The sequence below is a fragment of the Apostichopus japonicus genome, chromosome 17 (genome assembly GCF_037975245.1).
Source record: "Apostichopus japonicus isolate 1M-3 chromosome 17, ASM3797524v1, whole genome shotgun sequence".
Classification (NCBI taxonomy): domain Eukaryota; kingdom Metazoa; phylum Echinodermata; class Holothuroidea; order Aspidochirotida; family Stichopodidae; genus Apostichopus; species Apostichopus japonicus.
Window position 1 is genome coordinate 12,863,999 of NC_092577.1, and position 58,913 is coordinate 12,922,911.

General features: G+C 37.4%; 2 protein-coding genes and 1 long non-coding RNA gene across 6 annotated transcripts; 2 read left to right on the plus strand and 1 right to left on the minus strand.

Moving 5' to 3' along the window:
- Positions 1 to 475: 475 nt before the first annotated feature.
- Positions 476 to 18,540, minus strand: LOC139984939 (NXPE family member 3-like). Its single transcript, XM_071999088.1, has 5 exons — positions 17,527 to 18,540; positions 9,480 to 9,567; positions 3,207 to 3,740; positions 2,582 to 2,754; positions 476 to 2,249 (listed from the first exon to the last, which is right to left on the minus strand). The coding sequence occupies exons 1-5, from the start codon at positions 17,559 to 17,561 to the stop codon at positions 1,409 to 1,411; spliced, it is 1,671 nt and encodes a 556-aa protein (XP_071855189.1). The 5' UTR covers positions 17,562 to 18,540; the 3' UTR covers positions 476 to 1,408.
- LOC139984940 (uncharacterized) lies at positions 9,482 to 17,601 on the plus strand. The gene is made up of 3 exons (XR_011799236.1): positions 9,482 to 11,002; positions 11,958 to 16,349; positions 16,759 to 17,601. It is a non-coding gene; the product is annotated as an uncharacterized lncRNA (long non-coding RNA).
- A 6,392-nt stretch (positions 18,541 to 24,932) lies between the features above and the next one.
- Positions 24,933 to 54,824, plus strand: LOC139984941 (uncharacterized). Of its 4 annotated transcripts, none has more exons than XM_071999091.1 (6): positions 24,933 to 26,027; positions 41,937 to 42,014; positions 42,987 to 43,159; positions 50,132 to 50,173; positions 50,800 to 50,830; positions 53,616 to 54,824. In XM_071999091.1, exons 4-6 carry the CDS (start codon positions 50,150 to 50,152, stop codon positions 54,686 to 54,688), a joined length of 1,128 nt encoding a protein of 375 aa, XP_071855192.1. In that variant the 5' UTR covers positions 24,933 to 26,027; positions 41,937 to 42,014; positions 42,987 to 43,159; positions 50,132 to 50,149; the 3' UTR covers positions 54,689 to 54,824. The 4 variants fall into 4 exon arrangements, with proteins under 4 accessions (XP_071855192.1, XP_071855190.1, XP_071855191.1 ...); XM_071999090.1 differs by lacking the exon at positions 24,933 to 26,027 and adding an exon at positions 39,084 to 39,212; XM_071999089.1 differs by lacking the exon at positions 41,937 to 42,014.
- Positions 54,825 to 58,913: the final 4,089 nt, after the last annotated feature.

Genomic DNA, 58,913 nt, shown 5'->3' on the forward strand with positions numbered 1-58,913 from the left:
GCATGGAGGGCGTATCACCCTCTCAGTGTAATACGTATATGAAATTATTTCAATACAAGTAACCGCATGAGAGTAATCCGTTTGGATTATAGTTTCTTTATAAGTATCATATTTTATTATCATCCAACCTATTTCAGAATATTAGCTTGCTAAATTTTGGGCCAATACAACAGATCTTTAATACCACACTAATATGCTTAAAGTTGATTTGTCAAATGTTTTAGAAGTTTATTCAGCAGTGATATATAGATATATGAGACAATACACAATAGGCTCATAGGCAGTGTGATTACAATTTCAGTAACTACTTATTGGTTTTATTGTTGTGATACCTGTAAAATTTAGCAAATCGTATTTGCTTCAAATGAGGTTAGGTTGCCACGCTAGGGCCACACCGCAATTGTCAAAAGGCCCTTAACTCAGAAACTACATACCACATCAGGGGGGAATCACCCGATCACACAACTCGCGAACCCGACCAATGGAGACCAACAATAGTTTATCCTACTGACAGACTGACCAGTCAATGCCGCATGACCACAAAACAAAACAATTGATAACGCATCGGGAAAAATCAAGCCGTAACGAAATTTGGATATCTCAAATATATTTTAATTACTGATATCTGGTAAGGAATTATAGATATCTGGAAATGAATTAGAAATATCTGAAACTGAGTTATAGATATCTGGAAATGAATTTGAGATATCCGAAATGAATTAGAGAAATGTGTAATAATAGAATACATTTTAAAATGACGTTCCACGCGCCCTGTTATTTTCTACGCTGTGATGAATAATTAGTCGTAATTTATAAACACAATCTTCAAAAGACACTTTAAACTGAAATGTCGTAAAAAGAAAAAGAAGAGGAAGAATAATAATAGTAATAAAACAAAAGAGGAAACTGTTAACAAATAAGTTGCAAGGTCCAGATTTTAAGACTGTAAACGAACAATTTTGTCGTCAATTTAGGGTATACATCTCTCTTCAGCGCACTGTGTTGCCTTTCTTAGCGGGCGTTCCTATTCAAATGAAAAAAAGAATCTGAAATTCCCCCCACCCCATCACTTGACTATGTGTACAGTTTGGACCATCGGCGACTAAAGAACTATAGTTCCTTTTCTTCCATTTTGTTTGTGTACTATTATGTTACATTAATTTGTGTAAGACTGCACTGAATTCGGCTCCAGTCTTGTCAAAGACTTGGTATCGAATTTAGAACAACTGAATTTCACTAGGGATGACGCCTCTACTACTCTACAACCGAATATACAACACTGCTCAGATATCGTTCTAGAAATGTTTGAAAATGGAACGTCAAATTGCAAGGAATTTCAGAAATTTTAAACATTCTAAAGGTACATGTCAGAAAGGATTCGGGAATATAATTTAAGTCAAATAATACTTTAGTCCAGACAAACATAAGTCAAAAGCAAATTGACTAAATTATCAATGATTGGAAACCGTGGATGCGTAAGTGCAGGAGAGGATTGGGCTCGAGTGATATCCCAGGCATTGACATAACCAAGTGTTGCATCATCTTTAAAAATTTCTCTTAATTTCATCTCTTGTCTTTGCGTGTGCCAATCACTAGATACTAACATAATTCCTGGGTTAACGTAGTCCCTAGCATTTGTGCCTTTGACAATAAGTTTTAATCCAGGTGATCGCTTTCTCAAACGATTAATTGCCTCTTGAACACCTCTAAGTCTTTTTTCGTAGTAACGTTCTCCGGATATAGCAAAATGTGTCCAATAAGATAATAACATGACTTGATTAGCTCCTCCGGTTATGTTGTCTATTTCGTTGGCAGCGTAGTGATTATGTATTCGCTTTGTTCCTCCGTTAGGAATTCCATGGAAGTGAAAATATAGAGTTAAATCTTCTCGTTCACAGAGTAATTCACGCTTGTTGTCATCTCTAGGTGGTTGTAGTTTCTGCTCATCACATAACAGTCTCGCCTTTAAATTTGAATATAACTGTCGAGCCGTAGAATCTCCGTAAATTCGGAGCATTTTACCATGGAGGCAATAACGTGTTTCATTGTGAGTAAACGTTGCTATTTTACAATTGAATGGATGCCAAGTTTCCTCGAAGAAAAATCCGTTTGGATAAGCAGGCGGTGGACCAGATGCTTTACAGTAAGGGAGACTTTCTATAGGAACATATCCAGGTGTTTGTCTTTGGCTGTCGATTTCATCGTTGACAAGTATTGGTCCAAGGCCATGTTGAATAACTTTGCGTGTTCTACAGAAAAAATAGAAGAACATTACAATATGAATATGAAACGCCGAAAATATTTAATTACACGAAGATATAAGAAGAAAATCCAATAATGATGATAATAGTGGTCATTCATCTATCCATCCATCCGCTCACTTCATGAAGAACAACATTATGTGAAGAAAGAATAACTTTCCTTAACAAATAAAAACACGCCATACCTATAATTCATCTCGTCGCCACTCCACTCTCTCCTCTCACGACTCTCTCTCCACCCATCCTCTTCACCCCACAAGAAGGAATCAGAATAAAACTCAGCATAGGCTTAAGAGGTGAGGTTTTCTATCCATACTTACACTTCAAGAATTTTCATTCCAGTCTCATCAATTTCAGACATAAGAGCAGATAATAACGCTTTTGTATCTTTGTGGAAGGCTACCCAGTGTCTGCACGTTATGTTTTTATCTTTCGGAACATTGCAGTAAAATGGTGAATATACGTCTGGATCACTGAAGTTACAGAAAGTTGACTGACGAAAAACAAATGTATAAGAAACAAACAAGAACATTAAAGTCATTTAGGGCGCAAAGTTTGGGGTTGATATGTTGTAGCCAAATTCAGAAACAAAGAAAAGATTAATTAATGGGTGTAGCTGGTTTGCTGCGACAGTTATTTATAACTCATCCTAACTTGTCGATGGTCTGTTGGTAACCGAAATAACCAGATTCGACTTTGCATAGGTAGCCACTTGTTTACATGCATGCATCAATACTTTTCTTTCGCAAAATGATTATATGGATAACTTTTAAGTCATGTCTAACAATTGTTGCAGGATTCTTGTATGCAAAGTAGGCTAGGCATACATGAATGCCTGCAATGAACGTAAACGTGTAGTTTATCTAAAGGGTTTACGTGTTCGTATTAGTACACAGGGTGAGAAGTTGTTTTGCTTAACTGTTAAAAGATTACATTTAAACAAACCTTTGGAGGTTTTTCAAAGCATGTGACATTTTCTGCCCGCTTCACCCCAGCATCATCTATCATCTCAAATTCTCCCACGTAATTATGGGCGTAAGATCGTTCACCGTGTATAGAAGGAATGAACATTGGGATCGCCTCCGCTGGGTGAACCAGTAATACCTCGATGTACATCAAACCTTCCCATAGCAAAGGGAATGACGCCAGATAAGTACCATTTCGGTAATCGACGAACATATCCGCGACAACTGCCGCATAAGGAACTCTCGAGAACAGCTTTATCCTAAAGAAGTCTTCACCGTATAGCTTTGGTCGGTTAAGAGTATCCATGGCTTCGATTCGGATGATAATTCTGTCACATAAACCATATCGCAGTTTGGGATTTATAAGAGTAACTTTGGTAAAGTTAGGGCTGGTAACATTGTCGAAGTGAAGCGTTTTCATCGGCACTCGGTTTGTAGATTTGATTGGCTCAAAGTTAACCCTGCCAGTGACGTCAGGTGAACATGCAACAGGATGATGGGCCTTGGGTTCAAACTTGTAGAGAGAAAGAGATATAATTGTAAATAAAGACAAAACAAAGATAAGAGATGGTAATAAGTAACTGAAATGTTAAAAGTGCAAAGAATTATGAAATATTGTAGAACAAACAATGTTGACTGATTTTAATAAATACAATGAAATGAAATAAAAGTCAGTCATCTGTGTCATGATTACGTCATTTTGAAAACTTGAGGCAAATTTCATATGATAATGGGTAATATCAAGCACGATCTATCACTTAGAATTTGTCCAAATTAGAAATCTGATTTCAACAAGTATAATGTCCTAGAGCCAAGCTGGTGATTTCTCTGACCTACTGGTGGAGAGCCAGGCTGCATGCACGTGCAATATGCACCCCACCACTGCTTAACAGGGGGAAAATATTTTTCTTGTTAAGAAAGTTAGTCAACTAAGATGTATAAGTAATAGCTCACTGGTCAGACTAGGTTAGAGTTACAGCTGATACCCATTTAATTTATCTCTACCTGTAGATGAAAACTTTGAGACGTTTTTCAATGTTTTATGGCAATTATGAAGTGAGTCACACCATCATGACAAAATGAAAATAAATGGTTGTGTTTCCTTTATTGTTTGATTTTCTTTACTATGTACGAATTATTTTTACTCAAAAGAAAGCCTAATAGAGTTGATTCTGTGTACATCGACAACATAAACAAACAAAGTCACTTTAAAATTAAATACATATATTCCTGATGAGTCCCAAAGGGTCAATACCGGTGTAGCAGTACAAACTGACGCATATATCCCATATTCAGTACATACTGTCCTAGGTCCCCCTATAAACAAATTATACTGGATTTACCAGTACATTTGGTCTACCGGAGACAAAGCCAGTCTTTCAGACTTGCTGAAAATAGAACTCTTGCTTACGAAATTGAACGAAAGTTTTGCTATCTATGGCTTCTCCACTCGCTCAAATCGAGGCAGCACATACTAGTGGCATCTGAGGTAATGTCTGTAACTTACAGTATAGGATACCCTATTCCCGTGGAAAGCCCAGGCCGTTTAGTAGGTAAGATGATTTTCATCTTACGCCTATGTTAGTTTACATGTGGGAAACGCTTATCCTCTATTTGCACAGTGATTATCGCACAGTGATAGGAATATGCCATTACAAACACTAATAAAGAGTTGTAATTCAATTTTAGTGGCACTTCAGCTAGACCTACCAATTCTGCAGCCCATATATTTGTGTGTGTTTTTACGGGGGGGGGGGGGGGCAAAACAAAAATCCTATTCTCCTTGATCATGATTTTCTTATCTCTTTGAAGGTGCTTATCTTAGCATAGATGAACCAGAGAAGAGATTATGTCTAGATTCTATGGAAAAACTATCAACGTTGATGTAATAAGGTATGTTCAACAGGATGTCAAAGCGTTGTTGTCTTGTAGACCTACGAACAGGTCTCCATAGCAACTGTAACTGGGTTATGTAAACAGGTAGATTCTCAAGCTGATCAAATTGTACAAGTTGTCCACATCATGCAGCGAAGGTTAAGTTTAGTTAAAGTCACTCTGTCTGGACAAATTAAACATTTACAATTTCAAAAGTAGTCTGTATAGGCCCTAAATTTTGGCCACTTTCATGGTCGCAAGTTTTCCAAAAGTTTCTAAATGATGACACGAGATGATTGAATGTCCCAGTGAGGTGAATTTCTTCCAGGGTAGTAACAAACATACTTTAAGAATTTGACCAAAGTGAAAATCTGGCATATTTAGGGCCAACGCAACATACCTTTAAGCCACACTTTGGCATAACTGCAGAGCAACCATCAATATAGACATATACAACCACTTTCTGGGTTAGTGGTTTAAGCGATTGTGAATATATGGTACACTATGGTTTAAGTAACGTTTTCATGTATGCAAGGTATAAGTAATTGGCCTAAATCCAACCTGTTTCGATCAGATATCCCACTATTTTTTATATAGATCTGAGTACAGACTGAAGCAATGGAATAGGACAACAGTAAAGGCAAAGCATGCAACTTGTAAATGTTTTTTTTTAAAAAATTATAACCTAAATGCTGTCTTCTGCCAGTGACAGCTGCAGGATGACTATACATACTAACAATGTGTGACTTCTATTCAATGTGGCCTAACGCTAAGGCAATGCCTGACATGACTAAAGCATCAACTTCTAATTTCATTAATGAGGTGATGAGGTAAACATATATAAAAACATTTAATAATTTTCTGTTGTTAGTGCCAATAATGAATGGCATCATATCTGTTATTTATACCATGCAAATAACTGATATTGCATGGCAGAATGGTCAACAGAGCTGTGTTTGAGTAAAACTCTTTCAACTTAGTGACATAGGTTTAAAGCATACAGAATGGCCAAGAAATGAAGGTATAGGTGAGCACGGAGAAGTGTACTGTAAATCTTTGCAGGTGTAGTCCCCATTAACAAGTTTATATGTAAGTAGTTTCCGTTCCTTTATATATTTTCAAAGGTTCCACATCTGGTTCTTCAGTGGCATATAGCCAAATCATTGGAACAGACACAGTTTATATTTTCAAATAAAAGATGAGTAAATAATTAAGACCACGTTCCACAGCTAGACATCACCTATTGTATGTTTTTTTTTTTCAAAAAAAGAGTTGGACAGTTTGATATTTTTACCACAATGATCTTTCCTGTTTAGAATGTGTGAACTTATTACTACTTGGCTGTTTTGACAGGAACTTCGACAAGATAAGAGTGATAATGTATCAACTGAGTTTTGGTACCATTTCTCTGCTAGGTCCCTTGAGGAAAATTGCTAAATGTGTTTGTATTGGTGAGGGGATATTTTCTGAAACCTAAGGGAGGGTCCCCTTTTCTTTGGCTAAATAAGGCAATTTTTAGGTCTCGTGATGCAAAAGTATGTATAATAGTACTTTCTTTGAACAAGCTTATCTCTACAAGAATGACACATTTAAAGTATTTCTGGAATAACATGTGACATCAACTCTCATCTTATTGATGTCTTCCTGTCACATTGACAGGTGTTTTTCACTGTTTCTTTCCAACAGGAACAAGGACGTAGGAACCGGGGGGCTGGGGGGGGGGGCGCCAGCCCCCCCCCCCAGTGAAAAATATGGTGGGGCGAAAGTATCATTCCGCCCCCCGCTCCGCAAGTCAGAAAACCCCTTTTTCATTTCCAAATGAGAAAAAAAATCTCATTTGGAGCACCAAATTGCATCTAAGGCCAGGTGAAAATGCAATTTTTTTTACAAAATGGAGTGGGTGTTGAAGTGTGCCATATTGCACCAAATTGCATATGAGGCCACCTGGAAATGCAAAATAAGTCCAAAGGGGAGGGGGACACCCCCTCCCCTTAGACCCCTCCCCAGGCCGGCCATCAGTCTTCAGCCCCCCACTCAAAAGTACCTTCCTACGCCAATGAACAGGAAGACTACTTAGAACAAAATCTATTTATTGACCTTCCTGCTCAAACGGTACAGTCCTTTATTATTTGTTATGCAAGAACTCTTTGTTTTACAGTTCCACTCAAAGCATTATAATATTACAATAAATTTGGTAGTTTATTTGAGCCGTATAGCACGTTACATGTAAGAATACAAAATTAAGAATAACTCAGTAAATTTTGATGTGTTATTTAGAAGGATTAACTATGCTTTTGTTAAGCTTTTAATCCCTTCAATTGATATTTAAATCTCATCAGTCCCTGTCAAGGATTAAATCCCTGATTGATAAATCTATTGTTCTTCTTTTCAATTTAACCCCTCTCCTTATCAATGTTTTCTTTCCACAACTTACATAGGTTTGAACAATAAACTGCAACTTAACAATTCTTGGATACCTACGGTAGGTTTGTACCGACAGGTGTTACTCCTGTCGTTGATCATTAAATGAAGAAGCTGGTGAACGTTCTTTAATTCGGTAATATCTCGTGCTAGGGTTACATTCCAAGTGAACGACGATATAGTAAGTCTATTCTGCGATATATCAATGCAGATAACATATATTTAAAACGGTTTCCTTGAATTTGTATAGCTATCATGATGAGCAGAATGAACTAAATCATCACCTAGCACTTTGTGTCCAAGATTTTAAGTTTAAATAAGCACACGACTGGCAACGTAAATGTTGTTGAACAATCTGGTCGTCGGACTGCGTCAAATTGCAGCAAATAATGGGAGGTATTATGTTTCATTTACATCCATGGAAATTGAAATAGGAACAATATTGACACATTGTATCGCCCTGTCTTTAAGCAGTGACGCCTTGAAAAAGATGAGGGCGCTTTATTTTGTACGGCAAAAAGCCAGATCATTATGTACGTCTGCATACATACACTGTGCATTCAACTTTTAAATTGAATTTGATTTTACTCGTATTATTTTACTCGTGTACTTTTCAAAACAGAGACATGTTATGGCAACCAGAGTAGTGTGTACTATACTCCTGAATTAAGAACCAACTTTGAAAATTTGTTGTCGCCTGTAATGACTTGAGCAAGTGGAGTGTTTTATGCAACTTTTAATATCTCAGAGGCATATAACAAACTTTTTTCTTGCTTGTATTATTTTAGTGCTCCAATCTGATAGTTTCATAGCTGTCCCTAAAAAAATGCCATGAAAAGCAACCCTGGCCCCCCTCCCTATCCCTCTCTCTCTTCGTAAACACACCTACGTGTGTGTAATACTTCCCTATAAGTCTGTGCATTCAGTTATCAGTTGAATGTTAATGTTGCACAGTGATTAGTAGTTTATGTAGGATAACAGATCTCACCTTATGATGTGAGATTCCGATATGTTTCATAACGTATACATTCCGTCACAGTCATCAAAGGATGAGATGTAAGCAAGAGTAGTAGGTTGATTGTGTCGTTTTCCCTACAAAGGTTTGTCCGAACTTGGTAAGTGAGTGTCATTAGGCCTTAAACTCATAGTTGAGTAAATTAAAGCAAACATATCATGTTACTGTCCAGAAGTTATATACCTGCATAGAATCATGTAAATACTAAAATGTCCTTGGTGCTTTCAGGTTGTGAGCAGAAGAGACTGTAGGGACTTTCATGTTGGCTTATAATATATAGTTGACCAGAGAAATTGCACGTATTGCTAAGTAATAATAATAATAATAATAATAATAATAATAATGATAATAATGATGATGATGATGATGATGATGATGATGATGATGATGATGATGATGATGATGATGATGATGATGATGATGATGATGATGATGATGATGATGATGATGATGATGATGATGATGATGATGATGATGATGATGATGATGATGATGATGATGATAATGATAATAATAATAATGATAATGATAATAATAATAATAATAATAATAATAATAATAATAATAATAATAATAATAATAATTAGCAATTATATTTACGACGCTTAAGCGACCACAAATGTGCGCGAAGTCCGCAAGAGCTTATGGATTACAAATTAAACGACGGGTGGCTTTCAATGCAGCATTTGATCTCAATTTTTTAATCTTGTCAAATTAGAAAGTCATTTCAAATGCGTTAACCGTATATTGCTCTTGGATATATATATATATATATATATATATATATGTATATATATATATATATATATGTTTATATATATATATAGATATATATATATATATATATATGTTATATAATATAATATAATATAATATGATATAATATAATATAATATAATATAATAAAATAATAATAATAACAATTTTGTGTAACAGATTTACCGTATTTGCAGCTGCCACTTTAGGAGGTTTGAACACGTCAGCTACTTTTCTGTCTATCAAAGCTCCTCCATTAGAAATTCCTGTGTCACTTTGAATAATCAAGACAAATCAGGCTGAAAGCAGCCTTAAAAATGTTAACAGCGGCTTACGAATGTACATATTGTTTGCAATGGTATACACACGACTGTAATGATACTGTTACGATATACCGTAAGGAGCACACCTTTATGCCATGTATTAGGCCATTGAATAACACGGTTTAACACCTATTTTGTAAGCAGATGGTAATTGCAGACACCCAGCCTGACACTGGCGTATACTAGCCTCAGTCCGTTTAGTTCTTTACGGGCTGGTACTTAGTTTGTTTGGGTATAGAACTAAGCGACTGTGTGGTGATTTTGGTTGATAGCTAGTCTCACAATACAACGCCCGGTCATGAATTGGTTGTCTTGTTTAAAAGCAAAAATCAAGCCGCGTGTAGCTTACTGAGCAGCGGGAGGAGGGGATGTGGAATTTGCAAATAAAGTATCATTTATGCTGAATGTTATGCTGTTAATATCCCATTCGAATTAATTTGGAACTGGCTTCTTACTTCTGGTACAGATAACCACATATTTGCTTTTCTTTACTTCTAGTACTCTTAGTCTTATTTAATGTGAAATAACAAATCTTTACCTTCTTTATCACACTTTTGGAGAATACAAATATGTGAACTGTAAACCAACAATAAATTGAAAGCAAAAACTGCAACAAACCGTTGTCAGTGTGTTAATGCAGGACTATAAAACAATATAAGTATTAACTCTAATGAACACATTATAACAATAGCATGCGGTACAAAATCACAAAATTATTACATATGATACCAAATATTGATGTATTTTTTCCGTTTAATAGGTGAATGAAACAATCACGTTTAACCAAGGAATCAGTTTGAGAAACGTTACATTCTTTGTGCTTTCAATACCCCTTGATCATTTTCGCTTGTTTTTCTGCAAATGCTTTTACTTTTGTCAAGATGATATTTCTACATTTCATTTCCGTTTTATTGAAAAATAATGCACAACTTGCAGAGTAATGGTAAATTATTGCATACTTTATTTAGAGGCCGATGGTTAACATAAAATGTTAGTTCAGGTTACGGGAGTGATTTTCACCATAATTATTATTAGTAGTATTATTTTGTTTGATCTGATCCTTGAAACAGTATTCATTACATTACAAGTGGATGAACAATTTTAATGTAGTTCATTCAGATGTCATCCAATAAATTAAGGTATATGTGCTTATGATGTTGTAATATGAAGTGATAACATGCACAGATGATAACGCACAAATTAATACTCAGCTTTATGTAGTGCATCGCACAGGGAGCCATGCGTTGGTTGTTCATTTGTCCTTTTCGGCGTTCGTTGCTGTACCCATTACACATTATCATTACAACGACCACCAACAAATTTAACGCTCTGTAGAAATGTAAAGTTTTATTGCCGAAGATGATGCTTTTTTAAGACTTAATTGAGGTAATTATTGTAAATTATATTTAACCTTTGGCTCATGTTAGGATAGAGAAATTTTAGTGAGTTTTCAACCCACAATTGATATTTTTGTTTGTACAACGTGGACCTATTCTCAGCGTGGGTTAGCCTATCGTGATATCGTGAGGAAAGCCTAGGTTTATTGTTCTCGAGAATGCATCACGATGGTATGCAAGTTCAGTTTGAGTATTTTCTAAAGCGTAGTTAAGTTTTGTACTCTTAAAATATATTATTATAAGATCACATGCCTTGTTATTGTTGTATTCGAGGGAATCGTGTTATTCGTGTGTTCATTGTCTAGGCTAAGCGTGCCTTACGGTGATTTGTTAAGTGTGTATAAAGTATTTTCGTATTATATTCCGATAGAGCGCCCTCTCATAACAAGCAAGATTGCTGCGCCCTTACTATCGTTGAATATATGTGTGTGTAATAGGCAAGCCACCCGAGTGAGCTTGAGTAACATTATCTAATTATTCATTAAGGTATCTTCTTTCTATATTCACCACTTTATGTGTTAACCAGCACTGATTAAGATTAAATTCACCTCTGTTGATATTGGTTTTGAACAGAACTCTTGCTGCTGTAGTTACCACAATTAGTTGTTCAACGATGTATTCTGTAATAAGTAACATGTTCTGTGTACGGGGAACTGGTTGAGATGTAATTGACTAGATTAGTTGTGTTATTGTTTATTAGTGTAATGCCCTGCCCAGAAATGGACGGAGAGATTGTAAGGCAGACGTGCCAAGATTTAAATGTCGCAATCTCCTTATTACTATTATGTGTTAAGTCTAGTGGTGCTCCCAGTTCTTCCCTTGTCATTGTAGTCATTCAGACAGCGTAGAAACCAGCCTAATTGGGTCACAGAAAGTAGGGTTAGTCTGGTTCACAATTTAAGTGACTTTATTTTTATGTTTTGTTCTTTTTTATTATCTTTCAGGAAAACCACCTGAAGGTGCTGCACCGTCCTTTTTTGTTTATGTAGTCATTTAAAATAATCTCGAACATGCTATGTGAGAGAAGAAGTAATTAACACCTGAGCCACCAGAACAAGCGTTGGTAGAAATAAGCACTCTCTCCTGCCTATTTATTACCTGCGTGTCCTCACATTTAGCAACGCTTTAAACTTAAAATCTTTTCGAATTATAAATTACTTAAGGCCATATATCCTGATGTAACAGAAGGTATTAAAATAGTCGATTGTTTTGGCTTTTAAAAGTCACAACCGTGTTAATTCCGCCAATTTTTTTTTTTCTTTACATTTACTGTTGAATTCTGGAAGTGGTAGTTACTTATGAAATATTGATATACACTGTATGTACTATCGCAAAGGGAAACAAAATCTATGCACAAATGTTCATATTTTTGTTAGCGTAGCTAGTAAAACGAAAACAATCCATATAACGTGATATTTTCGAAAACAAATTTATCAGCCGTAAAAATAGTTGAAAAGTCATTTCGCATTTCTGTCCCATTCTGATCTATCATGTTGTTTTCTTAGGTTTTGTTGTCTTAAAGTTTCCTTTCTTAGCATTTCATGACCCACATCTTTACTGTGTTTTTGTTATAAATATTAATGGCTAAATGATTTTATTTTTGTATACTTACTCATAGCTTTATTACAATAAAGCTACAGTTCATGAGGATAACAGTACCACTGGTTTAGATGGTATGAGCTTAATATACCAAATGTAAATTGTGTAAGAACCCTCTAAGACAAGGTTGTAAATTCCAAAACTGTAGGTAACATTTATAGCTAAAGTGCATTGTACGGTTGTCTGATGGTGGAAGCAGCATCTAAAATATGACCGCCCTCAAAAAAAGTATTTACATAAGACAACATTCATCACTTTCAGTCAAAGATTTGCAATGCTTTCAGAAACAGTTTTTTTTCGAACAATACAACATGCATGCAGGATTGATAAATTGCTACATCTGGTTAACGTCATACGTAGATAAAGATTGACAATTTCTGAAACGACCTTTGCAAAAACCGCAAAAGCTCAGCTGCCCACTATAATGGAAATGAGTTGCATATTTTTTTATAATATAAACCCGTAAGAGCTTATAGTACTTGTACAAATATGATTCTAATATTATCTTATGTAATGTGAGCAGTGCGTTTTGATTCCAGCATAGCCACATACATACCTGTAGTTTTAAGAAACTATGTGACAGATTTGGAATACATTTTTGGGGGCATAGCAATGACATTTTTATGAACAATTTAGTGATCGGTGAACTTGGTTATAAGGGGACATAAACTAAGCGCGGGTGGTTAAAATATAGTGCAAAAAGAATATCACTGCATAAGAGGATATTTATTACAGTGCAAAAGGGTTTTCACTGTAGCAAAGAATGTTTAGGAGTTAGGACAATAAGAATGAATTGTCACTACAGCACAGATGTTTATGGCAGTGCACACGGAATATCACTGCTGCACATGATGCTTAGAATAGTGCAAAGAAATGTTGAACGGGTTGTTTATAACAGTGGAAAGGAATGTCACTGCAGCACAGAGTGTTTAGAACAGTGCACAAGGGATGTCACTGCAGCGCATGATGTTTAGAACAATGGAAAGGTATGTCACTGCAGCACAGGATGTGAGAACAGTGAAAAGTAATATCACTGCTGCACAGGGTGCTTATAACAGTGCAAAAGGTGGGTCACTGCAGCATAGAATGTTTATAACAGTACACAAGGAATGTCACTCTTGCACGGGTTGTTTATAACAGTGGAAAGGAATGTCACTGCAGCACAGAGTGTTTATAACAGTGCACACGGAATGTCACTGCTGCTCAGGATGTTTATATCAGTGGAAAGGTATGTAACTGCAGCACAGGGTTTTAGAACAGTGGAAAGAAAAATTAGTCACTGCAGCACAGGATGTTAGAACAGTAGAATGGTATGTCACTGTAGCACAGAATGTTTATAACAGTACGCAATGAATTTCACTGCTGCATGGGATAATTATAACAGTGGAAAGGAATGCCACTGCAGCACAGGGTGTTTAGAGCAGTGCAAAATGTGGGTCATTCCAGCACATAATTTTTATAACAGTGCGCAAGGAATGTCACTGCAGCACATGATGCATAGAACAGTCGAAAGGAATGTCACTGCAGCACAGAATTTTTAGAACAGTTGAAATGGAAAGTCAATGCAGCACAGGGTGTTTATAACACTGGAAAGGAATGTCACTACATCACAGGATATTTAGAACAGTGGAAAGGAATGTCACTGCAGCACAGGGTGTCTAGAACAGTGCAAAAGGAATGTCACTGCAGCACAGGATATTTAGTAAAGTGGGAAGCACACGTTCAATACAATAGATTATTCGCTATACCAATCAACATGGTTTAAACATTCTACCAGCTCTTACAGCTCTCTATCTCAGGATTAGCATTTTCGTGCTTTAAATTCGATGCAAGAGAACAAAAAGTCTTTGAAACGCTACACCTTTCGGGGGCTTTGACTTCTGGACCAAGTAGGTTGTTAGTTTAAAGTAAGAGTACGTTGTCACTTTACTGGTTTATATTTTTAAAACGTTACAGAGGAAGCCCCAAAGTGCCCTATCCGTGTGTCTAGAGCTTCCGAATATAAAAACATGCTCACCTTAGCACAAACCATAATTGTGCATGAGAGAATATAGAAGCTCCTTCGGCCGCCGTTTGTATTGCTGCAAGGCTCATTAAACACCACTCCCTCAGACCCAGAAACCTAACGAAACTATCCCGATGCCCATTAAAATGTTAAATCAGAAGAAGTCCTGTCCAACGAAAAAGACCCCGTGGCCACATCCGTATATGTATTAGGGCCAATATATTAAATTGCTCACGGAAGCTGCCCAAACCATGGGTGTGGTTGGGTGAATACGTGCTCTACTATTAGAGCCATAATTAACTTGCTGCACTGCGGTTGCAAATAAGCAAAGAAATCTTTAAAATAAATATTTGACAAATAAATGTTACTGTATGTAGCAGAGAACTGGTTTTTATTAGTAGACGGCTTATTTTTTAAAGAAATATCCAATATTCGAATAACACTTAGCATAGCCAGTTTGCCTGAGAGTTACAAGCAAACATGAAATTCAGGTTTATTTTAAAGGTTTGCAATGTATAGGGCTGATCTCTTCATATCAGGATCTTTTCAATTTTAAAAACTTTGTGTGAAAATTATGAATGCTTGCACGTCCTCTAAACGTAAATTATATTGGAAGGACTTGACAAATGTGTTCCCTTGAATGTCGATAAAATTAAAAGGTAACACCAGTCATGTAACTAAAAAAAATAAGTGAAAATTGGAAGAAAAAAAACTAATGAATTGTCGTTTGGGATCAAAATGGACCGAACGTGTTTGGTTTCGAAATGTGTATTTGTATACAAAATGTATACTTCGAAATGAATTCTTTATTTTTCAAATTCTTCATTCGGGTTAAGTAAGGGTTCAAAATTAGGCGTGGGGAAGAGGATGGAACTATATGTAATGAATGCTTCTATACAACTATAAAATCTTACCATTGGCTTTCCTACTAGTAAAGCCCGGTTATATAATGCTCGTTCCTTGTTCTTGCACCATTGACTTGAATTATTTGTTATTTTCTCATGGAAGTGTAATTTACAAACACGTTTAGGCTGCGCCACCGTCTTTTTGAATTGCTCACTGGTTGTACTCAATTGTATATAGCGCCATTACATCAAACAGATGGTATAACGGTAAATCTCTCTCTATGACACTGTCAAATCCAACTTCATATAATAGTAGTCTAAACTTAAGCCAGACAAGTTTAGGTTACTTGAAAAAAAAGTTACATTCTTCTCGTATTCGATGAGTTATTGCGTAAATAATGGGAATGGCTGCGAGTAGTTTAAGCTGATTTGACACACGTTTACCAGTTTCCCGCCAATTATAGTACACCTTTTCAAGTTTCCACCGTATCAACATCATATTTGATGCAGGCTGCCTTGCCAAGATGTTGTTTAATTAACGTTATGGTGAAAAAGAAGCATAACATCCTTGATAAGAATGTAAATATCAAAACATATTGTTCCGGGCCTTTGTAGAACTAGAAAAATGAAACTAAAACTGATAGTACAAAATACAGATATATCGTTTTATATTAAACAACACAAATGAACAAAGATTACAAGGATTTGACCCTTTTTTTTACAGCTTTTGGAGAATTTGCAAGACTGAGTAGCTTAACTCTTGATGGGATTTTTTTTTTTTATAAAGCTTTGGATTAACATCTGGAAGCAATGGTGCTCTTACTTCGTAATCGCAAAGGGGTTCACAAAATTTTACATTCATAACGAGCTACTGTCGTTGGAAGTTTGTGAGTTTAATTTATCTTTGAAAGTTTTGCAGGCATATTATATTATATATTATATCTGGTAGAAGTTTCTGTAATTGGCTAATTCCTCACTCAATTCCTGCTATACGCTGTCAAGTGAACTGCTTCGATCTCAACCCCACCTCATCACTCTCTTTCCTTCCCCAATCACATAAATGACGAAAATTTAATACATTTACTCTTTAATTGCATAGTTGTTACTACGGTCATGGCATATGAGTCTTCTGAAAGAATTTTCAGAACAATAAAAAAAAACAGAAATTTAAATAAGGTAAACTTGTGTGTTCATTGTTTGTAATCCTAACACAGCTAGTACAGAAAATTTGAAGATCATATGTATATAGTTATATTATTACAATGAACTACAGTATGGTTTTGATTTTCAATGCAGGTCATTGTTGAACGCAGGAGAGCAGTATTGCAGTGTTTGCCATTGTACCTTAAAGAAACGTCTTTTTATAAGGACTTGTATGTATTTATTTTTCCAAATTTTGATTCCCTACCAGAGATTAAACCTATGCAATCATGCTGTGTCAGGCATGTGTGTTAGTGACGCTGCTTATAACCACCTTATCTAAACAGTACAAAATTGGATGAATTTCATACTCGTGAGTTACCTTAGTGAATAGATAAAGCCTATTGATTATTTTAAGTGGCCAAAGGAAGGGCATTTTAGGTCAAAAGGGTTAAACGAACCTTGCAACTATGCTAACTTAGCAGTTCCAACTTAGATAAATGCTATGGGGCAGTGAGTCAATAAATTGCACTGAGTTTGTTAGAAATTAAGGTCATTTAAGGGCAACATGGGCTTAAGTGAAAACAAGCAGTGGCTATTTGTCCTAACTTAAAATCTAAAAAACAATTATAAATGCAAGGAATAAAATATATATTGCTTCCTTGTTTAATAGAAGACTGGGCACCCAGAATATGTAGTCATGTGAAATGTGACAAGGATGGTCTTCTTCTGTTTTTATATTGCCGAGAATCGATATTCTGTGTTGCTACCGGAGATTATCCTTTTTCGAGTAAACTAGGGCCCCAAAAGAGAGAATCTGCTTTTACCAGCGAGAGCTATTACAGCACGGCCCCAAACATCAGCCCCAAAGGGCCCAGCCTACATAGTGTTAGTCACGTTACAAATTAGAATTATCAAACATACCAATGACAGCAACTCCATCCTGTAGGGCACTCCATCCCATATGATATGCAAATGAAGAGATACGAGAATGAAAATTAAACGTGACCAGTGGTAGTGGGAGTGAAGGAACGCAGAAAATAGTCATCATCGGCAGCATTTAAGAACCTGTTAATAATGAACCTGTTAATGCATGATAGTCATTGAAGAAAAAAATAAGAATATGCAAGGGGGCAACAACGGACAATGGAGTTTATTCGGAAAGTAAAATGTTGTTTATAGTTACTTTGTGGTATAGTACTGTAAATGTTCCATGCCTTAATTTCCAAACTTTGGAACATGAAAGGCGTCAACAAGAACACAATGAAAAATGGTTCTAAGTTAAGACGAGATTTTCGCCCAGCTTATAATAATTATAGTTGAACTAACTTCTAACTGTATTTACATATATTGTGTGTTTAGAGAAGCTTAACTTTCATTCAGAAAAAAATATAGCTTTTTGCAACTCTGATCTGTATTGCTGATTGTTTGTATATTATTATCTGTATGCAAGTAGACAAAAAGGGACATCAGAACAAGTTAGTTCTAAATAGGAAGGAGGTGAACCACAATGTCCAAACCTTCAACACTGTTGTATATGTTGAACAGGCTGTACATTGGAATAATTTGCATTCATGTGTAGTCTTGCCACTTGCAATCTTGCCATTGACAACTTGCCTTACATTCATACATTTCTTTTAACTTTAGGTAACTATTTTTTATCGGCATAGTCTATTTGCTAATTTTGTTCTTAATTTAAAGTACGACCTGGTGAGTTGTAATGTCATTTTGGGAACTCAAATGAATGCTTAATCAGTTATCTATATGTATGCGCATATAACTGGAAATTCTGATTTTTTTAAACCTTTCTGGACGCAAGCAGCCAACAAAATAACACCCTAAATTGATTTTATATAGGAAGAAACTGACCACAAACATTCATGTTATCCATTGTAATCTTGTCATTGCAAACTTTCATGCCTTCGGATCGCTCATTAATCTAAAGTTGCAAAATAATTAAACCCGATCCCTGTCCCCTGCCTGCCAGGGTGGGGTTTTCAAAATTCTTGACACAATGAGGAGTCATCACCTCTCTGTTAGTGATACAGACTTATTTTACTATGTGATTCCCCAAGACTGCTACAGCTATAGCAGTATAGATTGTTTGTATCTATTGTATGTATGTATTTAAGATCCTCCTGCAAGCAGGAACTCGCGAAGAAGCCTCATTGGCTTATCAAAGCCGCAAGCTGACCGAAGTCCGTCTCTTACATTTATATTTAATGTCCATTAGTGCTGTGCCGTTTACACGTTTAAATGTGTAAACGAACGAAACATCGTTTAAACGTTTAATAAAACCTGATGAACGTTTAAACGAAACTATGATATCAACTGAAAATTAAATTATTGGCAAAAATCGCGTATCAATTCCCGTGTTTATTTTGTCTACTACGCGAAATAACAACACAACTTACGATCAGTCGAATCATAAACCGCGAACGTAATCCTACTTTTGTCCCCCCCCCCTCCATGTATCTGGCGACATGAATGGCTTAAACTTGAACGCTGTTATCCTTTTGTGAAAACTTCCTGATTCGCGGCACAAGTGTACTTTATATCGAGCCGACAGCGGCGGCGCAGATAATCCAGTCAATGCATGTTCGATCGAAATAATTACAATCCCTGTCCTTCACGTTGAACTCTCCGACCAGACAATACCGGGTCGAATACTCGACTTGGTATTAGTTATTCAAATACATGATCAAAGGAAATGTATCCACTGGAGATCGTAAAAAAACTCTGAAAATCAGTAGAGAAATTACCAATTGTGTACGAAAAGTAAGTTCAGTCCTTTCAAATTTTACGAAAGATCCAGCAAAACACTTTCGAAAAATTCACGCAAAACTGGCATATCGTGCTACATGCAACTAATGTCATGTTAACAAGGCTCTACAGTAGTACACCCATTTATGAATAAACCGTAAGACCACATCTGGTGTTAAGCGGGGGGAAAAGAAAGTATTTTCTAGAATTTCCAAAAATACAGAAAAAATAATGTTCTTCCATAGTTAAGTGTATAGCAAATAGCCTAACCACCTCGTCTGTTACGGACCTCACGTAACTACAAAAACACAACTAATTGTATTTTGCGAACTTGACGTTTTCTACAAGAACATAGAAATAATTTTAAGCATTAGTTAATCATGCCGTGTGGCCTAAAACATATTTTATTACAAGGTTTACTTTCATAAAGATGGCCATAGCTAAAATTGAAAATTCATAATCATGGACATTGTCCATGATTATGAATTTTCAATTTTCAACAACTCTGTAACAGGACGACATACATTAATATTGGAGTGACTCGAACCGGGGACCTTATGATAAGGCACCGGCGTTAACCACTGAGCTAACACTCCACGAATGGTACTTAAATACAAACGATCCCCACTTACCACGAACCCTACTTACATACACAATCTGGATTGTGTATGGACTCGCGCAGTTGTGACTTTTTCAATTTGGAAGGGGATTATTATGGAGAGTTGCGAGTGTTGTGACTATTTGCTAATGTGAATCAGATTCCTACATTGCCTTAACTTTACTAGACCTGCTGAGTTCGACAATAGTTTAATACATGTTTTGTACACTTTTCCAACCCCCCCCCCCTCCCCTCACAGTAACCACATAATATCCTGGTATGACAGGTGTCATACACTTGGTATATCTCCATTATCAGTAGATTTTCTTCTCATTATAGAAATAAAAGAAAAATGTCAACCTGTTTTCAACTGCTGTAATTTATTATTTTCTTTTATTCAAATGGATGTAAATGTTACTTGTAGATATTTTTTTTAAATAAAATATTTAAAAAGTATATATCTGTTTTGTAATAACTTGAATGTTTAATTTAAGTAACTCGATTAAACTGAGGTAACCTGCTGCATGGGACCTTCAGTTAAGTCAACAGTTCAAAGTTAAGTTCACTTAAGTTGAAATATCGAGCTATAAATACTGCAGTGAATATAATTAAGATAACATAAAAACAACGGTAGCTCTTGCTTGTTTACATGCGTTGTATGATATAAATGATAAATACCGATATGAATGATACATACTGATATGAATGATATGAACAAACTGAGGTAACCTGCTGCATGGGACCTTCAGTTAAGTCAACAGTTCAAAGTTAAGTTTAGCTAAGTAAAAATATCGAGCTATAACTACTGCAGTGAATATAATTAAGATAACATAAAAACAACGGTAGCTCTTGCTTGTTTACATGCGTTGTATGATATAAATGATAAATACTGATATGAATGATATATACTGATATGAATGATATGAACAAACTGAGGTAACCTGCTGCATGGGACCTTCAGTTAAGTCAACAGTTCAAAGTTAAGTTTAGCTAAGTAAAAATATCGAGCTATAACTACTTCAGTAAATATAATTAAGATAACATAAAAACAACAGTAGCTCTTGCTTGTTTACATGCGTTGTATGATATGAATGATAAATACTGATATGAATGATAAATAATCTGTAGTTTTAACTGGTTGTTCTTAGTTGACAAACAAGTCATGTATTTGAAGGGTTTGCAAGTCGCTTGCTACTTCCTCAAACTTGAATAAGTAGCCCATCATAACGTTCATAAGAGAAGTGATCATAACTAGAAAGATATTTCAGTTGATTGAACACAAAAGTCCCCATACAGCAGGTTACCTCATTTGTTTTAAGTTATCCTCACTTGTTAGATTTTACAGTGAACTTCTCTTCTATCGGTAATTGGAATACACAGACATCATAATAGATATTAGTGTGCTACTTAAAGTGCAATACATTAACTTTCCAATATAAATTGAAGTCACATTAAACTAAGACCTTGGTAATGATCAGACGGTCTTCTTTATGTACAGCTATATCAATTGCTATCAAAGTGTTTTCATTTTGTGATATTTAACAGGAGATACTAAACACTTCTTTATCATATGCCATCAAAACAGATAGGTTTATCTTAAACATATTTGCAATAATTAACAATGGACGTTCATCAACTTGAAAGCACACAAAGGTCACAGCCATAACATTTGCACGCAATATTTTGGCAAACATACTTCAATTATTGTTAGCAATGTAATTAACCATTAACTGCTTCAATTGATCAAATAATTGGTCAACGCTTTAGTTTATAGCTCATTGAGGAACAAAACTCTATGTCGTGCACGCCTTAGAGAAGCGATCATATGCTCTGCTTTTAATGGTTCATGCACAGAATGCCAGCACATGCAAGCTACTTCGCACGACGGTGCAACAATAACCCTTACAGCGATTTGATACTCATTAAAACCATCTTGCTACACCGAAAACAATGACTGTTACAAATAACGCCTTCGTTATCGAAACGAGAGACAGACGCGATCCGTATCTTATGGTCAAAATTTCTTTAACTGACACATCATAGAAGCTGTCAAAACATCAGTTTAGCTCAAATATTGTTAAAAATACATCGATCGAAATGATTTATAATTCACAGCGTTGTAGGCATGGCCAACACGGTTGCTTAACTTTTTGGAAAATAATTTTCTGTGTTCCTAGGTGATGTAAAATCAAACATTAAGATAGCTACGCCCATGGTTCGCACTGACAACAATTTAGATTAACATATTTTGTATTCGAAAATTTTTCTTCTGTCAGACCCCTCAGATTGCAGGAAACGGCACTTCCCGTGCATTATGGCAGAAAGCAACACCCCTAAAATTGATAAAAATTTCCGGCAATTTTTTATTTTGGGAAATATTCTCGAAGGAAGTGATCGCCATTTATTCCTAAGTTTACCAATTCCTCGTCTCCCAGAAGCGCCCAAAATTTAAGATATCGAAACATTTTCGTGTTGGCTGATCCATGATCACCGCCCATCAAGAGCGGCGGAAGCACTTTTAATCTGGGGGGGGGGGCACCGACATCAAAGGGCACTTTGCAGCAATTCGATTGGACTGATGCAGCCTTATATTTAGTACCCTTTATAACTCTTATTGTATTATCTTATCTGTGTACACACATCACTCCATCAACGCCCCCCCCCCCCTCTCAAGGAAAATATGCATACTAGCACTGCAATATCCAATGTGCAAATTGGGAAACAAGGAACAAGTTTTCTTTTGAGACAAAATGAGGCGAAATCATGCTAATTGCTAATGTAAGAATCTTCCGAATTAGAGTTTATTTCTTGTTAATATATTAACAAATTTGTTTCATTCGAAATAGCTTTGAGTGTGACCCATAGAAATTCACTAAGAGTCAGAGGCGTAGCCAGGAGTTGCAAAGTTGTATGCACGACTATCTGAGCGGAGCGCCACCATCGGTTGGCGCGGAGCGTAGTAGAAAATTTTTGGTTTTACAAACCCCTCAGATGGCCGGAAAAAGGCCCTTCCCGAGTGTTCATTCTGGTTCCCTGGCCTCTTGCTAACTTGAGACACCTCAATTTTTATGTAGAAAATGGGCACATTTTTAACCTGGGGAAAAGTGGGGGGCACGTGCCCCCCGGTTCCGCCGCCCTTGCCGCCCATGCCCGTGAGAAGTGGTGACTGGGTGAAGAAAAAGCCATGCCGTTTGAAAACATGGACAGAAAAAGTGAAAGTAGCGAAACCTAAGGTAAAACGTGCGATAACGAAGTGATTATTTTCCAGGTTAATTGAGACTGTATCAAATGCGAGCTTAGGACAAACATATTTAAAGGTAATGGCATTACTAATCCCGATATGTCGTATTTGAGGTGTGTGGAAAATCCGCAACGACCATCAAAGAGCAATTGAATATTTAGTCTACTTTTCGATTTCGAAAACACTTTTTTTTTTAAATTATGACAAAATTTTATGACACCTTTGACAATTTTTTTTTGGGGGGGATGTGCCCCCCGGGCCCCAATGGGCACGACGCCACTGACCCCAGGGCCTCAGATATAGGCCTATTGCAGGGGTGGGCAACCTTTTGAATGAATGGGCCAGATTTTAGGAGTGAAAAAAGACAGGGCGCACCTAACCAACGGCCTTCTGCTGATTTCAAACCTTTGATTCCGAGGACGTTCAAGCAATAGGTGTGTGTACTTAATCTGTGATCACAAAACCATAATGTCAATACAGTCCAGTTGATAATTAATGGTGATAATAGACCAACCTGATAGCATCATAAGTGCAGATAAATTCTAAGCAGCTAGCTCGTTTTTGGTGATGATGCAATATAGATTGATTTTTTTCTTTTTCTTGAGACATCTCACGGGCCGCAAAAAAAATCACTGGAGGGCCGCATGTGGCCCGCAGGTTGCCCACCCCTGGTCTATAGGAACGATGTCCCAAACTTTCCCCGGACATATAGGCGAAGGAAGCTATCCGCCGCGACTGCATGTGAGTTTCTCGACTTTCCGTCCTGGGAGTCATACCACAAAATGGTTCATTTCCTCAAACGCCATTATTAATAATTTAAATAACTAACTAATAAGGCACAGCCCATATCCGAGTTCGTATAGCGAGCTTAGCGCAAATTTGGCGCCAGCATGTTAAACCAGGTTGCTAGGTCTACGAGAATACATTTACATGAAATTTGAAAACAAGGATAGCAAGACAAACAACTTTTATTATGTTTTCAGGACCTCACACATGCGCATGTATCGTCAGACTTAGAATAGGTCCCATGTGAGTGGTGGCTAAAGTGATGAAAGCATGAAAATAAATCAGTGGTTGTTCGTTGGAGTCCTCAAGCAAGTTACCTCGGTTGCTAGGTGGATTTGCATCTGGTTATCGGGTGAATTCTGGTCGGAGCGTACTATGTAACCACCATGTACCCAGGGACGTAGCTAAGGCCTGATGATTGGGGGGGGGGGCGGGTGTAGTGGCTGAAAATCGGTTTTGAAGCCAGAAAATTCCAACTGCTGCTTTGTACCCCCCACCCTCCCGCTACTTGTCAACGATACGGTCAGTGTCAGTCAGAAAACCCAATCTTTCGCGACTGCACTTCTGTTACGAACTTGTTGCGATACATTTGTACCCACTGGCACTCATTTCAAAAACTTATTGGCCCCCCCCCCCACCCCAACCAAATATTTTTGTGAAATTCGGGCAATATGCTGATAGCTTTTTTGATAATTTGCAATGTGTTTTTCAGTGGTTGAACTGATTATTATTACCCAACAATTATCACCAATACGGAAGGGTAATAAGACGGAAAATGATTGTATGCTATTTGCATGCGATGTAAAAACCGATGCATGCCTGTATGACATGCACATGATCATATGGGATGCGCGCGTAGCGCGCGAAAAATTTTGGTTATATTTTTCGGGCAAGTCGTTACAACCCCCCCCCCCCCTCCCCCCCCCCCCCACAAAACAAATTGGGCTCCTGCGCCTATGACGGTAGTTCTATTAGGCATTTTTTTGTAGTATTCAAAATCATACGAAGTTTTGTACGGTAGAGTATAAGAATCGCGAGATACAATTTCCCAAAGTGGCAAGGAAAACGTGGTAAATATGACAGGTTAAAGGTCAATTTTGACCGAAATTTAAAAAAAAAAATTAGGTCATGCACAATCACAGGGATAAATGAAAAGGCCTACATAAACTAGAGTGCGACAGTCGGAAATTCCGACTGTCGCACTCTAATTTTCCACCTAGCGTCAGTTTTACCATGGCTTGGGGGTGAGACACACCCACACCCCTTCTAACGACGTCCCTGCGCGGTGAATATGGAACACGATCACATGGTTCAGCCTCTGTTGAGTCATGGTGCTCCGTAGCCTTGTCTTCAAACGCCTCAAAGCACTAAAAGATCTCTCGGCTTCCGTCGAACTGGCGGAGGAGACGAGGAGCAACCGCAAGAGAGCTTCGACTTTACCAAACATAGCCCGTACCACTGGATTCATCGACTTGAATATTTGTCTATACCCTTCAACCGACGACGAATGGAACTGGCCTCGAAATAAAGGCAGACTAAGCTTAAGATTGTTGGAGAGCTCAGGGTACCAACTCACGAGATCTGGGTGGAATTTTCCATTCAGCAACATTGAGTGATATTCGAGGATATGAATCCTAAGATGTGTAAGCCGTAACCAAATAGAGCCACGACACTACTCTTTTTCCAAATGTGTGGGGGGGACATTTGATATTGTTTCCCCCATCCATCGAAATGTGGGGGGGACGTGTCCCCCCGTCCCCCCCCCCCCCCTGGATTGACGCCCATGATTGGAACTACAATATTATGCTTATCACAAGGTCAATATATGTCAATATATTGCATATAATTTTAGAATTCATCAGTTGCGGGTGAGCTTGTACAAGTTAGAAAGAATAACAAACCTGTATGGACACCTAGTTGAATACAACGTCATCAAGTCTCGCTAACAGAAGTCGTAATTAATCAGATTTAGTCTCATAAATCAACGGAGACGGACGAAATTTGTCAACACGCGCTATACTCGTTTATCATTCGAAGGTAAGTCTAACATGATTCATCAACTTCCAGCGAGACAAGCATTTCAATGTACATGTGAACTTTTTTTTAAATAGCCTAGCGAGTGTGACTAAACTTATGTAGGCAAAAACACATAGTTCACTCACCACTAATAATACAACGCTTTAGACTCTTCAGTTGGAATTGAAACAGAATACAACAGCAAGTCTTTCAACTTCAGGTAGTTATATGTGACAGAAACACTGATATACTGACTGCACCTATCATGCGTAAAAAAAATTCCCAAAGAAACAGCAGCAATGACTGACGCCGCTCCTTGTTCAGCGAACATAGCTTGTCTTTTGTAACATTACGTTAGTACTAGTAGCTAGGCTTTGGCAAGTAACCTCATTGAACCTCTAACCTTTTGTACAATGAGCGAAAAATCATTAGTTTTCGTTTAATCAAACCAACTTGTATCCGACCTTTGTTAGTGTATATCAGCCTAACAGGCTCGGCAGTTCCATTCTTCCATGTTGTTTTTCAACCAAAATTGCAAGTTATTTGGAACAAAGTTATCTAAACTTATCATCCGGCTCTAAATTAATCATGGGTCACTAAGTCTAGTTGTTAACAGCCAAAACTTAGGATGTCTTGGTTTAGAGTTGTCATATGTAAGGAGAGTAAATTTTTAGTAATTTCGTGCTCTCAGCCCATATCTGAAAGTTAGCGCGAGCCTGGCCAAGTCCATGACTTTCTTTGCTATGACATGTGTAAGAATAAAAAACGTATTTGAAACGTTTCAGTTTGTACTATTTGATCAGTTTACGCCACCAACCAACAGTGTTTCAATGATACATTGCATTGTTTTTGCTGTGCAGTGCTAATTCACATGATAATTGTCACAGTTTTCAGTTATTCAGTCTGAGCTGTTCGGTGTATGAAACCTGTTATTTTCACCCCTAAACGTTCACAGAGTACCAAAGTGTTTTAAACTTTATCTTAGTGTGGTGTGCGTGCTATAAAACAGTCACTTATTGGTTTCGAGTCGAAAAAAATCCAAGGGTATTCCCAATTCAAAATAATTTCTCATGAAAAAAACTGCATATTCTGGGTGCCCGGTCATATGAAACAAAAAAGCAATTTTTGTTTGCATTATTATTATTATTACACGAAACTTATGTAGCGCCTTATTCAATTAAAAAATCGCACTAAAGCGCTTTACAGCAAAAAGATAAAAAATTGTTAAAAGTATAAAAGTTAAAAAGGTTATAAAAGTTAAGATGGTATAGAAAAATATATGACAGAAAAATATATGACAGAAATGTAAAAATAAATAGACAAATTATGACTAAAATACAAAATAACACCTGAATTAAGTACGTGCAGCAAGTAGAATAAAAAGTATATTAATCTGTGCTGGCAATTAAAAAATTGCTCTAAGGCGCCTAACAGCAAAAGAAAAAAAATATGTTAAAAGTAAAAAAGTTCAAAAGGTTATAAAAGTTAAGATTGTAAGAAAAATATATGATAAAAATGTTTTAAATAAATAGAAAATTTATGACTAAAATACAATATAACACCTGAATTAAGTATGTACAGCAAGTATAATAATAAGTACATAGATATGTGTTGGCAGCTCTGAAAAACAGTGTTTTAAGTAATTTCTTAAATTGCGTTAAGTATATATTAATATTGCATATGTCCTGGGGTAAGTTATTCCGTAATGTGGCAGCAGTATAATCAAAACGTTTAAATTCATATGCTGATGATCGGGTAGAAGGCACACTAAGTAAATTTTAATTCATTGAGCGTAAGGATCTAGACGGAATATAAGGTATGGTCTCATTGGTGATGTAACTAGGGGTCAAGTGATTAAGAGCCTTAAAGGTAAGTAAAAGAATTTTAAATTTTGATCTGAATCGTACAGGTAACCAATGTAGTTCATACTGTGCAGGATATATTTGGTTCCGACGAGGAGTTCTAGGTATAAGGCGAGCTGCACAATATTCATTACATTTTTATTTTTTTAACGTTTTTATGTAGAATATTTATCTAATGCAAACGGTAAAGCACTACGTCAGGTAGTTGTTGCAATAACTCAGGGGTTGACTGACGACATCAGAAAAACTAACTGTGCATGTTTTTCACAACAATGGTAGCTAAAATTAGATCAAAGGTATATGTTTTACATTGTTATCAACATATGTTTCACCAGTGTTACAAATATCATTACTATTGGAGGAACAACTAGTGCAAGGTATAATTTAAATCATTTATTCACAATTCGATATCGTTAATTCGTCCATATAGCTGCTACAGGAGATCCGTGTGCTTCATTGGGTCCATATAATATTTAACTGTTAAATACTTTAATTTGGTACATTTCAGAAAAAGCAATTGTTATGAATGAACATTTTGTTGTAACAGTTTGGTTTCCATTAACCAAATAATGTTTGATAACAGATAAAAGACAGATTAAGTTTAATTTGAAAATGACTGGCAATTTTAATTAAAACTTAAATTTTAAATAAAAGTGAGGAAAAAGTTTGTTTGTTATGTGTATTTCCCTTAATAGTGCACCTAAGCAGGATAAGTTGATTGGGGAAACTGTTGAAAAATAACATAAGAAACTGTATAGTTACTACCATTACGCAGGTGTCATATACGTTAGTGTTAGTGTTGTGAGTCAGTTGTGTGTAGTTCTTTTTATAAGATTCTAGGCCAACTATTCAAATTCTCACCCATTTGCATTAAATGTCTACATCAAGATCTCTACCATTCTTAAACAGCTTTTGCGTGTTGTGCAGTTTTCCTATCCTTGCCTATCGAGTTTTTTTCTATGTATTCTTCACAAGACAGCAAACTAAGATATTAGTTAAGTATTTTCCATGCCAAGAGCATTAATTGGCGATTGATTAAGGATTTTTGCAGATAATGAGTGGAGTTTTTTCCATAAAATTCCTCATTTAAAATTAATTGCGTGCACAGTTCCCCTGATCCACTAGTTTGAATTCAACCAATCAGTGAATAGCTACATGTTTATTTATAAGCCGTTGCTTAAAATAGATTCAATCACAGCAATCCGAAAACGTTGCGTCAGTATCACAGCAATGCATATTGTACACACATAAAGCACGGTGTTGTAGTACATATTGGTGTACTGGGATGTTTACGACGCCGGCAAAGTGAAAATGAATAACCTCACTATTCAATGTCGTTCATAGAATTCAAATATTCATATCACGGGCGGGTCTAACTGCAAACCTTACGGAAAATATCTTCGAGAAAAACAAAGTTCAAAGTTGTCAATTGTCTGAGATGTATTCGACCATTAACTTTAAGTGTAAACTAAGTTATGTTTGTCGTTATGGCATCGTGAGATCAATGAGGGAGTAAAAAAAAACAGAAAATGACGCAAAAAGCTGCTTTACGGAACTTTACATGATTTCTGGCGAAGAGCCCCTATCCCAAGTGTAGAGGGTTTTACACAATGTTTGAGAATAGGAGATAATCACTTTTTATGTTATTGTTTAAACAACATCGTTACATTTTTAAAACATGAGATATCAAATGGCATCACATTTTGTATCCCTAAGTACACAATGGAAGGAAAAGTTCGAATCATTTTTGCGGTATTGCATCCAAAATGATACATACAATGGTCAAATTAATAAAGCAGTTTTCCAAATAGGAACATAGTATTTATTCAGATGTAACATTCATTGACTTCAGCACTGCTATACAGATTTAAACAATAAACTGTTTCATGCAAACCACAATGTAGCGGCCAAAGCTTGAAATAAATATAATTGGAAATTCTTCTTTATCCTCAACTACTGCTTGCATTTCAAATGTTAATATTGTGATTACAGTTAATTTTCTATTACCCCATTGTATAGGAGTTTGGGGTCACTATTTGTAATACATTGAGTTCACTGAAGATTGGCTTATGTCTTTTTCACCATTAAATAATCAAACTTAAAATTGACAAAATTCCCCTACTGCCAAATGTGGACACCACATTCATTTTCAAAGGAATAGGGGGAAATTTCTATTCCTGTTTAGTAACATAATTATGGCTGTAATATTATTGAAGAGATAGCGCAAAGACATCATCATAACGTTACGCGGAAGACAATTAGTATCGTTCTCATGACTCAGATGACTCATCCTAATATGAATCAATTAATTTGTGATTTCAAGGTAAAGACCAATTTAGCTCAGCTTAGACCAAACCACAGAGAGCTACGACAAAATCAAAGTGATGTACAACACATGTTTGTGCAAAAGAAGAAATTGCAGCCCTGTTTGCACCCAGAACTAAGATAACACTATTTTGAATGTCTTGTGATTCACATCATGTATGTAACAATAACACCACGAATCAAGTGCCATATACTAATACCGTTAAGAAGGACATAATGCTGCCAAGTCTTACCTATGTTAGACATACAACTAAGAGCTAATTTACTATAAAAATGACTTCCTCCAAGCGATTTATCAAAAGCTAGGAGGATGGGTCATCCGTATATTGATGAATGTTTCAAATCAATACAGCTTGGGCAGTGGTTCAAAAGCTATCTTGCTGATCGTCACCAGTTTGTTGTTATTAATAATATAAATTCTGTTTCTAAGCCAATTAAGTGTGGTGTTCCTCAAGGGTCCATACTTGGTCCATTGTTGTTTATAATTTATGTTAATGACCTCTATAGAGCCAGCAACAAATTTCATATAATCTCTTATGCTGATGATACCAACCTGTTCTTTTCCAGTAATGACATTAATTTTCTATTGGATACTATACAGAATGAGTTTACATATATCCATGATTGGTTTTGTGCAAATAGATTGTCACTAAATGTTAAGAAAACTACCTCTATTGTGTTTAGTACACCTTCAAAGCACTTAAATCCTAACATTAATAGTATCAGACTTTGCGGTGTTGATGTTATGCTGTCTAAGACTACTAAATTTCTTGGGGTTTATATAGATAATCATCTTTCTTGGAATAATCATATTCAGAATATTTGTATGAAAGTGTCTAAAGGCGCTGGAGTTCTTAATAGTCTTCGCCAAATCATTCCCAGAAGCACATTGGTCACTTTGTATAATACACTCATACTTCCCTATCTTACATATTGTAATGTTATTTGGGGCAGTACCCATGCCTCTAGAATTCAACCCCTTTACTTACTTCAAAAGAGAGCCATTCGTTATATTTGTAATGCGGATTACCTCCAGCATACAGCACCCCTGTTTACTACTCTTAACGCTCTTAGTATCTATGATATAAATCGTTACTATGTTGGTATTTTTATTTTCAATTGGTTACATGATAGTGCTCCGTCGACTTTTCGCAACTATTTTCAGTTACGTAACGATCCTTATCCCAACCGTGCGCCAAATCAATTGACTGTTCCTTACTTTAGACTTAGGTCTGCACAACTTGGTATTCGTTATGTCGGTGTAAAACTTTGGAATTCCCTCCCTACTACTATTACTGGTTGTAAAACTCTGAACACCTTCAAAAAACGTCTTAAAGAGTATCTTATATCAAACTATCATTGATTTTGTATTTTCCTTTCTTTGCCATCTTTGTTCTGTTTTCTCTGTATACTTAAGCTTTCTTTCTATGTTTTATTTGTAAAGGGGTGTCAACGTAAACAAGCTCTGCAGAGCTTCTTGTTGGCACTCCTCAATCTCTTGTTCTCTTGTACATTTACCCACGTCTATTGTCATAATTGCATACTTTAATGCGAGAGATTGAAATAAAGTCTTATGAATTGAATTGAATTGAATTGAATTAATGGGATCTGCCTAAGATCAGGAAAGATGCCGATCCCGTTGGTAATGGCCATCCAGAGAGATATCAGAGAGTTCAGTACCAAAGAAATGGGACAACCCAACAACCCAGTAAATAATTCGTATTCCAGTAGAAATAGTTTTCAAGGGTGTTAAATGTGCCCATATGTGATCATATAATTGTCCCCCTGGGGGAAAATATTTCCACATTGTAATTACTTAAAATTTGTTCATTTTGTCAATAGGGACCCCAAGTATTGACAGATAGGTATTGAAATGAAGTTTTAATTTTTATAATTTTTTTTTATAATTGAGCTAATTAGATATGTAAATATGCAAATGAGGTTATGATACAAACAATGTACTTTTTTTGCCCATTTGAAATTATTTTGATGAAATCTGCTGGACTTTTGATAGTTTGATGAGTTCAAGACATGTTATTTCATAAGTAAAATATAATTTGATGCTTGAATGTGAGGAATATGACTGATTTTCCCCCCTCCAAACAAACAAATGTATTCTGTAATACATTGGTAGCCACGCGTAACGGTAAGTCTATATATACCAATTGCGCTACATACACAATACATAGTACATACAGTGTGCAAACAGTGTGCATACAGTATGCGGCTTACCGTATCAGAATTTCAGAATTTCATGGTCAGAATCTTCTTCTCCAAAGGCTTGATGGTCAAATTGCCCATAAAAAGAAGGTCTAACGCCTCTTAGAAGTATTTAGCCATGATAATATGTGCTAAATAGTTACCGTTTCATTTACGTGAGTGATTGCATTGACCCTAACGACGCAAGCATATCAACTGTGGTTGACCGAATAGGGATTACTCACAAAGTGGAGGCGCTATTGCTTAATTGTTTCCAGAGCCGTATATAGAGAGAGTTTGGCCAACTGGCGATTTGTGACGTCACACGCAAACCATGGGCATCAAAATAGGTCCAGTTGTCGTTACCAGTTGCGCGAAACACGAAAAACACCACACACAATATATAGCAGCTTTGCACACTGTGCTCGTTGCGAACAAACGAAGCGACTCAGAATGTCAGATTTTGACAGGCATACGAGGAGCAAAATGGATATCAGGTAATGAATTAGAGTATGCGTTAGTTAATGACATTAACGTTTATCTTCACACGTGAAATGCATAGAAAACTAGCTGAAAACCTGTCATTACACTTGTTTTATTTTACGCCTCATACTACTAGTCCTACTTTGGTCATACAAACGAAAAGCACACATCACAGTCCTGGCTAGGCTAGATTACAGACGCACAACTATAGCATCAGGCCTACATTAATAGATCCTTCAATTAAATAAAGTAGGCCTACACATAAAATGACAATTTATGCTTCACTGATCTTTTCAGGTTTGCCAAAAAGTAGTTGTACCAGAGGTCATTGTATTAAACTCCAGAAGTTACATAGTAGGATTAATATTCAGCATAACTTTTTCTCTAAAGTCTAATACAACTTATGCAAGGGTTGTGAATGGATGGAATGGTTTGCCTGAGAAGGTTGAATTGCAAGTAGCGTGAATGGGTTTAAGAATACTTTGGATGAGTACATTAAGCATTGTAATTGGGTATGACATTTGATGTCTGCGGTTTTATTCCTCTCATATAGCCTTAGGGTCCTTAATGGGGACTTGAATGTCTCTCCTGGTCTTTTTTTCTACTAAACTAAACTATATACTTGAGTGTAGGAGTTAGCAATAGTTGGGAGTCTGTGGGCAAACCTAAGACTGATATTGTGGTGTTAATTTCTCAGGAATGTAGTACTAGGCTATAGTAGGTGCAACAGATTGAATGGGTCTGTCGAGAAAAAAAACCCCGCAACAACTGAATACTGGTGTATGTTGTAGCTTATGTATTTTCCATTAACATATATACTATATGGTCATGTCCTTAATAAGGTTTCATGGATCACACTGACATAGTGTGCCTACTTGTCAGTGTTGTCAACTGAGCACAGGGCTGATGACATCATTCAGTTTGTTATTATGCAGACAGCAAATGGCCATAATGATAATTATTAATTGTTACTTATTCTTCATACTGCCCTTACTGGCCTTACCTGAACAGTGATGTATAAAAATGCAAGAAGTCGTTAAGCTTTTCATTTAAGAATCGTTTCAGCCTGTCCTATTTCAAACATATGATTGGCAGGTTTCCACGTTACATAGCTTATCAAAATGGAGCTGTTCTGTAAAGCAAGAAAATCACACATATGCATGCATACAAACACACTCATATATAACAATTTCTGAATATCTTTTCAGCTGCCCAAAGGTACTGGAATGCAAGCTCTGTTGGGTGAATTAAAAAACCCTCATTGTACTCTTTTATCGTGGTCAGCATAGCTGGAACCAGCAATGATGGTGATGTGGATTTGACAGTACCTAGACCAGAATTCAATAGCTGCTTTGTGTTGAAGTGGGTTCAACTTGCTCAAGGCCATGACAGGATGACGACTAGACATTAGGATGAATTATTTGTTGCAGAGCTCTATAAACCAGGCAGTTGTTAAAACATCCATTGGGTGACCCTCACAGGCTACCAGGCACTGCATCGCAGAAGCAAAATGAAGTGTGTGTGATACCTTCATCTTATGAGAGTGGAATGGTATCAGTGTGGCCTCTGTCAATTTGGCTTCAAGTCTTTGTTTTCTTGAAAGCTGAGAAGATCTTTCAGTGGTTTCACACTGACCTCTGTACTTGACAATTCATGTGTATTTGCCAGCTCAGGAGGAAGCCAGATTTTAATTACATTAACCAATGCTGACTTTTTTTGGGACATGTGGTACATCTGCAAGGAGGTGAAGGAAGCAGTTGGAGTTGCATGGATGTGGAATCTTGTTGATAGTCTGGCAGTTTTATCCACAGATTATCCCAAAGCTTCTCCACATTGCCACATTCAGAACTTATTACATTGATAAACTTGAAAATTGCAGGAATCTAACGAAGCACCCATCAAGGGAATTTGTTTGTATAATTATTGAAAGCTGTGACCTTCTGATGTGACAGACTAATGTGAAATAAAGGGCAGTAGATTACCTTGTAAATGAACCTTGTTATTGTTTGATTGTATCTAATGTTTGCAAAATTTTAAGTTGCATGCTACCAATTGAAACATAATTCTTTCTCTATTAATGGGATATAAATACTTCTCCTTAAAGGGTGTGGAGACTCCCGCACAAAGAAACGTCTCATGCCGGTTATCTGACCTAGTTTCGAATGCGGTGTAACAGAAGTGTTAGAGACCACCATTGATCCCAGAAAATACACATACAGCTTGCTACCATCTGTAAATAGACATTAGTGTACAGTCAATACAAACATCACAGTCAATACCCACAACACAGTGCACATAGCAGCGTGGACATCTCAGGTCTAGATAAAAGATAACAAGGTATCAGGTTTCATTACTGTAGACCTGCCTTTTGTAGCGACACAAAAAAACTTCACTTGCAAGCAACGGAAAGTAAACTTTTTCAGAGCGCGGCATGCGGTTTAGGGCAAGTCTTCAATACCTTTAAATATACTGCATCGGTTGTTGTCACTTGATCATTTGCTTGTGTGTGAGCTAAACAGCTTAAATAATATGTAAAAAAATAATACAAACTTTCAAATTGCCAGATATTTACTTGCTCAAAATCATTATCCAATCATGATTTGTTGCTATCCTTGAGTCCATTATTCAGATGATGAGGCAGATTCCCTTCAACTCTCCATGATGAAGGTAAAACCTTATATCTTAACCAACTGCCAATGAGTGTCCATTTGAAAGTTTCAAACACACAAGTGCATTGATTAAAACAAAGACTTTATTGCTGTGGTTGCAGGAACTGGATTTCAGTCTAGTAGTCACTCACCAGGTTTGTCATTATCACAGTCTGCTAACTGTGGCTTTTTATGTTAGGAGTTTTTCTTCAGAGCACATGTCACCTTTGATTTGTAAAAAAAGTCCTGAAATTCAGGGAGTTAAAATTTACTGTCTAAAGATAATTTAAAAAGATTTTTTTAACTTCAATCGTCAATGTGGGTGTCAATTAAGGGAATAAGGAGGTACTGTCGCAACTTTGATAAATGATAGTTGACTGCATCCAAATTAAACCAAGGCCTAGGCTATACTTTTGAAGAAGAAAAAATTAGGCTGAATTCATGTTAGCCTAAAAAGGCTAGGTGAATGCTGACAATTAACACAAACCAAGATCATTTAACCATTTGGGCACTTGTTTATGGCATACTAAAAGGGTCTCTATAATTAGGCCTGTATGTGTACACAACCCATAAGTTGCCAATGAGTATAGACCTAGCCTAACTAGTTTAGGCCTAGGCTACTTTGTTTTCCTTAGACCTAGTTTAATTGGGCCTTATACTGTGCCATATTATGTAATGTGCTATAACAGTTGTAGTTATAGCAAGAATGGTCCAGGTCTAACTTAGCCCAGGCTTAACTTATGCTTCGGGCTTAACTAAGGATTAGGGCTTTACGTGATGCCTAGAGGCTAGCCCACCCTTTTACATTAAACTAAAAGTGATACTTTTTTAGGCTAGGCATAGCCTAGGCATACAATAACTAGGAATTAGGATAACTGTATGTGCGACTGAAACTGCCATGCCTATGATTAGGAGAGCTGGCATAATGAAATCGAATTTGTGGATCGTAAAACGAGAGAGAATAGCCTTGCATGTAATTACAGAAACCAGTCTGAACGTAAAATTCTCGCATTGCTTGTACATTACTCGTATTACACTAGGGCCTATGGCTAGTAGTAGTATGGGCCTAGGCTACACAGACTTTTTTTCATTAGATCTCCATCTTGTTCTTTCTACTTCCAAAAAATTCCTCTTCTTTTATGGTCAGTCGGATAATCAAACAACAATATCCATGTTCTGACCGATCGCAGCATCCCCAGCACCATTTCTTTCATAATTTCGTACTTTTTTCGTGTACACAAACGATAGTCTATACACTGTGAGTATGCGTGTCGTCTGCTATAAAGTTTTCAAGTGGACCTATTTTACCACCCTGTGTGGGCGTTTTCCCTCTCGACCAATCCAAATCGGTTACATGGTTGGCCAAACTCTCTCTATATACGGCTCTGATTGTTTCTATGTAGAGTTGAATTTCAGTGTGGCGCTTCTGGAGAGCTAAAAATCTTTTCTGTAGGGTGAGGCATTCGGGAGAAATATTTTCAGAAAGTTGACCGTTTTTTGGCCTTAACATAGACCGAAAAACGTTATTTTTTGACATATTTTCCCCAAATATAGAGCCATCTCTCTACATATGCCTCTGAGGCTCCTGATTTGATTCCTCGTATGTATTAGATAGTTGTATAAGATAGGGTCAGTTGACTGACATTTTTCACTGTTCTCACGATTTTTTTGAAAAAAAGGTCAAAACGACCGGTGTTTTGAATGTAAACAAATCTTTGAAGACAAAAAAAAAAAAAAGTCCCTGTGACCCCTCGGAAAAAGGTTGTTTATTGATGCAGGCTGTCTTGTGTGCAAAATAAAGCTATGGGAAGCTCTCTAGTGTATTCCTATCTCGAGTAATGATTTTCTAAAGCATGTCTTCACTTATGTTCATTAAAGGGCAATCGGGAGATAAGGAGTTTCGCGTAAAAGAAAAGTTTGGCGAGGTTTCGTATGGTATCTTGAATAATGACATTTATATCTTCCTCAAACAATATAGATAATAAAGGCTAATGGTACAAATTAGTGAATAACAAAGATACAGTAAACTTAAGACGCCAGTCTGACTGGATCTGAAGTCGATGGACTCGATGGTGTAGTAGAGCTGAGCCTTTGCGATGATCCAAGACACAATTTGTTTCAACAAAAGGCATGACGCGGAATTAATTAATAATGATTAAAATTTCAGTCAAACCTTGAACAGATAGAACGTAGTAACGATAGGAATAGAACAGGTAACGCAATGTTATGGCAAAACAGGAAGAACCGTGCTTTATGAACGTAGTGAAAGGCGATGGTTCCCAACAACGGTGTATAAACCTCTGACTGGTATCTGGACGCGGTTTTAGCGTGGGCGGTTACGAGGGCGATGACGTTCAGATGATGTCTCAGTAAATGTAGCATTTTGAATATGCAAGAGGTAAAGCATGCCCATAAAAAACACTTAATGGCCGACTTAATGGTCTTTTTCCTTTTTAACTGTAATATTTGACCCTAAATTGATGCATAATAATAAATCATATATACTGGCATTCATGTATAAATATGATATCCATTGACCATTAGCCTTACAGTTTAGGAGTTGAACAAAACATTATTTTCTCTACTCACATATCCATACATTTCGCCACCACAAAAACACCTACTCACATACACGATGTTTTTCTACCACACAAACCTCTTCCTGCCCCCTCCAGGCACATTATGTTCCCTATAGTGCCTCCTTTAATATTTACTTTCACTCCGATTTACCCGTCAGTCATACCAGGGAATGACGTGGCAGCAATGTTATTACCAATATCAAAGAAATATTGATGAAGTACATTTGTTTTCATCCACTGCACATTACATATAATGATGGAAAACAAGACAAGCTTATCTTTGTTGCAAATATTCAATTTCTGAAGGTTGATGGCTTTCTTATGAGTGTGTAACCTACAAACAAGTTTAGGCTGCTCCATTGTCTTTTTGCATTTCACTCTGATTGTAATCAATTGTATATAGCGCCATCGCATAAAGCAGATGTTAGAACGGTAAATCTCTCTCTACTTCTCTTCTACCAGTTATTGAAATACACATACATCGTAGTTTATATTAGTGTGCTATTTTACGTGTAATACATTAATTGTCCAATATAAATTCAATTCACTTTTGAATAAGACAGTAGTAATGAACAGACGGTCATCTCAATGTAAAGGTATATAAATTACTATTATTTTTTTCATTTCTGATATTTAACAGAAGTTACTATACTTATATGATATATGCCTTCAACATTGGATAAATTGGTACTATGTTGATCAACTTGATATCGCACAACGGTTACAGCCGTAGCGTTTGCACAAAATTCTTGGCAAACATACTTCAAGTTAACAATGTAATAAACCATAAACTGCTTGAATTGCCCAATGGAATACCAACGCAATAGGTATAGCTCATCGATAAGCAAACCTCTGTGTCGTGCACGCCTTAGGCAGACGAACAGTGGCTCTGCTTTCCAGTTTTTATTGTTCATACATAGAATGTCACCACATGACAGCTACTTACATGACGGTGCCACGATACGCCTTGCAGCGGTTTGATACCCATTAGAGCAATCTTGCTGCAGCAAATGACTTTGGTCGTTGAAGCGTACACACGTACTATTCGGAGCTCTTGCAACTCATTCATTTTTGAGATTTCTGGGATCGCTTTTTTCATCAAAACACCTTGTAATTCGTTTAGTTGTTTATTTGGAGCTATTTTTTGTCTGTTCCCGTCATTCTGCATGTTTTTGTGTTCAATCTGTGCTGTTTTTTGTCTTGTGTCAGTGCTGTCCGTGGTTTAAGGTCTGTAGCGTCAGTGTATCCTAACGTTCGGTGTATAGTCTATGTTGAGCCTAAGCTGCTAATCGTGAGTATCGTTTTTCCGTGTTCGCGGGTTTTTCCGTGCATTAGTGTATTCGTTATTAATGTCTGTTTCTCTCATTCTGCATGTTTTTGTGTTCAATCTGTGCTGTTTTTCGTCTTCTTTCAGTGCTGTCCGTTGTTTTAGGTCTGTAGCGTCAGTGTATCCTATCGTTCAGTATATAGTCTCTGTTTGGCCTAAGCTGCTAATCGTGAGTATCGATTTTCTGTGTTCGCGGGTATTCTGTGCCTCAGTGTATTCGTTATTTATTGTCTGTAACTTTCATTCTGCATGTTTTTGTGTTCAATCTGAGCTGTTTTTGTCTTGTTTCAGTTCTGTCCGTTGTTTTAAGTCTGTAGCGTCAGTGTATCCTATCGTTCAGTGTATAGTCTCTGTTTAGCCTAAGCTGCTCATCGTGAGTATCGATTTTCTGTGTTCGCTGGCTTTCCTTTGTGTTAGTATTTTCGTTATGGCTGTGCCTGATCGTTTAGTCTGCTGTGATTCGTGTAATATGTGGATCGAGTTTGAGATTTCTGGCTTGGAATGTGATTTTCAATCAGCGTCTAGTGAAGCTAATGTGTTTGTTTGCGATAAGTGTGTGAAACTTAAGGAATTAGAGATGCTATTGAATAGCTGAAGTTGTGTATGGACGGAAGTCGGGAATAATAGGGCTGTGAGTAGTGCAGTTGCTGATAGGGATTGCTGCGAGATTGTTCCAACTTGTAATGGATTTGAAGTGTTACCTGTGGAGGAGTTGCGTGATGTTGCTGATGGGAATGAAGTCTCCCAGGAGGGAAATAGTGAGTGGCTAGTAGTGGACGAAGTGTGTGGTGATTGTGATGTGATAGAAGATGGTAGTGTGGTTGTAAACAGCGGTCAGTGGGGACAGGAGAAGTCGAAAGGAAGAATGGTATTGTGTGGGGATTCACTAGTACGGTATGTAGACCGAGAGTTCTGCAGGGCGGATAAAGCAAAAAGGGTCAGGGTATGTTTGCCAGGTGCTAAAATCCAGGATGTCAGTAAAAGGGTTAACAAAATCGTGTCAGATGAGGAGGTGGTTGTGGTCCAGGTAGGCACCAATAATGTGCAGAAGGAGTCACAAACATTATTCAGTCTAGGTACCATGAGTTGATGTGTCGACTCGGGCTAAAGTTGTCATATGTAGTTTGTTGCCAAGATTTGACAACACGGTTCTGTCAGATAAGATTGTAACTTTGAATGGTTTATTGTATAGTCTGTGTGCCGACTTCGGCTTCACATTTGTTGACATGTGGTCATCTTTCCAGGGTAGAAGGGATTTGTTCGCCAGGGATGGTTTGCACCTAGCTAATACTGGGGCCTCGTTGTTTGGTAGGATGGTGAATTACTCTGTTGAACAGCTATGTTTGAACTAAATTGGGGAGCGATGAGGTCAGGAATAATTTTGGATAAGGATTTTGTACCTAGTGGAAGCGATTATAGGCGTTTTGAAAGCAAGAAAAGTGATAGTCATAGTTCTAACTTAAGGAGGCATTCTAAGGTACATAGTTTCAGGGATAATATGAAGATTGTCTTTACCAATGCCAGAAGTATTCGTAAAAAATGTGCTGAATTTACTGTGCTTCTTGAGGATCTGAAACCGGATAATGGGGTTGGTGGGGGAGTTTTACTGTATGTTAGGGATGACATTGTAAGTGTTGAGAAATCTCAGTTGCAAGGGTCTTTTGTTAATTCTGTCTAGTGCGAGTTGTCCACAGACAACTCCAAGAGGTCCAGGGACGTTATCACTGTGGGTGTTGTTTACCGCTCTCCTAACAGCAGCGATGATATTGATGTCATGCTGTTTGATTCAATTAGAAAGGCTGCTAAAGGTGATGTTGTTATAATGGGCGACTTTAATTTTCCTGACATTAATTGGATAGATGGTTCTAGTAGTAGGAAGGGTAGTGTTTTTCTAGATGTTGTGTAAGATTGCTTTTTACATCAACATGTTACTTTCCCTACTAGGGGGTATAACATCCTGGATCTTGTTTTGAGTTCTAATCCAAGCAATGTTGTTGATTTGACGGGTCTAGGAAAACTAGGAACTAGTGATCATGTTCACTAGGAACTAGTGATCATATACTAGCTTTTGATGTTTATTGCACAGTCGTAAATTCTGTTAGCAATGAAAAAGTCCCTGATTTTTCGAGATCAGATACAGAGGCAATTGAAACTTTACTAAAGGGTACAGATTGGATTAATTTGTTTAGAGATATGAGTGCTTCTCAGTCTTGGATTTATTTTGCTGATAAATTAAAGGTCATTATGGAAAATCATGTTCCGTGGAAGAATCGTCGTCGTAAAAGCAGTATGCCTCACTGGATGAATAAGAAAGTTAGATGTGCAATTAGGCAAAAACGTAGAATGTGGAAGTTGTTTAGGAGGACTAAATCTGAATCTCTTTTGGCCAAGTTTAAAATTCATTAGCTGAAGGTAGAATGCTTAGTCTCTGATGCAAAATTGAATTTCGAAAAAAGCATTGCCCTAAAAATTAAGAATAACCCAAAGGCCTTCTTTTCTTATGTCAGGTCAAAGCAGAAAGTGAATCTCACCACACTGGAGCTTAGAAGGTTACGTGTGGACTTGATCCAGGCTTTCAAGATTGTGTATGGTTTCGACAATTTATCCTTTACCGACTTTTTCTTGTTTGCTAACAGTAGTTGTACTAGAGGTCATTGCGTTAAACTCCAAAAGTCGCATAGTAGGATTAATATTCGGCATAACTTTTTTTTTTCTAATAGGGTTGTGAATGAGTGGAATGGTTTGCCTGAGGAAGTTGTACTTGCAAGTAGTGTGAATGGGTTTAAGAATGCTTTGGACAAGCACTTGTCTTGAGTGTCTGTGTCTTCAGTTTTTTTTCTCTCTCTATAGGGTCCTTGATGGGGACTTAAGTGTCCCTCCTGATCCTTTTTTCTACTAAACTAAACTAAACTAAACTAAACTAAACTAAAACAATGACTCGCACTAATGGCGCCTGCGTTATCGAAACGAGGTTCAGACGCGATCATAATATTATCGTCGAAATTTGTTTCACTGGCATTTTATAAAAGCTGACAAACATCAGATTAGCTCACATATCGCTAAACATTGCATAGAGATCGATATGAATTATTATTCACAACGTTTTTGTACTTTTTGAGAAGTAATCATGTTGTGTTCCTAGTTAATGTTAAATTAAACATTAATGCTCTCACTAGTAAAATAGCCACGTCCTTGTTTCGCACTAAAAACAATGTTGATTAATATATTTTGTATTCTTGTATATTTGTATCCTAATTTTACCTCATGTTATAGTAGTTTTATTGTATACCAGTAATGTTAATATTTTTCTATTTTGTGTCCTGTAAGCTTTATCGTGAACTTTTAGGTTAGTGGTGTAACTGTTGGTGTTGTTTGTTTAGATCAGTGTGTTGTGCCTTTAAAGTTGGTGGTACATGTAACATGTGTATCAACAGCTATCCATATTTACATATATTACATATATATAGTATAACCATTGTTATACTGTACATAACTAAAATATTATGACAACGTCGTTATATGTTAATAAATTGCATCTGACCTTTATCTTTCATCAGTTGCTTGTTGGCCTAGTTGAACACAACATTATCAAGTCTCGCAAGCTAAGTCGTTAATCGGAGTTAGTCTCCTAAAGTAATGGGGTCGCGAAACAGTTCCCAATCGAATGGCAATGACGACGGGTCCAATGAGCGGCTTCTTGGCGAAGAATATCATCTAGACAACTGTAACGGTAAGTCTTTACATGATGTTTTAATTTTCCAGCGAGACTGAAACACTTCAATGGACTCCTATTTTTGTCTTTCTTTAAATAGCTACCATTTGGCGAGCGCGACTAAAACAATATTGGCTAAAAGGCATACTTTACTCACAACAAATAATACAACGTATTATTATATGCTACTGGAGTAGTACATAAGACAACAGCAATTCTTTTCAACTTAACTTAGCAGAAACCCGATGTACTGGCTGCACCTATGTTGTTTCGAAGAATTCCTAAGAAACGACAGCACGGGCTGATGCCGCTGCTTTTTCTGCGAAGATAACTATCGTAATGTGATCGTAAATGTGATCGTACTTCGAGATGCATCGTCTGCAGCCACCACATTGTTGAATCCAATTCCGTCACCAGTCACAGCATGCAACTCACACACAAGACTAAGGGTCACATCACTTGCACTACCACCAATGTCATCTATCTGATCGCTTGTAGATGTTGCGGCATCCAGTATGTTGGCGAAACCAAACCACCCTCAAGAAGCGATTCTAAGGTCAAAGATCCACAGTCAACACCGTGAAGACTGAGACCCCAGTTGGGGAACATTTTAACACAACCATACCATTAATGACATGTCCCTACAGGGGATTGAATCCTTAGGTAGCCGCCCTGACCTAGTACGAATCAGCAGAGAGAGGCTCTGGATGCAACGCCTTCGCACCATTCAACCTCATGGGCTGAACATTCAGGAAGGACATGACTAATTTTCTTCTGTCCCCCACTCCTTCTCCCCGTGTTCCCCCCCCCCTTCACTCATCCTCCCACAGCTCTTTCCCCTTCTTTTTTCTCCACACCTTTCTGTCTTTGTCCCTCTCCAGTTTATTCCCTACCCTGTTCCTTTAATCCTCTCTTTGTCCTTCCACTGTTTATCTCCTACCTCTCCTCTTTCACTGTTGCTTTCTTCTCACCATCCATTGTCTACTTATAATCCTCTTTCATCTATCTAATTGTGTTCACCATGCTCATTAACCTGTCTGTTTTCTGTGCGTATTTTTGTCCGTTCTGTTACTGTACTTGTCATTTAGCCTCTGAAGAAGATCCTGCTAGGATCGAAACGTCAGGCTGACTTACTTTTACACATTCTATTACACAGGCTCTCTAGTGGATAAGCAGTTTGCTTACAGTTTTATTTTATTTTTATTAAGATAACTATCAGTAGCATTAATTATGTTGTTCATAATTTATGTTTTGCTCTTTTCAAAATTTGAATGTATTGTTACTTAAATGGAGAATAAGGTGGGATACCCAATAGTATTAACAAAGAAAGTGGTGACTCTTTAATATTAACCAGGTTAATGGTGACATCAACCAGGAAATGTTAAATTTAACCAGAAAGAGGTGGAACATTATGTGATAGTAACCAGGATAGTATTAGCAACAACCAGGAAATGTTGGTTGACTTAACCAGGAAAGAGGTGAAATACTTTTGATATTAACCAGGATAGAAGTCACATCAACCAGGAATTATTTGGTATTCTAACCAGGAATGAGGTGAATACCCATTGATATTAACCAGGATAGTGTTAAAGTCTCACCGGGAAATTTAACCAGGTTTTCCTGGTTATTTCTACAAGGAATTTGTTAACATGTCATGCACCAGGATACCTGGTGAAAACAACCAGGATATGGAGGGTGGCATATAAAACTGGTGAAATTTCACCAGGTTGTTTTTAGAGTGTTTTACCAAATGTATATACCAGTGTATTAACTAACCACATTTGACAACACATGAAATGCAGCAGGTTGTGATATGTAGTTTAGCATGAATATTTCATGGAATTAAGGCAAAGGGGGCTTGTGCGACTATGATGTGGGTGAGGGGTGAATAAACTCAGGAGCAGGAAGTAAGTAGTTACTCTTAAGACAAAGAGGCATGGAGGCACCTGCATAAAGTGATATGATGGGGATATAACTACATGATACATTACATTTAACAATTTACTTATGCACTGTAAAAACTTAAAGGTTTTATTTACCCCAAAGAAAAGGTAAATGTAAATGATGCACAGCTGCACCTCTATGGGGTATTTTTGCACTAGTGAGCATGTTATCCATTTTTTGTGTACTTTTACACAAGTTATTATGATCTAAACAACTGCCAAGGTGCGTAGTTTTTTTTTTTGGTGTAAATTTACACACACGAATGGTATATGTACCAATTTGCAATTTGGTTTCGCTGTGCGGGATTTTCATATACCCTTTGTAATTTCTCGTACTTTTAAACAAGATGTGCTTTATAACCCCATCAAATGCGGGTGAATGAACACACATGAATGGTATGTGCACCAATTTGTGTGTCGCTGTGCGGGATTTATATTTATCTTTGATTTCTCGTAATTTTACACACGATGCGTTTTATTACCCAATCAAAAGCGGGAGAATTTACACGCACGAATGGTTGATATATGTACCCATTTGGGTGTCGCTCTGCGGGATTTACCTTTACCATTAACTTCTCGTTATTGTACACACGATGTGTTTTCAATTACCCTTAACATTCATGTTAATTTACACACACGAATATTATGTTTACTTTTGGTGTTGCTCTGCGGGATTTTACATTCATGCTCCGACAATAGTTGATCCTAGTTTCGGTAAGGTGCAAAAAGATACATTCCTGTATAGAAATGACAATTCATTACAATTAGCTCGCATGACAAGCTTTGGTGAGAAATATGGTTAAACTTATTTCTTTTACCTTTTAAAAAACTAGAGGTTCCACATGGAGGGACCAATTCTACACAAAGTAATGAATGCTTTTGAAAAAGCAAGGGTCGTAGAAACATTAAATGCGCAGGAACAAGGTTAATGGTTTTAGCATCATCGTGAGAAATTTAGAGAAAGGAAGTTTAGTTAAATCGTTTTGGGTTCATTTTCATTAGTTAGTGTCTCCCAGTGGGCAAACTTAAACCACGGAAACAAAACTATGTAGCTGTGACAACATTATCAACACCTGTGGTAATCTACTTACGTGGGCTTTGAAATATGAAGTCTAAATTCTGGCTAAAGTCATTTTCTTAATGATTTTACGCAACTTTGTTTGAATTAAAAAGATAACAATGTATTAAAAATGCATCAGTTTTGCATCAATTAGACATAATAGTACATTCAATTTACAATTTGCAATTATCTGGTGATGACTATGTATGTATTAACAACTATATGAGCAAGCACAAAATGGAGTTTTGTCTAATCAGTTCGCATACTGTTTAATCCAGAATCGGCTTTATGTCACATAGACCAATAACGTTGATGAATTGTTCATGAATTTTGATGTGAAAGATGCTTTCATTCATGGTAATTGCTTAAATTTCCAATAGCTATAAACAATTCAGATCCGGTTTTACAGCAAGAGGAAGGAAACAACGATAAGAAGGAGTAAATTAAGTCGGAAAGCTAAATCAGAAGCTTTTAAAAACAATAAGCTTTGGTCAATATGTAGCACAGTAGTCATTTCATTTAACAAAAGACAGTTTTTATGTTTCGTAAATCCACGAATGTTTTTGGGACGCTCAGCTTCTTTGGGAAGTTGGAGCATATCTATCAAAACGTCGATTTCATCAGTGGAAGATTTAACTGCGGGGACAATCAGTGGAGATCAGGATTGAGAACGAACAGTTGTGGATGGATGGTGTTTTGGAAGTTCACCGATGTAAACTTTGATAAAAATGTTTAGGGCTTTATATATGCACAAAATATTCTGAGTGACAATGAGACCTGTAATGCACTGCAGCCAATGTAGATCATGTAGAATTAGCGTTTTGTGTTCACGCCGTCGAGTGCGTGCCACAAGTCGTGCTGCATAACTTTGTACCTGTTGAAGATGTCTAAACTAGGCCTTAATATAGTAATAGTTGACCAGCATTTACATTTACATGTGAACGTGTAACAGCTTTGCAGTAATAACTGTGCCACCTGTAACACATGTTACCGTGTTGCGAACACAGCAGTAGTTACTGATGCAAGGTTGTGGAACATGAACAGCAGTGGCATAGCCAAGGGCGGCGTGGGGGCGATAGCCCTCCCACCCCCCTCCCCATGAAAGTTTGTCGCCCTCAGTCGCCCTCCCACTGGGATTTTGGGTGTCGAAAAAATACATGTGCGAAAAATGTATCATTGGTCTGAATGGTCTCGAATCTCCATGATGACCACTCATGAACGACCCTTCGACCGCGGACCGGCAGTAGGCTATAGTTTCTGAAAAACCGGACGTGACATAGCGCATAGGCCGGGTTTTCACTTCTGGAACGTACCCTGATGCTCTTAAAACCACTAAAAAACCAAATTTTTCAAGAAAGGAGACAATACTATCGCTGAGAATCAGTCTATCACCCTAATAATGTTTCAGACGCAACCTTTGATGTCAGTTTGACATATAGTTTGGTCATTCAGTTTGTTACTTGGCTGAAATCCCTGTCAATCTTTCCTTATTTTCCACGCGCAATTTGCAGGTTTCTCGAAAAATGTCAAAACTCACAAAAGATATGTCATGATATTTCAAAGGAGCTTACCAGACTGTTTTTTTTTCTTTTATTTCACTAAACTATTTGATGACCATATCAAGACATGGGATCTCAAAATAAAGGATGTTGAGAACACTTTAGAGCAGCTTACAAGCATGGGCGTCAATCCTGGGGGGGGGGGGGACGGGGGAGGGACACGTCCCCTCACATTTCGACGGGTGGGGGACACACTATCAAATGCCCCCCCCCCCCCACATACATTTTAGTGTCGTGGCTCTATTTGGTTAGGGCTTACACATCTCAGGATTCATATCATCGATCATTAGAAGTTCAGTTCTATGAAAAGTGACCGAGATTTTTCACATCGGTGTGATCTGCAACTTTGTCTGTTTTTCACGACGAGCGAAACTGGAGATTTAAACCACATGCGGATAACGGTGCTGCCGGAGCCTATAACTAGTTCAAGAAGTCATGGCACTTCATAGCTAGAGCCAAAGCCTGTACATATATGTTGTTTAGTTGTAGATGATGTTTCAAAGACGGTGCCCGTTCCCTAATATTGGGGAAATGAAATAGGTAGCATATTCCGTGGCAGCGCATCCCATGTTACCTAGATGTTGATTGATACCGGAGTTTACCCCACAGTGAGAGCACTGGGTACACGGTAGTTACATAGTATGCTCCGATCATAATTCACCCGATTACCAGATGCAGATTCACCTAGCATTATGTTGATGCCTTCCTCACTTTAGCCATCACTCACATGTGACCTATTCTTAGTCTGACAATACATGCGCATGTGCGAGGTCCTGAAAATATAATTAAAGTGGTTTGTCTTGCCATCCTTGTTTCAATTTTTATAGAAATGTATTCTCGTAGACCTAGCAAAACATTTAAACTGACACAGTCCCTTTGGTCATTGGTGGTCATTGTGGTTTAACATGCTGGCGTATGACGACTTTTGGCCAAATTTGCGCTAAGCTCACTATACGACCTCGGATCTGGACTATGCCTAATAAGTTACTTACTTATATTATTAACAATGGCGTATGAGGAAATGCACAATTTTGTGGTATGACTCCCAGAACGGCAAGTCGAGAAACTCACATGCAGTCGCGGCAGATAGCTTCCTTCGCCTATAGTATGTCCGGGACATTTTGGGACATCGTTCCTATAGGCCTATATCTGAGGCCCTGGGGTTATTCCTTGACCGACTTGGTGCAATATAATGTGCTCATGTCGAAGTAAATTTATTCACAGATTGTTAGTTGTCATGGGTTCGAACAAATGAGGGGCATTCTATGCTGAAACATAGGGCAAAATGGGGCTGGAGTTTCCAGTTCGCCGCATCATTTGTCAACTTGCACTGGGTTCTAATGTTCATGTCAATTGGAATCACTAATAACAGAAATAATCCACCAAAAATTAAGGCCGCTTGAACTTTATTGCAGATTTCCTGAGTGACGAATTTGTAACTTTCTCCCGAAATCACGCAACTAGGTGGCTGCTATCCAGCCTGGCAAGTGCCATCTCCAGCGATCTGGCAGGTATTGAAATGTGAAATTATCTTGCAACGTTGCGCGCCAACCGATGGTAGCGCTCCGCTTAGATAGTACTTGCGGCCGGAATACTCAAATTGATTACGACCCTCCCCCCCCCCCCACGTCTCAGATCGGATTGACGCCCCTCTTACAAAGCCTGGGAAGTGTCATTTCCGACGATCTAGGAGGCATTTTAAACTAAATTTTTCGCTACGCTGCGTGCCAACACGTGGTGGCGCTCCGCTTAGATAGTAACAAGACGCCCTCCCAGGAAATGGTCAAGCCCACCCAGAGCCCCCCCCCACTGAAAAATCCTGGCTACACCACTGATGAACAGTGGTGACTGTACTAGCTATGAGTATCGGGTGCTACATAACTATGTATTAACAATTCATCAGTTTTACATCAACTAGGAATATATTACATTAAATGTACAGTTGAGACAGTTTTGAAGATAACACCAACCAATACGGACACTATGGACTCTAATGCTAGAGCATGTATAACTGCAATTATCTGGTGATTACTATGTGTGTGTGTTTACAACTATATAAACAAGCAGAAAATGGATCTTTGTCTTATCAAGGTGCACACTGTTTATACAAGAAGTGGCTTTATGTCACATAAAACCAATAACGTCGATGGACAGTTCATGAAGTTTGACATGAAAGATATTTTCATTCATAGTAATCGTTTTTTTTCAATAACATTAAACAATTCAGACCATAAGTTTTTACTTCATGTGCCACCGACAATATTTAATTTGATCCTTTTTCAGTAAGATGCAAAACAGATGCATTCCTTTATAGTTAGGACGATCCATTACCATTAGTTTGCATATGTAGAGACTACGTGCACTATGCATATATGTTTCGTGTTAATGAGAGGTCATGATTTCACGCTTATTTCTTTTATCTTTTTAGGAACACTGGAGGGTCCACATGAAGGGACTGATGCTACACCAGGTAAGTAATGTGAACCCTTTCGAAAGAGTAGCGGCCGTATAAACCTTAACTACTCTACGCATGAACAAGGTGAATGGTCTAGGAGCATCGTGAGCCACATAATTCACATCCAAATATTACCTATGTAGCTTGTATGTCGTACACACGGGAACAATGCTATGATCTACTTCATAGGTCCAGTTCTGCATAGAGAGCCAAAATAATGAAGCATATCAGTTGTGCATGTGAACTCAACGGTGTAGTATTGCACTGAAACTTTCGCAACCGAAAGCGGCCTTATGTCACATAAAACCAATAAAGTCGATGAATTTTGACCTGAAAGATACTTTTTTCATGGTAATTGTTTAATTTTTTCAGTAACATTAAACAATTCAGACCACAAGGTTTTATTTCATGTGTCACCGACAATATATTATTTGATGCTACTTTCGGTAGGATGCAAAACAGATGCATTCCCTCATAGTAAGGACGATTCATTACCATTAATTTCGCAAATGTAGGGACTTGCGTACTATGCATCTCTGTTAAGTGTAAAAGAGAGGCCAGTACCCGTGGTGCCTCTTGCATGACAAGCTTTATTGAGAAAGATGGTTCATGGTTTATGATTATCTCTTTAACCTTTTTAGGAAATCCAGACTCCAACTCCTGCTCCACCAGGTAAGTAATGTGAAAGCTTTCGAAAGAGCAAGGGTCGTATAATCCTTAACTACGCATGAACAGGGTGAATGGTTACCAACATTGTGAGTCACATAATTTACTTCCAGATATCACTGATGAGTGTAGCTGGTATGTCGTAGAGAGCCTAAATAACAAAGTATACCAATTGTGCATGTTAATTCAACGCAGTACTATTGTACGAAAACACTCGCAACCGAACGCACGCATGACGTTGTTACATGTATTGTATGTTGATTATTGCTATGCTAATACCATGTACAGCTTAAACTTTGGAGTCTTTAACTAAGTAAAAGGGTCCAAAGTCTACTTTGTACATTTAGTTCTGGACTTAAAATTCAGTTTTCTGGGCTGAAATTAATCATTGTGTCGCTGGCGTTTAAATAAATGACGCACGAACCTAGTTAGTGTAGTACGTTAAGTGTTTCAATATTAAACATGTAGGTGGATGAAGTAGTTGTACCAATCAGAGTGCAGTGTTCATAATGCGTTTTATTTATTTTTCTTATTATATTAATGGAATCTGTGCACATTTCTTCTATTGTAACGCTACATTAAATGAGCAAGTACTGAGCGCTCCAGTTTCTTAGCTGACTTTGCTGATAAGAACCCACTTGATATGAGAAAGGCAGAAACTCGGAGAAAGGATGTTCGGTTTTCTCTCGTTTTGGGTACATTTCTCTTAGCTAGTATCCCCAAGTGGGCAAAAGTTAACCACGGAAACGATACTGTGTTGCTGTAGAAATATTATTAGCACTCGTGGTTATCTAATATAAATATCAAATCTAAATTCTGCCTAAAGTCATTTTTTAATGATTTTACGCAACTTGTTTGAATAAAACATATCTGCCTACGGGAACATAACCGATTGTTGTAAATCCAGATTGATGTTTGATGCATACATAACTATGTATTAATAATGTATACATTTGGATTAACTAGGCATAATACTACGTTAAATGTACAATACACAGTTTTGAAGATGAACCCGACCAACACGGACACTATGGACTCTCATGTTAGAGCATGTATAACTGCAGTTATCTGATTATGACTATATGTGTGTGTATTTACAACTATATTAACAAGTAGAAATGGATTTTGGTCTTCTCAGTGCGCATACTGTTCATGCAAGATTCGGCTTTATGTCACATAAAACCAATGAAGTCGATAAATTGTTCATGATTTTTTACCAACGATCCTGTCCTTCATGGTAATTGCATAACGTACAAATGACATCAAAAATTCAAACATTAAGGTTCAGACACATTCCTTAATAGTATTGGCGAATCCTGAATTTCCCCATACATGTTCTGGGTGTATTTTTTTCAATGTTGTACATTACGGAAATTAATTGATAGCCTATTTTAAGGATAATTATAATATTTATTGGAAATCAATGCACTACTTTAATGAAATAAACTTATCTGAGTTAATGATACCTGGTTATGATATCTATTCTGTCTTCATCCTTTTCCGTTAAAATTTAGTAATGAGATAATTTCTAACCTGACATCATATTTCTACCACTGATTTGCCTCATTTACTTTTATAATGCACCAGAAGAGATAATATCATGGTTGTTGCTTATTTCCCTTAAAATTTAATTATGCGATGATTTCCAACTTGACGTCATGATTTCACGTTTTGATGAATCGTTTATACTTACAAACATGATATGTTACAATTACGAATATTTGGAGATACACATTGTATTGTCACAGGGTCTGAAGGCGTAGGCGACATGTATTATCTTTAAGATTACATGTTCACGACGAAATGTGGTTCCTAAAATTATCGCAACCTGTTGTAAATACTGTATTCTCTTCAAGCCAAAAATCAAGGGTTGAGCATGAAAAAGAGATAGTACGCGATAATTGTTATTAAAAACAAAACTCTAATCCTTTGCTAACTTTAGTCAGCCAGACAAAGCGTTAGGTAGTAATTTGGTGATATAATTATTAACTGCATGCAAGACGTGAGGTAAATTTTGTCTAATTATCTTTACTTACATACATTATTTGACAACAATAATAAGTTTTAAAAAGCAGACAACACTACTTTGTGTTTAAATGACAAGTGCAGCTTCTTAATAGAAGATGTCATATTTTTTACTTTTATTATTCGTCTTTGGACACACAGGGCAATATTTATTTGGAAGTTCTCCATTGTATTGATTTTAATTCACAGACCATTATGAATTCACTCAAATTGATCTAGCAGCAAAGATGTCTTGATTGTCGTTGTCAGCGTTGACAAAATGTTAACATTCTCTAGGTATTACGAGAATCATATTTTGTGATACTATAGAGTTTATACAATATGAATTCTCGGTATTTTCATGGTCACTTGAAGTTTTATATGGCATACTTATACATTACTCAGTACAATCATTTCCGACTCCTTGAAAGTCATCTAATCTTTTTTCCAAGGATAACATACTTTTCAAGGATAACATTTGATCAACAAATAGAACCGTGTATTACATGTATTCTGTGAGACGTGTTTTGTGATTTTAAAGAAAATTTGAATAAAATCAATTTAAAACTGAAGTCAGCTTGCTCCTTAACATTATATTAACGATGACGTTAACAATAACATTATTATAATGACAATGATGAAAAAACACCAATGTGGGCGATTAAGACGACGATGACGATAAAAGTGCCGATCACGACGACACTTAATGTGACGATGACAAACAGAAGTATGCTTACAGAGTGAATCATATTTATCATTATTTTTATTTACCAATTGCAATTTTCAGGTGAATCCTCAAGGAAGAGTTGCTGTTGCCGTGTGATTTCCGCTCTAGTTGCTTTTGGTTTCCTCGTATTAGGTTGCGTGTCCATCGGTTTCTATATGTTTTGTTACTTTGGTGACAAAGAACACTATCTACGATTCTTTGGTCATATATCTTACCGATCTTCCCTGGTTTTAGCTCCACTAATTGTTTTTCTTGCTGCGATTAAGGAGCAAGAGTACCCGTGTACTTCATGGGAAAACTTGTTTGTATTAAATACATTAAGTCGAAAAACTAAATGGGATGCTTACACAAACAATAAGTGTACGAAAATATTAAGCACAGTTTTCATCTACTTTTTAGTACCAAGTGCGGTTTGCGGGTTCAAGCTTACATTCTTCTTCACAACACCAACTAAGTGTGGCGGGAAGTTTTTGAAATATTGGTTGGCATCTGAAATTTGTGGAGTGTGGTTTTTCGTCTTTTTCTGCTTTTTTCTATACCTGCAACGCCTTGTAGTTCAAGAAGCACGCAAAAAAGCATCAGAGTTTTTCCGTAAAAAAATTGGCAATCTCGAATGTTGCAGAGAGAAAATAAACAATTTTTTAAAAGAATATCACCCGTTAAGGCGTCTAATGCTGCCATTGATGTATATATTTCTGTTCCTATCAACCTTCGGAATCGTGATATTCCTTACCTGGAATTATAAAGATGTAGATCCACCAAACGGAACATCGTCCCCCACAGTACAACCATACTGGCCAATCAGAACTTCTGTGTGTCCAGTTAACTGCCCGCCTATAGATTTCAATCATTTAAAAAGCTCCTTGTTCTACAATTTATGGATTGTGTCCAGACATATAATGACAATCCTATTACCCTATTGGTCCGTTTCAGGTATGGACATGAAATTCATTTGGGATGATTTGAGGACCGAATTGTACTTCTCATACAGTAAAAATAATGACTCATTCCGAAACAAACTCACTGTTTATATGAAAGGATTGCATCCTGATACATCAACCTATACAGTACTGAATATTATTGTACCATTAATGGCTCTTGCCGCTGGTATATTTACTGTCGACCAATTGTAAAACTTTATTTTAATTACAAGTAAGTATAAAGCATTCCCCAAATTCTCTAAATTGAATGAAATCACAGAAAAGACAAACCGAAAATAAATAGGAAAGTCATAACCAAGATAGGTGGATGGGAAGGTGGATGGATGAATGGGTGGATGAATGGGTGGATAGGTAGGATGGGTGGGATGGGTGGATGGATGGATGAATTGATGGATATATGGATGGATGGGATGGATGGATGGATGGATAGATGGATGGACGGACGGCTGGATGGACTAATGTATGGATGGATGGGTAGGATAGGTGGAACAGGTGGGGTGTGTGGATTTTTGGATCGATGGATCTACGGAGAGATGGATGGGTGGATGGATGGATGGATCGATTGATAGACGGACGGCTGGATGAATAAATGGACAGATGGATGGGATAGGTGGATGGGTAGGATAGGTGGAAAAGGTGGGATGTTTGGATTTATGGATAGATGTATCTATGGATAGATGGATGGATGGGTGGATGGATGGATCGATTGATAGACGGACGGCTGGATGAATGAATGAATGGATTGATGTGACAGGTGGGTGTGTGGGATAGGTGGATTGATGGATGAATGTAATTGATGGATGTATGCATGTATGTTTGTATGTATATGTGTATGTATATATGCGTGTATGTATGCGTGTATGAAAAAGGCATGTGTGGGTAGTATGGGTTGGGATGGGTGGATGGATGGATGGATAGATGGATAGATGGATGGATGGATTGATGGATAGATGGATGGATGGATAGATGGATGGATATATGGATGGACGGACGGCTTGGTGGACTAATGGATGGATGGGTGGGACGGACGGACGGGCGGACGGACGGACGGACGGACGGACGGACGGACGGACGGACGGACGGACGGACGGACGGAGGGACGGACGGACGGACGGACGGACGGACGGACGGACGGACGGACGGACGGAGGGACGGACGGACGGACGGACGGACGGACGGACGGACGGACGGACGGACGGACGGACGGACGGACGGACGGAGGGACGGAGGGACGGACGGACGGACGGACGGACGGACGGACGGACGGACGGACGGAGGGACGGAGGGACGGACGGACGGACGGACGGACGGACGGACGGACGGACGGACGGACGGACGGACGGACGGACGGACTGACGGACGGAGGGACGGACGGACGGACGGATGGATGGATGGATGAACATATTGTATATAGATATAAGCAATTTCAAGTGACAGCCTAGTGACTGCAATTTGATATTTTATTCGATGCCGTGGGTGGCAGTGGGGTTGAGGTAGGCGTTTACAGTTTTCATCGTGTTCAATATATACATTGAAAAAAAAAAAACATTTAAATTTATTAAAGCATTGAAACTCTTTAGCTGCAAATCGGGATTCACTTTCATATCAAACTGCGCTATCCTTCAAACAAGTCGTATATGATGGTATCAATGTGTTTGTTTAAGATTTTCTGAATAATGGCAATACGTATTAAGCTGAGTTTTATTCTCAGGATAACATTGTGCTTTCCAAATATGTAAGTGTTTCCTAATTAAAGTTTCTTAAGTCTCTGATATTTTAATCTATTGTAGTGACATATTCAAATTGAGTTCATTAGTTCCAATTCAATCTGTATTATATTTGAGTGAATACATGAATTTTTAGTGCCCAAGTAAGGGTCGTTATGTATTGGTCCAACAACATCATTCTAGTGTCGAGTAGAAGTCGCCAGGTATCGATCCAATAATGTATTTCTAGAACCAGGAAACGTCGTTATGTAATAGTTCAATAATGCAGTGCTAGTGTTAATAGTTATACGGCGATTAAAGTTTCCTTTGATAATCGAAGCATTTCAACTTTCACCAGTGGTAAGGTAAATATGCAAATCGAAAGGCTCAGACACTGCATAAAGGTGTGACTTATTTCAAAGGTCATTCAAAATTGAATTTAGTCTATAGTCTGTAAATAAGCTAATTGTGTAGTGTTTAATAAATTAAACACATTGTCAATAGAAAGTATATGTACCATTTGGAATGTTGTATAAAGGGTGTATTAGTATGACATTAAATCATGTTCTCTTTTTCGTTGATGTAATCCATGCTTCTGTCGACACAAACGTTGTTTTTGCTTAGAATAAAAGTTGTTAATTACCACGCTAATAAATTTCGTTCAGTCTGTTCTTGTCGTTCATAGTTTTAACGTGTGTAGGTAAAATCCTCAGTAAAGATCAGAACATGGAGCCCTATACACGACAATCATTTTCAACCACGCTTTTTCTTGGAATTTTTTGCATTATGCCCCACTTAGTGGTGAAGTTCGGCATTGGTATTAAATTGAAGATTAAATTAAACGTTTATTTTTACATTTTAAAACAAAGACTTATAATTATTTCATCGATCCTATAGGGAGGTTGAGATCTTGTAGTTCTTTTTGTTAGGTTGGCCATATACAGCTGTATCGGTTGCAATATCAACAGCTGCTACGGTAATTGATACTTTACCTGAGTAGCTACTCTCGAGGGGTCACCTATGAAGGGGTAAAGAAGGTGACCGTAAGTCCATGACTGAGGGAGGGGTCAATGTGTCCGCGTAAATATAATAGTTGACCCGCAACAGACAGCCGGAGATCTGACCTTCGATTTTTTTACCGATGATACATATCATTTATATCGTTCGAATTACGTCGGCTGCATTAGGCTGTACAAATATTTTTCCGGTTGACATATATGATTCATTATGCCCAGAAAGATCACTGCGCGTAGAAAAACAAACTTTTTAATGCAAAGGTGCAATCTATGTTGAAATGTCGTGACGGTGATTATTCGATGGCAGTTCCATAATCTTGCCGGATGCTTAAAAATCGTTGCTCAAAACGATTAAGCCTAAAAACAACTCGAAAGTGACCCCGAATGGATGTTATCGCATTCAGAGCGGCAAACATTTTAGGACGGATATTCACAGCTCGTAAAGAAGCAGATTATGCGTTGCGTTGGCTTGGCTTACGGCCTCATTGACATTTAACTTGAAGCTTGTACAGTAGTTCAGCTGATATTTTTCTCTCGTTGATGGATCGCATTTGTAAACAAAAAACGCCATCGTTTTAGATCAGTGCATTTATCCAGATGAAGGTAGGGATGCAGATAAAATGGTGAGGTTCTTGTAAACAATAACTTACCAAAGGTCAGCAGACAATGGCCTTCATGGGCTTATTTCGTGAGTAAGCTCAAGTAGTTTCTTCCGTAGCATACATATACTTCAAAAGCAATGGCAGGAGAGGTGGACAGTGGAGACTATTGGTGGGTCAGCTGGGCACGAGTGGGGATGATGGGCACGCGGGTAGGTAATGGCATATTTTATTCCATGGTAATGCTAAAATAGTTTACATGCACTTCGAGAGTAGTGGCAGGAAAGGTGGGAAGTGGAGACGGGTGGTTGGTCAGATGTACATAGACCGGTGAGGCTCGTGAGGACAATACCCACGTTCAGCGGGCATTGGCTTTAACTTATGCCATGGGAATACTGACGTAGTTTATTAAATAGTATACATGCACACCAACTCCACTCTCCTACTATTCAGTATGGGGGAGGTATTTCATTTTTTAACACTTGCTTGCTCATCTAGTTAGTCTTTGAATATTTGAAAAGTATAATATGTTATTGGTCAGTAAAAATGATTAATACAGACAAGAGGAATATTCGGAAAAGTGTAAGTACATGGAATATAGTATCAAAACAAATAACATGAAGCGGGTTATAGCAACGATTTATCTCACACATATGCTCATGTGACATCAAACAAGTGCTGCCAGCGGTAAAAAAACAAAGCAAAGGAGATAAATGAACTGTCCCAAATCCACAAGTTTACAATAAACCACTCATCAAAGACCTCACCCATTACCACTACATAACAGTGACTCTGAATAGGTTAAGAGAGACTGGCTACTGATGTGTTTTGAGCAAGGCTCGAATCATTTGTAAGGTTACACTCCAGAAATAACTAAAGACATTCAAATTATATGAATCCTGCAATAAAATGCAGGTTCCTCAGATTCCACTCATTACAACTGCTATACAAAAATTCTGAATAGGTCAATGAACTTGGGTACTGTTGGACTTTGAGCAAGGAAGATGAAGCGTTTGGGTAAGGAATTATAAAATAATGAGAAATGCAGATTTTTTTATAATTGTTGATGGTAACATTTCAGGATTTTGCACATTAA

Bases quoted from the DNA above. Each gene is read 5' to 3' on its own strand.
- LOC139984939 (XM_071999088.1), bottom strand. From the start codon at position 17,561: ATGGAGTGCCCTACAGGATGGAGTTGCTGTCATTG. The intron at 9,568-17,526 runs GTATGTTTGATA...GATTATTCAAAG, and splicing joins GGATGGAGTTGCTGTCATTG to TGACACAGGAATTTCTAATG. The intron at 2,250-2,581 runs GTAAGTATGGAT...TTTTTTCTGTAG, and splicing joins GGAATGAAAATTCTTGAAGT to AACACGCAAAGTTATTCAAC.
- LOC139984941 (XM_071999091.1), top strand. From the start codon at position 50,150: ATGAAGGGACTGATGCTACACCAG. The intron at 50,174-50,799 runs GTAAGTAATGTG...TAACCTTTTTAG, and splicing joins AGGGACTGATGCTACACCAG to GAAATCCAGACTCCAACTCC. The intron at 50,831-53,615 runs GTAAGTAATGTG...TGCAATTTTCAG, and splicing joins TCCAACTCCTGCTCCACCAG to GTGAATCCTCAAGGAAGAGT.